At 48.2% G+C, this 60,948-nt stretch overlaps 5 protein-coding genes across 13 annotated transcripts; 1 reads left to right on the top strand and 4 right to left on the bottom strand.

Annotated features, from left to right (window-relative positions):
- Nucleotides 1–13,340: 13,340 nt before the first annotated feature.
- LOC4325759 (protein OSB2, chloroplastic) lies at nucleotides 13,341–20,449 on the bottom strand. Of its 3 annotated transcripts, none has more exons than XM_015766904.3 (9): nucleotides 19,999–20,449; nucleotides 19,175–19,313; nucleotides 18,419–18,572; nucleotides 16,824–16,921; nucleotides 16,575–16,737; nucleotides 16,445–16,501; nucleotides 15,941–16,002; nucleotides 15,692–15,860; nucleotides 13,341–13,815 (listed from the first exon to the last, which is right to left on the bottom strand). In XM_015766904.3, the coding sequence occupies exons 1-8, from the start codon at nucleotides 20,364–20,366 to the stop codon at nucleotides 15,714–15,716; spliced, it is 1,188 nt and encodes a 395-aa protein (XP_015622390.1). In that variant the 5' UTR covers nucleotides 20,367–20,449; the 3' UTR covers nucleotides 13,341–13,815; nucleotides 15,692–15,713. The 3 variants fall into 3 exon arrangements, with proteins under 3 accessions (XP_015622390.1, XP_066162888.1, XP_015622391.1); XM_015766905.3 differs by lacking the exon at nucleotides 13,341–13,815 and adding an exon at nucleotides 14,601–14,977; XM_066306791.1 differs by lacking the exon at nucleotides 16,445–16,501.
- An 8,141-nt stretch (nucleotides 20,450–28,590) lies between these two features.
- On the bottom strand, nucleotides 28,591–40,223 carry LOC107281494 (uncharacterized). 7 transcript variants are annotated; one of them, XM_066306793.1, is made up of 8 exons: nucleotides 39,121–40,218; nucleotides 38,211–39,028; nucleotides 37,979–38,118; nucleotides 37,286–37,359; nucleotides 33,030–36,181; nucleotides 32,798–32,937; nucleotides 30,847–32,178; nucleotides 28,591–30,648 (listed from the first exon to the last, which is right to left on the bottom strand). In XM_066306793.1, the coding sequence occupies exon 8, from the start codon at nucleotides 30,030–30,032 to the stop codon at nucleotides 29,043–29,045; it is 990 nt and encodes a 329-aa protein (XP_066162890.1). In that variant the 5' UTR covers nucleotides 30,033–30,648; nucleotides 30,847–32,178; nucleotides 32,798–32,937; nucleotides 33,030–36,181; nucleotides 37,286–37,359; nucleotides 37,979–38,118; nucleotides 38,211–39,028; nucleotides 39,121–40,218; the 3' UTR covers nucleotides 28,591–29,042. The 7 variants fall into 7 exon arrangements, 6 of the variants coding, with proteins under 6 accessions (XP_066162890.1, XP_066162894.1, XP_066162892.1 ...); XM_066306797.1 differs by lacking the exon at nucleotides 32,798–32,937 and having other exon boundaries at nucleotides 30,847–31,000; nucleotides 32,105–32,178; nucleotides 36,028–36,181; nucleotides 39,121–40,207; XR_010738816.1 differs by lacking the exon at nucleotides 28,591–30,648 and having other exon boundaries at nucleotides 30,730–31,000; nucleotides 32,105–32,178; nucleotides 39,121–40,197.
- A 10,142-nt stretch (nucleotides 40,224–50,365) lies between these two features.
- LOC4325760 (probable calcium-binding protein CML23) lies at nucleotides 50,366–51,387 on the top strand. Its single transcript, XM_015791825.2, has one exon. The coding sequence runs from the start codon at nucleotides 50,411–50,413 to the stop codon at nucleotides 51,023–51,025; it is 615 nt and encodes a 204-aa protein (XP_015647311.1). The 5' UTR covers nucleotides 50,366–50,410; the 3' UTR covers nucleotides 51,026–51,387.
- Nucleotides 51,388–54,361: 2,974 nt separating this feature from the next.
- On the bottom strand, nucleotides 54,362–57,185 carry LOC4325761 (phytochromobilin:ferredoxin oxidoreductase, chloroplastic). The gene is made up of 8 exons (XM_015766829.3): nucleotides 56,888–57,185; nucleotides 56,197–56,316; nucleotides 55,672–55,766; nucleotides 55,468–55,561; nucleotides 55,251–55,382; nucleotides 54,981–55,085; nucleotides 54,788–54,838; nucleotides 54,362–54,690 (listed from the first exon to the last, which is right to left on the bottom strand). The coding sequence occupies exons 1-8, from the start codon at nucleotides 57,173–57,175 to the stop codon at nucleotides 54,502–54,504; spliced, it is 1,074 nt and encodes a 357-aa protein (XP_015622315.2). The 5' UTR covers nucleotides 57,176–57,185; the 3' UTR covers nucleotides 54,362–54,501.
- Nucleotides 57,186–58,072: 887 nt separating this feature from the next.
- Nucleotides 58,073–59,130, bottom strand: LOC4325762 (probable calcium-binding protein CML10). Its single transcript, NM_001401490.1, has one exon. The coding sequence runs from the start codon at nucleotides 59,061–59,063 to the stop codon at nucleotides 58,506–58,508; it is 558 nt and encodes a 185-aa protein (NP_001388419.1). The 5' UTR covers nucleotides 59,064–59,130; the 3' UTR covers nucleotides 58,073–58,505.
- Between the last annotated feature and the right edge of the window lie 1,818 nt (nucleotides 59,131–60,948).

Here is a 60,948-nt window from a genome sequence, read left to right on the forward strand (position 1 = left end):
GCTTAGCGGACGTTGGATGCAGTGGAGTGCAGGAAGGTTGGGGGCAGGCATTAATCCACGAGGCACAGAATTTTAGGACGCGGGGCCCGGCTAGTCAGTCAGTGAGAGTGATCAGTGAGAGCTTTTCCCCCGTCCCCCTTGATGATCCAACGACATGCAACCCAGGCCCCCTCCCTGTTCCGCTCGTACTACTGCCCAATGCTAGTGACTGAGTGAGCAGTGTACGTCACTGTAGTTTCGTGGCAAACTCATGATCCGTACGCGCCCGCGCCGGCTGCGCCGCGCCGCTACCTCAGGCTCCCACTCGTCCGATTCATCAGGATTCAGGGGTGGGTTTCAGTCTGGTTGATTAATTACCTGCAGCGTCCAACATTGTACTGTACAAAGTATATACTCCTCCTCCTACTACTACTCCTGGTATAATTGGATTTGGAGAGGGATCTCGATCGATTAAAGCAGAAGCAGCTAGCGCATGCGACGCAACCGCGAGGGCCCGGGCTGGCTTGGCTTGGCCTGATCGATCGATGGAGATGGGATCTCTTTGCATCGCAGTGCAGGCGTAGCAGCTATGGCACGTACCAGTGGAGTAAATGACTGGCGTAGTAGTAAGTGGCTAGCTGGCTATGACAACGGTTTTGTTGTACCGCCGCCGGGCAGTTAACCACGGATTGGATAATGGATGACTGCATGCCGGGCAACTGAGACCACGTATATTAATCACTATCGATTGCTGCAGCATGGAGGGGGAGGATGAGTACTATCTATACTTGTTAGTACCACAAACACTCTGGCTGCTGCGCGGCAGGGAGTGCGGACGCAAATGGAAGAAATAATAATGGCATTGATCATGTAACGACGGCGTCCCGCAGATGACACACACAGCGCGTACGTAGTACCTGATGTTTGGCGGCGTCGTTTCGTTGTCATGCCGTATAAATCGACGTACGGATTCCGCTAAACATAACGAGAGTTGAAATAACGATCGAGAGCTGTGATCGAGTAGAGAACTGTGTGTTACGCGCACGCACGTCAGATCCCACGGGGACAAGCGGACTTCCCGGTGCGAGCGGGTCGATCCGTGGATCGATTCCCCTCCCCACCATCTGCTGCTCTTTTATTCGTAGGAGTACATTCATCCGGGCCTCCGCGGGGTTGGCTAACGTGCGCGATCGAGCTGGCTACTGGTTTTCATGGAGTTGGCCATATATATATGTGACGCGGAAGTCCGGCAAAAAAAGTATCTGTGACGCCGTATGTATTGGCCTGGAACAATCTAGTCGAGGTATGAGAAGAATGCAAATCCCAAAGGTGTCAAAAGAAAAAAAAAATATTGTCCTTTTAGTGACAGTGTGACACTCTTTTCGTAGCACAACGCGATTTGCGCTCTCCGGCCCAAATAATAAAAAGGATTAGCTGTATATTTAGAAAAAAAACATATTTAATCATATTATAAATTTCAAAACTTACATGCTAAATATTTCAAGAGTAGATGTAATTTTCATACTCCTACATACTATCACACACTATATAAGAAAAAGAAAGACAAAATTGGTTATATAGCATCGAAAGTTCATGTTTTTGATTTATAGCACCGAAAAATATCGGTTCACTTTAATAGCACCGAAAGTAGCACCCAAAGTTCACCTCGTTCCCATTGATAACACTTCCGTCAATTCTCGATCGTTTTTCCTCAGCCTTGATCGCTATTGACCCAGCCACGCACGCAATATAACATTTCTACCCCTCACATCTACCCTTCATTGTGATGCTTTCTACTTGTACTTGTGAGGGATAGAAACGTCATATTGCATGCGTGGCTGGGTCAATAGCGATCAAGGCGGACGAAAAGCGATTGAGAATTGGCTACAAGTAGAGCTCACTTCCTACTATTAGCTTTTCTTAAAGCTAACGTATATAATAGATTAGCTATAAGGTTGGCTACAATTTTCTTCTCCTCTCTCTATCTCTTAATTATACATTTAATGTATTTGTCTTGGAGTTTGTGTTAAGTTAGCTCTTGTATGAGAGCCAACAATTTTGATTTTTTGTTATCTCTCTCCTCCACATAAGCTTAGAGCAAGTATAATAGGAGGCTGTAAGCTGACTAAGGCTGTTTTTGATACCAGGAGTTCCCAACTCCCACATCTCGTTTTCCGCGTGCACGCTTTTCAAACTATTAAACGGTGTGTTTTTACAAAAAAAAATTATATACGAAAGTTGCTTAAAAATCATATTGATCCATTTTTTAAAAAAATAGCTAATACTTAATTAATTACACGCTAATGAACTGCTCCGTTTTCCATGCATGGGTGATGGGTTCCCAACACCCACCACCGAACACAGCCTAAATACTGAGATGGAGGAGAGAAGAGAGGAGAGAGGGGAGAATTAGACTGTAAACTTATAGTCGGTTTGGACACAAGAACCAAGAAACTCTGTGAGAGAGATAAGTAGGCCCTGTATTAATTGTAAAGAGCTAACTGGAGTATATAGATGGGCTGAGAGAAGGTTGCAGAGAACCTTACTGTCAACAAATCGATTTGTATTATGAGCCTTGTTCTTATAGTAGGCTTATTGCTCTCTGCTTAGATCAGGTACAATAGCAGACTATTAGCCTGCTATAAACATATTTTAATAAGATAAAAGATGAGAGAGAAGAGCAGCGCGCTACAGATATATAGCCAGCTGCAGTACGGATTCTAAGACGCAGTGCGTGTATGACAGGTGAGACCATATATTAATAATATAGTAAGCAAATATTGTATGAATTAGTTTTTAGATCGGCTATAGATAAATTGAAGTTAATAGTGGACTATACTATTAAATTTGCTCTTATACTTGCTCAGAGAAGTGAGAAGGGAGAAGGGAGAGTACAAGTACCCCGTACTCCTAGGTGTGATAATTGAAGGGGGAGAAGGGAGAGTACAAATACGGAGACCCCGTACCCACTCCCCAAAGTTCCCAACCGTGCCAGCTTTATGTGCGCATTTGCATTGGAGGATTATAGGAGCTGTCGAAGAGAGAGAGAGAGAGAGAGAGACGGACGTGAAGTGATCCGAAAGTGGGGAATCCCATTGATTGACACATCACTGCACCCCGTCGATCTTATGATTTCCGGCCTTGGAGATGACGTTTGACTGGTCCTCCTGCCTCAGCTCTGGAGATCTCTCCTCCCCACTTACTGCCCTCTCTCTGCCTACCTTACCTGCTGCTGTTTCTTCTCTTACACACGGCGAGAGTTGCATCAGCGCGCCCGGCCATTTGCCCATTGCCCATGCCCATGCACTGCAGGCAAGCAGCAGTAGCGGATGAGATGGAAGCGCGCAGCCATCGAATTCGGATCGATCAGCTGGTGGTCGTCGCGCGCGCGCGCTTCCCAATTTCCCACGGCGCGGCGCGTACTATTACCTGCCCAGCTGCCTGCGGTGCGGGAGAGCGTATCGCACACATCACATCCACACCTCTTCTGTGCTCGTGCGTGCGTGCGTGCGTGCAGCTCTTTTCCAAGCTCGTACTACTACTCCGCTCCGATCACTTGTGCGTGCGCGTTTTGAGGTCGTCTGTCTCTGTCGCCGGCCCCGGCCTGTGCGTGCGTCGTGTACGTACGCACGCCCATGACACGGACGTATCCCATTCCTTTTGCCACCCCTCGGCCTCTCCGTCCCTCTGCTTTGCCAGTAGTGTCCCATCGCACACAATTATTGCTGCACCTGCTCCATGTATATTTTTTTTATCGAGCGCTCCTCTACTCCATTAATTTTCGACACATACTAGTATACCGGGTTGTGTGTGCCAATCATGCAAGCATCAACAAGCAGATCGACCATGCATGGATGGATGGAGATTGGAAAAAAACACACAGAGACACAGAGAGAAGAGAGAGTTCAAGGTTGAAAAGAGGCAAGCTAGCAGGAGAGGAAAGGAAAGCAGCCATGCATGCATGCGTCTCTGGCACCGTCTGCCCCCAACTTTTTGCGCGAGGAACATATGGTCACATGCATGCATGCGGATGCGGCCGGTGACCACACAAATCAAGGCCAAGGCCACCCACTGGCTGCAAAGTACAGTTGAGCCAGCAGCTAAGCCAGTCTTTATTTATGACACATCTCTTCCTCCCCTGCCCTTTTTTTTCCCCTAGTTTCACGTCCTGTCAACCTGTACCGCGGGAAAAGTTGTTGCCTGCCCTACCTCGATCGACCGAGACATCTTACATACTCTTGCAGAGGAAAGACATCGATCGATCGATCGATCGACCAACCAACACTGTTCACTACTCCATCCACCCATCCCCCGGGCACGGCCCATGCCACAAAACGTCTCGACGACCTCTCCCATCCAATTGCAGCAGCAGTAGTCAAGACATACTACGTGCAGATGAGACGGATGCACGCACATTGCGTCGTGACAAGCTGCATGCAGGCTGCTCCTAGATGGATGGATCGATGGAGTACGCTGGTACAGTGGCTGGAGTAGTAGGGTTGAGGCCGAGTAGAAAGGGTCCATGGGGGTGGTCATGTCGGTCGGCCGGCTAGCTGCGCTGGGCCCTCATTGTCATGTCACTCCTGCTGACTTTCTGTCGCCCCGGGCCTCTCTCTCGTCTCGTCTCGTCTCCCGCGCGCCGTTACAACGACGACGCGCGCAATCGCTGCATTTCCACGACCCGATACAACGCCGCAATGCCCGGCTTTTCCACGACCTCTCGCGCGAGAGAGGCAGACGACAACTAGAGACATAATACTCCGTGGTCTGATTACGAGTAGTGATAAACGCGAGCAGGAGACGGGGCAGGCATGGACGACTGCGGCTTAATTGGCATGCTTGCCGTTTTGCCAATAGCTAGGATCGATGCGTGCGTGCGTGTCACTACTGATCTCACCTCGTGTGGTGCATGGGGGCAGTGCATGTGGCGTGGCCCGTTACTCCGGATCATCAGGGGGTGGGGGGTTACAACCGACACAGCATTTCTTAATCAATCTACCTGGCCTTTGGCCCCTAGCGACCGACAAAGTCAAGATTGCATGATGGTTACACGACGTGATCGATAGATTTGATTATATTCGACGTACGCTTAATCGATCTGTAGTGAAGTGGAGTATCTGTGAGAGGTCAACATGCATGATCATGCTTCATTTCTAGTAGTAGTAGTGTTTGTAACGTAACACATGCAAGAGTGGACGTACAGGCCGGCCCGGGCTTTTTGTCCACCGACCAAATAAGCTAGAGCCAAGCGATCGCCATCGATGAGCGAGTCGATCGATAGAAGTAGCTATGAGAAGAGGTCGTATGTCCAACCAGGGGTAGACAGCTAGGGCTCGAAATTATGAGGAAGCACACATGGGACTGAATGCACGCTATCAGATCAGTCACATCCTTGAGACGAAGCATCCAGAGCGAAACAGAGACAGGGAGTGTAGTACATTTGTGTAGAGTGTAGAGAGTGTGCATTTGTGTACATGGCGAGCAACACGCCCATACTACGCCAACCACCCGCAAAGACAGGCGCTGGTGTACGTACGTACGTTCCACACGACGACATGAATGATGCCACGCCAGTCACACGAACGCACGCACGCCTACGTCTTCTGATGTGCACACGCATCTCCAGGCATGTACGGATGTTTTTATACGTACGATTGGCCATTATCACACGATCGAGAGGGAAAAGTGAGAACTGAGCCATCAACTCAACCCTTTGATGCAATCTGCATTATGCCCCGTTTGTCTTAAAATATACTGTATCCGTATCAGAATATAAGAATCTATCATCGGATGGAGTGTATTCTACTACTACGAATCTAGACAGGACTATTCTGATTCATATATGCTTCATTTAGTTTTAGTTTGCTATATTCTGCAACGGAGTAGAATCAATTTTCAAAGTATGACTTAAAATTTGTCCTAAAAACATATAATATAGTAACAATAAATTTATGCACCAATTTGAATTCCTATTTTAATCATCATAATCATTTTTATTTAATTTTATTTTGTTTCTACCAATCATATGTAGTTTTAATTTACTTCTCTTTCCAATCACCGTGAAAAGTTTTAGATGTACTCCCTTCGTCCCAATATAAAGGCAGCATAGTATATAAGTAACATAGTATTGTACCACTATAAATATGAATAACTGTCTGTCTAGATTTGTAGTTTTAAATATGTTTTTTTAGAAAAAGTTTTAAATATGTCATACTTCTATTTATATTAGATTGTATTTATATTAGGACGAGTGGAGTAAAAGAGTAGAAAGAAGAAAAGGTGTTGGTACGTACTCCCTCCGTCCAAAAAACAGGCAAACCCTGGGTTTCCGTGTCCAACTTTGACTATCCGTCTTATATAAATTTTTTTTTATAATTCGTATTTTCATTGTTGTTAGATGATAAAACATGATTAATATTTTATGCGTGACTTGTCATTTTAATTTTTTTCATAATTTTTTAAATAAGACGGACGGTCAATACAGAAACCAGGTTTTTTTTTTTAAACTGAGGGAGTAGGAGTGAGCGTCTGTAAAGTGTAAAATCGAGTGAGACGAGGGAGCGTAGCAGCACATCATCAGCTACTCCAGCTAGCAACAGGAACAGCGACTACTACTAGCACTAAGAGGACTGCGCACTGCGACGACGAGACGACGAAGAGCTCAAGCCAGCCACAGGCGCCTCTGACACGAGCGACAGTGCGAGATGTCGGCGTCCGATGTTGCACGTGTCGACTAGCTACTGCCCCCATGCACCACCACGTGCTCCTGCGTACGTGCGCTGCAGAGGGAAGCGTGCCTGCGACCGGCCGCAGGGTCAGTTTCACCTGGGCCCCATCGACTCTCCCACTGGGTGCCCGGCCCCACATTCCAGTGACACTCTAAAACACCTGTGTTATGATAATGTCGTGCTTGCATTACATATATATATATATATATATATATATATATATATATATATATATATATATATATATATATATATATATATATATATATATATATATATATATATATATATATATATATATATATATATATATATATATATATAGTAAATTTGTTTGGTGCTCCATGGTGCCCGGGCACCATTGTTGAAATTGAGTATATACCCAATTCAAATGAGTATGAAACTTTTTCAATTACTTAGGTATTAACATTAACTACTTTACTAACTAGTTTAAAGCAAGTTTGAACTGAATTTGAACTTGTTTTTGTTAGATTTTGATTCTAGGTATATAGCATCCATACATATAATTAGTTAGGTATGTAATCATGGATTGTGAAATAAAGTTAAATTTGAGTTGTTTTGTTGATAAGTATAGGTATGAATCAAATTATTATAACTAGGTATATACTCACAATTTGAAAATTTTGAAAAATTTTAGTAATTTTATGCATTAGATACCATGGTGCCCGGGCACCATGGTGCCCCATATGAGTGTCCTATATATATATATATATATATATATATATATATATATATATATATATATATATATATATATATATATATATATATATATATATATATATATATATATATATATATATATATATATATATATATATATATATATATATATATATATATATATATATACACTCCCTTCATTTCATTTTAAGTACAGCTATAAATTTTTATGCCTAACTTTAATCGTCCATCTTGTTTAAATTTTTTTAATTAGTATTTTTATTGTTATGAGATGATAAAATATGAATAGTATTATATGCGTGACTTATGTTTTTAATTTTTTCAAAAAAATTTAAATAACACGGACAATCAACGTTGGGCACGAAAACTCATACCTGTACTTAAAATGCGACGGAGGGAGTACTCCATATATGTAGCACCTCTGTTTAAGACTCGTCCATACATAGGTTCAGACATGAACAGCTCGATCATGTAGCTAGGTAGGCAGCAAACAGGGGAACAATTCTCAGAAATTAACCTCACTTAGTTCATTCTTGTGGTGTGAGATTGATCACTCTCGTGCAGCATAATGTAGCTTTGTCATATGTTCTTTTTATGTATAAAAAAACGTTTCATGGACAGTGATGTGCCGGATATAATAGGTGGATGAATGAATGTATGTCGTGTACTATTAATTTCGACAGCGTTTGGCCGGCGTACTGTAACATTTTATGTGCACTGTGCTACTGTTGATGCTGGTAAAGAGGGAGATCGAGGCCGGGAGACATGCCTGAGAAATTCAGAGCTTGCGGCTTGGAACGTCCGCGTACAGTAGACGGGTCATCGAATTGGTTGTGGACTTGTGGTTGCGAGACAAAGACGAGCACATTTTCCTTTGCAGCAATGCTAAGCTTCTCTCTCTCTCTCTCTTTTTTACTTCCTCCGTCCCAAAATATAAGTATTTTTAAGGTTGTCACGGGTATTAAGAAATTAGGTGAGAATGATTGAAAAATGTGTGTGATTGGTTGAAAAGAGAAAGTAGGTGAAAAAGAATGGTTGTGATTGGTTGAGAGGAGAAGGTAGGTAGAAAAATAGTTTCATTTTAAGATAAAGTATTGTGCTAGAAATAGCTATATTTTGGAACGGAGTTAGTAAAAAATTCCCTGTTGTTTCTTCTGTTGTTGCTTTGGGCAGGTATGGTTCTGATGACAAGTCCCATCAAATAGCGCTAATCCCAAGCTAGCCATTCCACGCCCTGACGTGGAAATGAATTTATTTCCTTGTCAGCGAGAGGGGCGGTCCGTACGTTCAATATGGTCCCATCGATTGCTGCATTGGTGTCTCCTCTTTCTGTTTAACCTTTTGGCTTTGCCTTTTGCGTTGCTCCGATCGATCCTACCCTCCCCAACAGGATAAACACGTACCCAAACACAGAAATTTTTTTGGTTGTGATCAACTGATATAGTGATATAGGGTACTTTTGCAACAAAAGGATGCCAGTTTTACTGTTTCTCCCTTCCCGGCCTGTGAAGAACATTGTTCGATCTGGCTCATATGTACTGTGACATATTATGCCGTAGAACATATACTTTCAAGATTGGCCTTTCTGATCTTGGCGTAATACAGTAAGTTAGTACTCCCCTGCACTTATCATTCTCCTGCTCAAGATTATTTGCTGGGGGGATACGATGACATGACCCCACAAAAAACATAATTACTGATATCTATGTCGATCTATTAATACTTGAAATAGTCGATCGACTGTAAAATTTCTACCATTTTAAGAATAATGCACAGACTGTAAAATTTCTGCCATTTTAACAATTATACACAGTACGTAGTTAAAATACTAAACAATCCCAGCAAAAAAAAATATTAAACAATAACTTTGTGCGATTCACTTTTCTATTCAAGCAATTCCATTTCTTGATCCTGTCGGCAGTTAAGAAAACAATGAAAGAATTGTGATATATTTAGAGAATACTAGTAAAATAACTTGTATGTCAAGACAGATAAGTTAAAATATTTCATAGCAATATTGTGAGGAAATGTTGTGTGATATTAAAAAATATAGAGGAGGAAAGTTACATTAACCCGGTGGGGTGAAGGTAACATATTCTAGGACGTATGCCCCTTTTGAGATGGTTAAATTGATTGATTCATTAGATAATCTGATATTTTGTGATAGCTACTTAAGAATATAAACAAACAAATTAACTGCTTTATATTTGAAACTTTGCTTTAGTAAAGTATTACAAGAAAATTTTATATAAATTTTTTTACACAAATTGTAAGTGGCATTTTGAAGTTTGCACAAATATTTATAATTTTGATAATCCATTGCCAAACATTTCATGCCATACCATAATTTTGTACTACAATTGTACGTGGGTATGAACCTTGCCATAATATATTAACATATTTTCTATTCCGTCTGTTTGATATAGCTATCTTTGATGGCGGGGGTATAGAAACAAACATTTTTTTTCATTGTGTATGTAAGATTTCGCTTTATGGAATCTATGTAACTCGGGAGAAAATCTGGCCAAGCAATCCAGAATTCCAGATTAGCCATCGGCTGGTGCAGAGAATCCTAGCAGAAAGATTTCTGTGCACATACAGTGAGCTCAGCAAATGATTGCTTTGGCGCCATGTAACTGTCAGCTGCGTGGTTGCTGGAGAGAGACAGGGATAGGAACACCTTCTTTAGCTAGATTAGCCTCATCTTTTCTTATCCGGGGCTGATTAAGTTGATAGTTAATTATCCTAAGCCAACACTATTCGAAGCTTATCTTTTGCTATCATTGATGGAATCACATTCCAGTTTGCTCCCCTTCTCCCGTTTCCTTTTCTGGAAGATGTAGCCTCATGTGTTTCGCTGTGTCGGTGACTCGGTGGTCCGGCACTTTACTTATTATGGTACACTTTTAGCTGCATACTAGGCTACTGTCAACATTTTTTTTTTGGTTTTTTTCATCACTAGCAGTTGTTGCACGTGTGTGGACCATTTTAAGTGGGGATCATTTTTGGCATTTCACAGTGAATACCAATGTAGACGTATGCATGAAGAAATTAAATGATCACACAATATCCATTGATTTCCTTACAACCGAAGACGATAACCATCATTCATGGCGGATATACTGATCATCAGGGACCAGATCATATAAGACCAAATAAATACTCCTAAATGGAGTGAAGAAGCACCTTTGGTTAATTTACTGGTGCATGTATGACTTCACTCATCAAGATTAAAATTGTGATGCATAACTGTATATATAGAGTATGTCCAAATCTATAGTAGTAGGATATGTCCCATCCAACCAAAATCCCTTTTATTATGGGACGGATGGAGTATCTCTTTTCGGTTACCATAACGCCTTATCAAGGAAAAAAATATGAATAAAAACTTTTATATATGTGCTCTTAACAATTTAAAAGCAATTGCTCGAAAATAAACTACAATAGAGAAAAACCCTAAATCACTGCAAAATTAAATTTTTAAAATTCAACTTTTGACTACAGCTTATAAGCAGAAGAGTAAATTGATGGGAGTTCTTATGTAATATTTATAAAACACGAGAAAGAGCATTCGGTGTGTGGAACGGAATAGTAGCTGCATCACCACTAGAAACTTATGCTTTTGCTTCATTAAAATCCATGAAGTTCACAAATTTCTTTATAGTCTCCCATTGTTAAGGGCCCCTTTGATTTGTAGGAAAAGTGTAGGAAATTTGAAGGATTTCAATCCTATGGAAAAATTTCCTATGAAACCCTTTGAAACAAAGGATTGAATCCTATACTATTCTTTAAAATTCCTACGGAATGGGTAATCCTATAGAGATTTTAGAGGAAAGTTAGCAAGAGGTCCAACCTCTTGGAAAAATTCCTTTGAGTCTATCTCTCTCATCCCATTCCTGCGTTTTTCCTGTGGTCCAATCAAACAGTCATTCCTGTGTTTTTCCTGTATTTTCCAATTCTCAGTTTTACACCTGCATTCCTATCAGAATCCTGTGTTTTTCCTATTCCTCCGTTTTTCTATTCCTGCGATTTAAAGGGGCCCTAAATGGGTATCAAGATGGAGCACTTGTGTGAGTGTTATGTGGGTGTGCCTTCCAAATTATCAAGCACAGTAGACAAGGTCTTCTTACCAATATTACATCTTAGATTGGGTCTTGACAAAACTTTAGCTTCAGGTTAGGTAATGTTGATGTACATTAATTGCACTTTGATCCGACTTTTTTCTTTTTACCAGTATCCTCAAAAATCACATGACTTTGTCATTGACATGTGGGTAGGATGTACACTGTAACTCAGACTCCTATCAGTGATAAATGTTATGATGATTTTGAATGTTGAGAATTCTGACCCTCTTTTTTAAAACTTTGTCATTAGTGGTTTTTTGCCGCTCAAGCACAGCACCGTCCCGTCCAGTTTTGTAAGTTGTTGGCATCTTCCCATTACCATATTACTCTTGATTAGGAAGGCATCGTGCATGTCACGGTGACACCACCTTCATTGCAATTTATGAGACACCCTCATTATAGCCTTGGAGGGCATCAGGTATTCAGGTCTCCACTAACTCACCATCTGTTAGCTGCCAATACTTGGACATGTAGGTTGCAAGGTAGAACCTGTGGGAAAAGACAGGGCCCAAGGGATTAAGGGCAAGTTTGGCACAGCTTCAGCTCTAACTTCACCTCTCCTAGAGCTAGAGTCCGACCAAACAGTTTCAGTTTCACCTAAAATGTGAGTGGGACTGGGTGGAACACTCTCACAAAATGAACTAAAGAGGTAAAGCTAGGTTTAAGCTGCTCCACGACCCTACTTTAAACGCAACTCTTGAAGTTAAATTTAGGAGATGGAGCTCTACCAAACGAAGCCTAAGAGAGATAGGGTGGTCTAAACTATAATATAACATGTAACCCACCGTACAATTTCTTTAAATTTGTCTAAACTATAATAGGCAATGTTACATAGCCTAAAGTGAAACGATGTTGATAGCATGTAACCCACCGTACAATTTCTTTAAATTAAAAAAATATCTAGGGTATTTCCAACTGAGGAGGGAGGCAGTGAATTGAAGTGGGGCAGGAATTAAAAGAGCCATGAGTTGCACTGCAGGCAGATATGTTTGGTTCGGATGTTACGTCAAAAGTATGAAATCGTGAATTCGATGGCTTGCATTGCACATTCGTGATGCTGGGATCTGGACTAATCAAATTGAGATCTATGGATAGGTGACAAGTTGGTGCCGTCCTTTTCTATGATATAGACATGTGTCGCCCATATGCCCATTGAGGTTTTCGCCGCTGCGAGTGCGAAGAGCAATTAATTAAGTTTAATTAGCCAGTCAGGATCAGCTAGCTGGAGAACAACCAGCATACATGACGGTGACATGTGCAAAAATCCAACAGAAGTAATGGTGATTTGAAACTGTACGTTAGGCTTAATTAATTGTGGACATGAAATTGAAGCCGCAGCTGGCAGTTGAGTGATGGGTCATTTATCGTCTCTAGCTGCCATCAAGATACCTTGTCTTAATCACCTATAAAAGGAAGATATCATAGCTCGATCTACCTCCAGACATCTTAATATTCGCACTTTTTACAAACGAGATTTCAAGTGTTTCCACGACTTGATAGGAGTGAGGAGCAGTAATACGCCAATGGTACAGAATCCGTTATATGGATGTGCATACTACTTTTTCTATTCAGTATTTTGGCCGCTATCTTATATGAGCCCCAGCGAGAAGCCTATAACCGCTTGTCTGTCTCACTAATCCCTCAAAAATTATCAAATTTCATTTAACAAAACTATGCTGATCCCTCGAAACTTATCAAATTTCATTTAACAAAACTATGCTGATCCCTCGAAACTTATCAAATTTCATTTAACAAAACTATCGACTTTCATCGATGCACTAACACTACCTGTAGATAAGGTTGATAACCACGAGAATAGAGCAGTTATCATTGATAAAAGTAAATATCAGCTACTCCTAGTTAACTGCACCAGGAGACGATTCAACGGTTTGGCACTTCCACTGGTTGCTAGCAGTGCAAATGGGAAGCCCAGATAGGCAAAAACACAAAGTGAGCCCAACATTTCACACCAGCATCACATCCTACCCCTTTTTTCTCGTGAAAATTGATACCAAAATGATGGCTTTATCGACCCGTGTAATGGCCCTAGATATCCCCTTCCTCAGTAGTGCAACCAACGATTGATTTAGGTCCAAACGACCTCCCAATAGGCATATAGATGTAGTATGTATGGATGGGATAGGCAGATAAGACATGCATAAGAGATTATCAAATTTCCAAAATTCATGAGTGGATCCTTTCATCAACTCCTCAATCTTCATCTTTCCGGCCAGTCTCTTTTCCTGGACAGGACAGTAGTACCTCCTATGTCGTTGTATCTGTTAGAAAATCAATCAATTTAAAATTGATAAATGTGGATCTATGACTAATCAACATCAATGTTATAATCCTATGATAACAAGTCGGCGTGGACCACTCCCTTTGGCTTTTAGTAAGACGGTTTCAAGGACTTCCTTTTCCTTTAAAAGATTACTGAATCTGTGCAATTATAACCTAATCACACCAAATATCGCCAAGATATCGAAATCATAACATCAAGGAATTATAGTGACACTCCAAAGTGAACGTTTTGATTTGCAAACTCACTAAAGTTGAAGCACCAATGCTGCATTCCCCCCAAAAAGAAAGGATTGTGCATCTATCGGCGAAGATATGGATTAGACACTGGAATCCTTCAAAAAGGAGCAGCAAAGCAAAGCTCATCACACACACACACCATGGGAGAGGGAGAGAGACCATTTAAGGGATGAAAAGTGGAGGTGTCCCAGCGAAGATACAAGCATTTGGAGGTGAGGTTTGGATGGATGAGAGGTTTTGATAAGCAATGAGCCAATGATGGGAATGGAGGGGAGGAAGAAGGGCCTTTGGGTCAACGGCTGCACTAAGGGGACACAAGCAGTTGTGTTGTGTGAGTGGGTGGGGGGTGGGGGCCTGTAGCCTCCGAAAGGGCCTTGGAAAGCAACGGAGGGGGCTGCATTTTGGGTCTTGTCTTTTCAAGATACTCTTCAACTGGGAGTGGTAGCATCTACTCCTCTTAGGGGCCAGGGCTCTTCTCCACTTCTTTGGTGTGATTGTCCTGAGAATAATGGGTCATCTCCAGAGATAAGATGTTCGCACACCAATCAGTGATGGTTGCACTTGATAACTACACTTCTGTCTTTAGAAGTTGACATCTCATACGGGCCATGTATAGCCTTGCTTGGCGGGTCATCCAACAGCGACATTTTGATGCATCACCCCTCGAGCTTCGCTCTCCAATGGAATGTTAAGAACTCCAGCGACGGTTAGCTACTAAGGTGACCAATGATACTACTACAAGTAGAGCACCGGACTTGGTTGTCTGATTTCCAGTACAGTAACAGAGACCATCATTACCAGCATCTAAGAGGTAGTAGCAGAGATCTTCTTTGCAGTAAGTGCTAAGATGAACATCAGGGTTGTCGATGCCGTCCATTTCCAATGATAAGATCATTCCTGATTCTGAGCACCGACACAACGTGACAAGACAGTTATCATGATTGGAACCCCACCAATCTTGAAGGAGGCAAAACAAAAACTGTAACTTGGCACCAACCAGGCTGCTCTAAATTTGCACGAAACAGTGCTCCTTTTTTTCTATTGAAAACTGAAAAGAGCAACTGCACAAATACAGTAGCAAGACCGGGGATGGCTAGAACTCAGAACAAGCTAAGCATTCCTATGGCGCTAATAAGGCTACATGGTCAAGGTTCTGTACATCGGCCGAGAGTAACAGAAAGACCTAGCAAAACAATTCCCCAATAGGCCCATAGTTGTATCAAAAACGTACTTTCCAGCCCGTGGGCAGGTGTTTTTAGAACAGGTCCCCCAGATATGGCAAAACCCAGTAACAGTTCACCAAATTCTGGGGCTCAAGGACTTCAATACTAAATGGATCAACTGAAATCAGGGATATGACGATATGTATTGGCATTAATTGGAATGACTAGTATATACATCCTAACATAACCTTAATGAAACCGGGCCCACATGGCTTCCATTAACGCATGTGGTAGTCAAGCCAAAATAATTTCATTCGCTAATACCTACCTGAATTAGGTATTAGCAGGCACTGCGACTTGCCTTAAAGAAAAAGAACCAGCTCCTTAAGACAACTATAATATTTGTACTAAATAGAACAAACCTGAGGTACATATTGCACAGGGAAGGGCTTACCACTGATCAGATCTCTTACAAATCATGAGAGGAAGGTCTCTTGCTTAAAAGGTGCCTTGGATGGTTTTGCCGGTGGAAGCGCATCTATAGCCCATTTAGGTGTCTGGGATCCAATCCACAGAGGCGTGCCATTTTCCTTGTGCTTGAAATCAGGATATTTTATTGAAGGCTGCATGTCAAACCAGATATCTGCAATGTTTAGCACCAATCTGGGAATAATAAACATAAAACGAGTTTTTTGAGACTCACCTTATCTGATCGGTTATCCCACCATTTTCCAGGATTGTCCACCAGATCTTGCCACAACTCCCCTGGAAACAAAACAATACACCATCACAAAAGGTAGGTTGCATGCAAATAATCAACTTCTGCTGTAGGGAAAAAGGTTTATATTGATAAGAAAAACATCATAAACACTAATTGAAGCAGACAAACATGATATTATCCTACATTATGCAGTATAACAGATAACCAAATATACAGCTATCGAGTATAAAAAACAGCAAAAATACATTAATCTTCGTACATATTTCAGGCACTTGAACAGAATAGTTTGCAGAGAAGTGTTAATGCCTTGGAGACTCAATGAGAGCTCAAGCAGAATAGCAATATAAACAGATAACACTGAGCAGTTTATTTACGAGGACAAATTATGAAAGTGGGTACTTATGTAAAGGATTGACCAGAAACAATTATTGTGTTCATCATATGGTAAAATACTTCCAGTGAACAACGAACAATTCTTATACAAACCTTGTTTTTGTTTTGAGATAGAAGAAGAATCTTGACTCTTCTTTGCCCAGTTTGTACCTGTACAGGCTATTTGTAGTACTATCCAGAAATAAAAATAGATGACGTGAAAGTCAAACGGTTAAATTTTTACCATTGCCCTTGTCACCACCAAAAGGCCTGTATTTTTTTGCAGCACTGAAATCACTACTGAATACTAAATCATCCAACTTTTCCAGCACTGCTTTTGGTGCAGTGTCAAGCCAAAGTGCCTCTTTTGATACATTGTTTTTGAAGTCAGGATACTTCGCATTTATCTGTGTTTAAAGGAGAAGTGGTGAGAGTTGTAGTAGCTGACAGGCCGTATTTCACCAAAAGCAAACTTTATGAATAATATGCTCACAGATCCATTTTTCTTCTGAGGTCGGTTATCAGTCCAGTCTTGAGGATTAGCCACAACATCATTCCAGAGTTTGTTTAGCTTATCCTTGTTTCTGTAACCTGCGAAATATAATTAAACATAAAAAACAGCAAAAAGTTTCATTTACAATGGAAAGCATAGCTGAAAAAAATTGAATATAAGAAATCTTTACTATATGTCCCTCTTGTGTACTATAAAAGTGCAATCAATATGTTGTCTGCATATACTGGGGTTCATACATTGTTGGTGTGCGTTGTAAGGACTTGCTCGTTTGGAGGAAAACAAAAGTATTGGATCCTAAGTATTAATTCCTATGAGTGTCATTCGGTTTGTAGGAATGTAAGTATAGGAAAACCAAAGGAAATTTTTCCTTTCCTACAAGTTGTAGAGAGAAAACATACGAAATTTTCCATCCACTCAAAACTCTTGGAAAAACTCCTATGTATTGGTGTGTGCATGCATTCCTATTCCTCCACTTCTCCTATTCCTATGATTTGAAATTTCCTCCAAACCGAATAAACCCTAAAGTCTTGCATTCTTTGTAACACTAGTTAAACTCTGTGTGTGAATCAGTATTCAGTACTGATGAGCAACTGCTCAAAATTTCAAGCACACCAACTTTTGCATCACAAAAGTTGTCTAAAAAGGTTTCCTTCAGTTTGAGTTTAAGTGTCAAGATAGACCTAAACAATTTACCCTACAAAAAAATAGTTAAAACTACTAATGTTTGCAAGTTTCATTCAGAAAATAACAGATACAGATTAAAAATTGAGTAAATGCACATTGGAGCACCCTTTTTTACCAATCTTGCAGCTTGGACCAGGGTAAGCAGCACATCACTTTGGACCAGAGATCTTTGAAAAATATTCGACCTGTTCTTCCTCTAGCTGTCCGACCTCCACTCTCTTCCCTCTCTATATTGAGATTTCCATGTTGGTAAGTACGCTCTCCCCTGCCCTCACACTAATGTGCAGTGAGCTCCAGCAGCACCGACACCACACGCTATTACGATAGGTTCACTTCTTTGCCATCCCCATTTTTTCCTCTGCTTCTTGATAGTCACGAGCTCATGCTTGAGTATGGGGGCCAGCTCACTGGAGCAGCAAGGTTGCGGGTGACAGAAAAGAGGAGAGCCAGAGGAAGAACTGGTCCGAAGGGGAACATTTTGTAAACACATCTGGTCCAAAGTGAAAAGAGTGGCTTATCCCTGATCCGAGCTGCATGGTAGAAGAAGGAAGATCCCCTACTGTTTTGGGTCAAAATTTGGTATTAAAAAAAAGGATGACCGATTGTGCAGTTCTCTAACAAATTTACTAGTCAGGGTGCCCAAATTCATTGACTAGACTCACAATACTGTGAAACTGGTGGACAGGTGAATAAAGGTGCATGGCTGAAAGAAATTGCTTTGTTAGTCATGCCCATTGCCCCTAATTCACAACCAAAGAAATAAACTAACAAGAGTATAGTGAACAATAATGAAGCACTATTACAATTTTCTCAGTGGTACAACGCGACGAAGATAAACTTAGACATAATGAAGCAGGGGGGATGAATTTAGTTGGGAGTGAATACAGCACCTGAAACTGTGCGTGGTGGATATTTAGGGATGAATTTTTTAGTTTCAACTTTCTTTTCAGCCTCAACAATCTGCATAAATCCCTCCTCTTCATCCACCATGCTATCTGCTTGAACTGCTTTACCACCAACAAATGATAGCATTTGGGCTAAAACCTGGAATATATTAATCAGTACAAATATTTTATGCCAATCATATAAACAAAAAAAATAAGAAACATAATTATATCATGCAAGAGAAAGAAGCGGGGAAATAAGAATTGTTCACTTTAAAACAATCCATCCACTATTGAGAAAAAAAAAAGAGCTGCAAGATTTATTCTTCTGTTTGAGGAAAGACTTCATGAAAGTACTAAATAGAGAAAAAAAATAACAACGTTAGCAAAAAGAATATTGTGAAGAGATGATACACAACATAGCCCACAGACCCACTCGACTTTCTGAGCAGCATATCTCGCATTAGATTGTCTATTCTATCAACTTATAATATAATTGGTAGTATTTTCGTTACCACAAGATGCAAAAGCAAAGTAGTAGCTGGTTAAAGGTAAACTTGTGAACACAAGAATAAAAGAGAGAAGACATCGTCTGATCTGATTACATGTCATTTCTAATATTGAATGAACTGAAAAGGTTTCAGTATGGCCAAGTACAAGAGACAAATAGGAAGTTTCTATCATGTGTTATACGGAAGAAGAACAGCATTATATTTCCTGGCACTAATATTATTCAACAAAGAATGTCCAGTAGCTACATACCTGAATGTTTGCTTGGCCATCCATAAGTTTGGTCGGTGGGATATCTCCAGTTAGTTGCCCAGACACATATATATGGTCCTTCTCTTGCAAGTGAGACGCGGCAACTTGTGCCAAGTCATCTTGGAATATTATGGGAATCCTGAAAATGGAAAGTCGGTCAGGGAGGTATCCAAGAAAAGTGAACACTGAACTTGCAAACGATTGTGTTTCCTTCCATAGAATCGAACATGTCAAGTCAAATACACACTAGGAACAAGGCAAGGCTACTGTGTGCTGATCGCTGGAACTTTCTGGACCTGCGTGATCAAGTTTAGCCATCACTGATGATAAAATTTGCGCGCATTTTCAGACTTGATATAATAGCAACAAAGGTTGACCATGTTCCATTGCCAAACATTTAGCCCGATAATGTCTTCCAGGAAATTGTTATTACGATAAATCCCTGCAAATGCACTATCAATGCATTTTGCAGGGAAAAAACAAAGAGGTACTAGAAGATATTGATATTTTCCGTTCCATCCAAAGTTGATGTCAGCAACTTTGCCAATCATACCAAACCAAACTGTTTGACGGTACCAAAACACAAACCAAACAGTCCTGAAATAAAATACTTTACCCATTCTACATATTTCACCCCCAATTCTACACATAGTTTACTTCGTCTGGGAAACAAATGGCACAAAACCATGCAACAAAAAGGCATAGGCGGTTTGTGCTACAGCATTTTCAGCCTCCTTCAGTCCCAAACACCGCCAAGTACCGACCGATCACAGTGACGCAGTGCGTAGATAGATAGACATAGGGAGGGGAAGCGATGGCCGTACCAGAACTTGGGGTAATCAGCGTGGCGGTCCTGCACGAGCACCGAGACGGCGGAGAACCGGCCGTCGGGCAACCGCTGCAGCTGCACGGGCGCGCCGACGGTGCCGACGAGGCGCACGGCGTTGGCGACGCGCGGCTGGAACGCGATGGTGGACGGCCGGGGGATCTCGGCGGGGAGCTTCTCCCTCTGCCAGCCCGGCCCCCTCTCCTCCTCCCCCTCCCCCTCCACCGCGGCGGGGGCGGCCGCATCGGCGGTCGGCGGAGCCGGCTTGGTGCGGCGGGCGTAGGTACGCTTGGAGAAGGCGGCCGCGGGTGAGGAGGAGGCGGGGAGGAGGATGCGGTTGTTGAGGAGGCGGGCGAGGTGGCGCATGGTGGCCGGCAAAAACCCTAAACCCTAGAAGCGGAGGAGGAGGAGAGAAGTGGGGAAGGAGACGAGGTGTGATGTGAAGCTGTGAATTGGAGGAGGAGGTGTGAAGTGTTCCTTTTAACTGGTGGGCCGTCCGGCCGGCTGGTAGAGTGGACCACCGTCGCGTCCTGTGTTAGTTGGGCCGGTGATCTGGCCCAGTTTTGTGGGTCAGAAAAGATCCCTCATTTTAACCCCGAGTTCAAATATCATCCTCGAGCCATAATCCCAGTATCCCTCATCTTGCAAAACCGGTGTACCTGAGATCCCAATCAATATAGTGCTTGGTATTAGCCTAACGAAAGAAGAGTCGAAGGCAGCAGTTTCCTCATCAGCTGGATGGAGTGTGTCGGTGACATGGGACCGGGAGTATCATGACTTGGAGACTTGAGGCAGACACGATCACCCACGTGGCCTAACCCCCTCGGGGGGGTCGGGCCCGAGGGTGATACGGCCGCCCTTCTCTTTGTCTCCCCGAGGGGTTGGACCGCTCCCGTCTCGGCCCCGAGGGCCGAGGCGCCCCGACCCCTTGTGGGTTTTGCGCCGCGTATATGGGGTAGGTGAGCATAGCGGGGCTCACCTAACCACATTTATTGCGGTTTGGACGAGCGCGTCACGCCGCATGTAACGCAGTGCAGCGCGCTCGTTTATCCGGTCAGTGACCAGTCACAGACCGATCAGATCGTGGGTTAGGTGGCGACAGGCGGTCTGACGCACGCCTCGCCCCATCCCGTCAGGACGAGAGCCTCCAAGCACTCGTCCCTAGCCGGAGCCGGCGTGTTAGCTCCTGGAGATGGCACGTTGGTTCCGGTCAGATATATGCCAGGCTTCATCCTAACCATTACAGGCAAGATATTGTATGAAGAAGGGCGAACATGCAGATTTATAGACTGACGCGTGGTGGACAAGAATGACCGATTTATGACCGGTCTGACACTGGTCATGTCGTCAGCAGACAGCCATTTTCCCACGTCGCGCCTGCTTTCGGCGGAAGTGGAGGTAGGTATGGGCTGTCCCATCAGAAGGTCATTCGGACGGCAACCATACAAGTCTCCGTCTGTTTATGAAAAGATAGGATAAGTCCCCACAAAAAAGAGAGAGATGGTGCATGTGGTATCCCCTTGAGGTATAAAAGGAGGACCTTGCCCACTTAGAAGAGGGGGATTTTCGGATCTAGAAAGATCAGAGAGGGAGAAAGTAAGAGCTCTCTGGTTCTCCAGCTCTTTTGTAGCTTCTTCATACATAGATCCACTAAAACACAGGAAGTAGGGTATTACGCTTCTCAGCGGCCCGAACCTGTATACATCGCCCGTGTCTTGTGTGTTTCCATTCTCGCGAACCTTCCACACAAAGACTAGGAGCTTAGAATCTCACCCAGGGCCCCCGGCCGAACCGGCAAAGGGGGGCCTGCGCGGTCTCCCGGTGAGGAGCCCCACGCTCCGTCATCTGGCGCGCCAGGTAGGGGGCTTTGCGTGTGTTTTTCTAAGCTCTCGCATTCTTTCGTGTGCGCCAAGCTTTTCCTGTTCAGCCCAATGGCCGAACAAGCAAAGGCGCACAACCTCTCTCCGAGTGTTAGCGGTGACGACGGGGAGCAGAACCCACGCCGTCGAGCTCGTACTCCACCGCCCCCTCCACGCCAAAGTCCTAGGCGGGAGGAGGCGCTCGAGAGGGTCGAAGGATCCGCGACTTCGACATCCACGGGTGATGGGGAAGGGCAGCGAGATGGGGAGCGTCGCCTCCTCGTCCACGGCGACGGCAGCACGCCCCAGGGCGCACTCCAAGCTGCGGGCGCGCTCCTACGTCACCCGCCCATTGTCCCTGACCCGGAGTCTCCAGCCCAACGTTGGCTAGACGACGTGGCCAACTTGGTCATGACGGCACGGCAGCGCCTAGGTGCTGGTGGGCGGTCCTCCGCCACCAAGACCTCTGGCGCTGCTACCACCGGCTCCGTGTCGTCAAGGCGGAGGGCGCGGCGAGCGGCGGTTGTTGCTCGCCATTCAGCCGCCACTCCTTCGTCAGCGCCTCCGACCCAGGAAGATCTGCGTGGGGGGCCGGATGCCCGCATCAGTATCAAGCGCCGGCGTAATGGCCGGCGTGCTGCCCACGCAACGGAGGGCGCCTCCTCGTCCGGAGTGTCACATCAACACGGACGCGGGGATCACCCTCCGTGCCCCCGGTTGGTGGTGTCGGCTGTAGAGCCTTCGTGGCGAGCCTTCGGAACGTCCGTTGGCCCCCAAGGTTCCGGCCCACCATCACCGAAAAATATGACGGGAGTGTCAACCCCGCCGAGTTTCTCCAGGTCTACAAGACCGGGATCGAGGCCGCCGGGGGTGACGACAGGGTCATGGCAAATTTCTTTCCCATGGCCCTGAAGGGACAGGCACGGGGTTGGCTAATGAACTTGCCACCCGCGTCCGTCCACTCTTGGGAGGATTTGTGCCAACAGTTCACCATGAACTTTCAAGGCACATATCCGCGCCCAGGTGAAGAAGCGGACTTACATGCAGTCCAGCGAAGGGATGATGAGTCACTTCGCTCATACATTCAGCGGTTCTGTCAAGTCCGCAACACCATACCATGCATCCCTGCACACGCGGTGATCTACGCGTTCAGGGGGGGGTGTGCGGCACAACCGCATGCTCGAAAAGATCGCCTCCAAAGAGCCCCAGACTACCGCGGAGCTTTTTCAGCTCGCGGACCGAGTGGCTCGAAAGGAAGAGGCATGGACCTGGAACCCCTCCGGTTCCGGTGTGGCAGCTTTGGCCGCCCCCGGATTCCCTGCTCGGACAGGGCGGCGTGACAGGAGGAGGAAGAAGAGGTCAGCCTATTCCGACGACGAGGGTCATGTCCTCGCCGTCGAGGGCGCTTCGCGGGCCACCCGAAAGGGGAGGCCTGCGAGCGACAAAAAGAAGGAGGCCGGCGCTCCTAGTAGGGAGCGCCCAACCGGCAAGTGGTGCATCGTCCACAACACCTCCCTTCACGACCTCGCGGACTGCCGCGCAGTCAAAAGTTTGGCTGAGCGGACGAGGAAATGGGAGGAGGAGAGGAGGCAGGAGCACCGAGAGGGCAAGTCCCCGGCGGTTCCTTCCGGCAATCGGCGAAGTGAGGCCAAGCAGAAGGCCCCCGCCGAGGACATCGATGACGATGATGATGACCTAGGTTTCCAAGAGCCTGGGGCCACCATTGCCACTGTCGATGGGGGAGCGTGTGCTCACGTTTCTCGCCGGAGCCTCAAGGCCATGAAGCGAGAGCTTCTGGCCACGGCCCCTACTCATGAGGCGACGCGCCGGGCGCGGTGGTCGGAGGTTGCCCTCACCTTCGACCAGACCGACCACCCACCGTGCGTTGCCCGGGGAGGACAGATCGCAATGGTGGTTTCCCCCACCGTTTGCAACGTGAAGCTGGGGCGTGTCCTCATTGATGGGGGAGCAGCCCTCAACATCCTTTCCCCCGCAGCCTTTGACGCTATCAAGGCCCCGGGGATGGTGCTCCGGCCGTCCCAGCCGATTATCGGTGTGACGCCGGGTCATACTTGGCCGCTAGGTCATATCGACCTCCCGGTCACCTTCGGTGGATCCGCCAACTTCCGCACGGAGCGGGTTAACTTTGATGTGGCGGACCTCAGTCTGCCCTACAACGCGGTCCTAGGGAGGCCCGCGTTGGTGAAGTTCATGGCGGCAGTCCACTACGCCTACCTCCAGATGAAGATGCCGGGCCCCGGTGGCCCCATCTCTGTCCATGGCGACCTCAAAGTCGCACTTGCTTGTATGGAGCAGCGCGCGGACCACCTCACCGCCGCGTCCAAGCCCGAGGGAGGCGACGAGAGGCTTGGCACCTCCGCCCCCGCCGCCCCGAGGCAGCGGATAGTCACATGCGACGAGGTCCCGGTCAAGGAGGTTGCCCTGGGCGACGGCTCGTCCAAGACCACACGGATCGGTGGTCTTCTGGACGGCAAATAGGAAGACGCGCTCGTCTCTTTCCTGCGGGCAAACGCTGACGTCTTCGCATGGAGACCGGCGGATATGCCCGGGGTCCCCAGGGAGGTGATTGAGCATCGTCTCGCCGTGCGGTCGGGCGCAAGGCCGGTCCGGCAGAAAGTACGGCGGCAGGCCCCGGAACGTCAAGCCTTCATCCGCGAGGAGGTGGCGCGACTTCTGGAAGCCGGATTCATCCGCGAGGTCATCCATCCGGAGTGGCTGGCGAACCCGGTGGTCGTTCCCAAGGCGAACGGCAAGCTTCGGATGTGCATCGACTACACCGACCTTAACAAGGCATGTCCTAAGGACCCTTACCCCCTGCCTCGCATAGATCAGATTGTCGACTCCACAGTGGGGTGCGACCTTTTGTGTTTTCTAGATGCATACTCTGGTTACCATCAGATTCGCATGGCTAGGGAGGATGAGGAAAAAACTGCATTCATTACCCCCATAGGAACTTATTGTTATACGACAATGCCCTTCGGGTTAAAGAATGCAGGTCCTACTTTTCAACGCACTACTCGAATTTCTTTGGGTAGCCAAATAGGACGTAATGTTGAGGCTTATGTCGATGACTTGGTTGTAAAGACGCGCAACCAAGAGACCTTACTCTCGGATCTAGCGGAAACTTTTGAGAGTCTCCGCTCCGCCCGCATAAAACTGAACCCCGATAAGTGCGTGTTCGGTGTACCTGCGGGCAAGCTTCTCGGGTTTTTGGTCTCTGCCCGAGGCATCGAGGCCAACCCCGAGAAGATACGAGCTATAGAGCGGATGCGCCCCCCCAGCAAGCTTAGGGATATGCAATGCGTCACCGGTTGCATGGCCGCCCTAAGTCGGTTCATATCGAGGCTGGGAGAGAAGGCGCTACCCTTATTTAAGCTCCTCAAACGCTCCGGGCCGTTTACTTGGACGGAGGAAGCTGAACGTGCCCTCACTCAGTTGAAGGCGTATCTCAGCTCTCCCCCAGTTCTGGTCGCCCCGGAGCCAAATGAACCCTTGCTACTCTACTTAGCGGCGACCCCGCAAGTGGTTAGTGCGGCGTTGGTTGTGGAGCGCGATGAGGACAATCCTTATTCCGCGCACCCCCACCCTGTGCTGGCTTGGCCCAGGAGAGAGCAGGGAGGAGAGGCCCCCGAGCCGAACGGTGGCCCAAGGCCCCCGACGACCGGAGCAGGCCCTCTGCCCGCTTGTCAGACGGTGCCAGGTGCCCCCGACCCCCAGGATGGCCCGAGGGCCACTGCGGGAAGGCCGCATCTATCGCCCTCTGACCTCGAGGCTAACCTTGTGCCGACTCGACCCGAGAGAGAGCAGGGAGAAGAGGCCCCCGAGCCGAACGGTGGCCTAAGGCCCCTAACGACCGGAGTTGGCCCTTTGCCCGCTTGTCCGACGACGCCAAGAGCCCCCGACCCCTAGGACGGCCCCGAGGCCACTGTGGGAAGGCCGCCCCTGTCGTCCTCCGACCCCGAGGTCGTCGGCACAGAAGACGAGTGCACCCCGCGAGGCCGCTTGGACAAAGAGCACCCCAGGGATGTGGCCCCTAGCGAAGAGGATCGGCCCCACCGAAAGGTGCAGCGGCCCGTCTACATTGTTAGTGAGGCCCTCCGGGACGCCAAGACCCGATACCCTCAGGCCCAGAAGATGCTTTACGCTATTCTGATGGCTTCGAGGAAACTGCGCCATTATTTCCAGGCGCATCGGGTCACGGTGGTTACGTCTTACCCCCTCGGCCAAATCCTGCATAATCGAGAGGGTACTGGACGGGTGGTGAAATGGGCAATCGAACTTTCTGAGTTTGATTTGCACTTTGAACCACGTCACGCTATCAAGAGCCAAGCCCTCGCCGATTTTGTGGCAGAGTGGACCCCAGCTCCCGAGCCCGTCTCAGTCCCCGAGGCCAGCTCGGGCCCCTCACAGCTGCCTCACACCGCCCACTGGGTGATGCAGTTCGACGGCTCCCTGTCTCTTCAGGGCGCCGGTGCGGGGGTCACGTTGACCTCGCCGAGCGGAGACGTCCTCAGATATTTGGTTCGCCTTGACTTTCGGGCGACCAATAATATGGCAGAGTACGAGGGACTCCATGTGGGACTCAGGGTGGCAGCTGGACTGGGGATCCGCCGCCTCCTGGTGTTAGGCGACTCCCAGCTGGTTGTTAACCAGGTCTGTAAGGAGTACCGGTGCTCTGACCCGCAGATGGACGCTTACGTGCGCCAAGTACGGCGTATGGAGCGCCATTTTGACGGGATAGAGCTTCGGCACGTGCCCAGACGGGATAACACGGTTGCCGACGAACTCTCACGGCTCGCTTCCTCGCGAGCCCAGACCCCACCGGGCGCCTTTGAAGAAAGGCTTGCCCAGCCGTCGGCGCGACCCGACCCCTTAGGGGAGACGGACGCGCCTGACAGGCCCCCGAAGCCCGTCGGAGTCCAGGCCTCGGGACCCGAGGGGAGCGCTCCCAGCTCCCTTAGATTGATTGCTTGGATCGCTGAGATCCAAGCATACCTCATAGATAAGACTCTACCCGAGGACCGCGAAGGGAGTGAACGCGTCCAACGCATCTCCAAACGCTACGTGCTGGTAGAAGGGACCCTCTATCGGCGCGCGGCTAACGGAATCCTCCTGAAGTGCATTCCTCGGGAACAAGGCGTCGAGCTTCTTGCCGATATCCATGAAGGCGAATGCGGATCCCACTCCGCCTCGCGCACCTTGGTTGGCAAAGCCTTTCGACAAGGTTTCTATTGGCCGACAGCTCTCAATGATGCGGTCGACCTGGTCCGGCGATGCAGAGCGTGTCAATTCCACGCCAAGCAAATCCATCAGCCGGCCCAGGCCCTGCAGATCATACCACTTTCATGGCCATTTGCTGTCTGGGGGCTCGATATCCTGGGACCGTTTAGGCGGGCCCCGGGCGGGTTTGAGTATCTGTATGTCGCGATCGACAAGTTCACTAAGTGGCCCGAGGCTTATCCGGTCGTCAAGATCGATAAGCACTCCGCACTTAAATTCATTAAGGGCATCACAGCCCGGTTTGGAGTGCCTAACGTATTATTACGGATAACGGCACACAATTCACTAGTGAACTTTTCGGCGACTACTGCGAAGACATGGGCATCAAGCTCTGCTTCGCCTCACCTGCCCACCCCAGAAGCAACGGCCAAGTGGAGCGCGCCAATGCGGAAATCCTCAGAGGCCTTAAAACCAAGACCTTCGACATCCTCAAGAAGCACGGCGATTCGTGGATCGAGGAGTTGCCAGCGGTGCTCTGGGCGAACCGAACCACGCCAAGCCGAGCAACTGGGGAAACGCCTTTCTTCCTCGTCTACGGCGCGGAAGCGGTTCTCCCATCCGAGCTCACCCTGAGGTCCCCTCGGGCCACCATGTACTGCGAGGCTGATCAAGATCAGTTTCGCAGAGATGACCTCGACTACTTGGAAGAGCAAAGGCGGCGCGCGGCCCTCCGAGCCGCGCGCTACCAGCAGAGCCTGCGGCGCTACCATCAGCGCCACGTCCGGGCCCGATCACTCTGCGTCGACGACCTCGTCCTACGCCGCGTCCAAACGCGTGCTAGATTGAGCAAGCTCTCACCAATGTGGGAGGGTCCGTATCGAGTGATCGGCGTCCCCCGGCCGGGCTCCGTTCGGCTGGCCACGGGCAACGGCACAGAGTTGCCTAACCCGTGGAACATCGAACACCTTCGTCGCTTCTACCCCTAAAAGGGGATCGGGTGTCAGGTTTCGGGCTCGGGCCAACCCCGCACCCCCCTCGGGCGTGCAGGGTTGGCCGGGGGCTACCACATATGCATATTCTTATTTCTCTTATATCTGTATTTCAATAAAAGCATTTTCGATTTCCTAAAGGCTGTATCTGTGCTGTTGTTTCCTTTTGAAGGATCTTGACTTGAAGTAGGTCACTCGTGTTCAATCCTGCCCTCGGGGGCTCGGGTCGGCTAAAATCGCCAAACGGGGCCCAGAACCGAGCCGTGCCCCGGGGCGTGGTGAACTCCGGGGGGGAATCGGCAAAAACCCACAATCGGGTCACCCATAACCCTCGGTCACCACGCTCCCGGCCTGGCCAGTCTCGACATGTGGATCTCCCCAGGCACTAGCCCCGACCCAAGCCATTTGAGGACTAGGACCTGGGCACGAGCCCTTGTTCAAGCCAAGACACAAAAGGACCGCGGCACAGACATCCTCGTCTCATACACACAACAAATAGAATTGACACAAAAAATTTCCTCTTTATTTGATTGCAGATTAAATTAGTCTATACAAGAAGGGGGCCCGAAGGCCTCGGAAGAAGAAAATAAGAAACTATTTAAAGATTGGCGGGGGCCTGGGGGCTCACTCCGATGCACCCGGGTCGCCAGCCTCGTCGCCACTGTCGCCCACTCCGCCGTCATCGTCCTCCTCGTCGGAGTTGAGGGCGAACGCGAGCCGAGGGGCCGAACCCTCGAAGCTGTGGATGATATGGTCGGCGGCGTCCCGGACCTGCGCGCGCGCGCCATCCTCGGTCCCGGGAGGGAACTCGTCCAGCGCCGTCCATGGGGAGAAGTCGGGATCCCTGGCTTGGTAACTCGCCAGTACGAGCTCCACCGCTCCTCGGGCGAGGTCCCTCGAGGATGACTTAATCGTCCTCTCGAGCTCCTCGGGGAGCCGTTGGAGAGTCCCGGCTATCTCCGAGAGGCACTGGGCGAGGCCCCCCTGGTTGGCGGCGTACTTCGCAGTCCGCCCGCCCAGAGGCCCGCCTGCCGGCCGGCACGGTCTAGACGGGAGACGGCGTCCCGAAGCATGCCGGGCCCGACCTCGCCTGCCAAGCGGAGGGCCTCAACCTCCCCGGCGGACGAGTCTAGCGCGCCCTGCAAATCGGCGATGGTGTGTTCGGCAGCTGCGAGGCGGGCGGTTAAGTCGCTTTCGCCCGCGGCCGCCCCGCCGCTGCGCGCCCTCGCGTCCAGCTCCTTCTCCCGCGCCTCGAGCTCAGCGGCCCGCTGGTTCAGCGCGGCCCTCTCGGCGCGGGCACCTTCCAGATTACGGCGCGCTTGTTCCTCTTGCGCAGCCTCGCGGAGGGACAGGTTGTCCGCCAGCCGTTGCGCCGCGGCCTCGGCCTCCTCGAGAGCTCGCTCCCGCTCGGTGAGCGCGTCCTCGCGGAGGCGGAGCGCGGACTCTTCTTCGGCACAGGCGGCTTCGTGCACCGCCAGTGTGACCTCCCGAATAGCAACGGCGGCCTCGCGATCCGCCAGGTCCCTCTCCACGGCGCAGGCACGCTCTTCTAGCGCCATGGCACGGGCCTCAAGGGCTTCTTCGCGCCGCCGGGATGCCACCTCGGTCTCCGCCGCCCGCCGTTCTCGGGCAGCGGCAGCGTCAAGGACCCCCCGGGCGGCGTCGAGCTTTTTCCCTAGCTCCGCCTCCCAGCTCCCGTATTGAAGGCGGAGGGTGTCCTGCGCCTCGTTCATCACGGTGGTGGCGATGAGGGCAGCCCCCCGCTCCTCCTCCACCTCCTTGGCGATCTCCCCCAGCACCTTCCGACGGGCTTCGAGCTCTGAGACGTGCCGGCGGTGTGCCTTGCGACCCACCTCCACCATGGCCTCCACCGAGCGGCGCCCCTCTTCGACACGTGCCCATGCGGCGTCGAGCTCCACCCGCTCTGCTTGCAAGGCCTCCATCTGGGCACTTAACCCGTCCAACACCGTGGTGTTAGCGACGGCCAAGGCCTGCAGAAGAGGTTCTGCGCTCAGTGGAGCAACGGAAGGCGTGGGGAAGAGCCGCCTCGAAGAGGATGCCGCGCGGCTTGGCCCGCCGATGGACGTGCCGGACTCGGGGATGTCCCCCGGACCTGGTTTGTCCTGAGCGTCGCACGAGGGAGTGGGCCCAAGCGATGCGCCCGCGGCCTCGTCGTGAGCTGCTTCGGAAGTCGTCGTTGCCTCGGCCTGGCGAAGTCTGGCCTCCTCCCGAGCGGCTTCTTCAGCTTGGCCAGCTCGGACGGCCACCTGAGCAGCTTCCTCGGCTTCTCGAAGGCGATCCGCGGCCTCTTGCCGGTCAGTTTCACGGGTCGCCTCGGAGGATGTCGTCGCCTCGGCCTGGCAAAGTCTGGCCTCCTCCCGAGCGGCTTCTTCAGCTTGGCGAGCTCGGACGGCCACCTGGGCGGCCTCCTCGGCTTCCCGTAGGCGATCCGCGGCTTCTCGCCGGTCAGATTCCCGCCTCCGAGCCTCTGTGGTCGCCGGGTCCTCGGCCTCAGACTGGCCGGACTTGGGATGGCGGGAGGGACGCGACGGGATCTCGCTGAAACAGAAGAAAGACCAGAAGACAAACAAGATGGATGAGTGAAAACTCGCGTTGAGGGAATGATGTCACGCCCAGAAATTTAGCCCAAATTTCCAGACTATTTTGTGTATTAAATCCCTGTCCAGGACCAGCCAGGGTACACAAAACGACAAGTAATAAACAGTTCCAAACGTAAATAAAGCGTAAAATACTTACAGAAGAGGCACTTAGTCCTCACACCGAAACAAAAGCAGCAGCAGCGGAAAAAGGCGATCCTAGCGGGGCTTCAGCTCCACTCCACAGGCAAAACTCAACTGGGGTCTGAGCCTTGGTCCTCTAACTCCATCTTCAGCTCAGAAGCACTACACTTCTGAAAAGGGGGAATAATAGCAAGGCTGAGTACAACCACCGTACTCAGCAAGCCACACCAACGATGCAGACGTGCAAGGGGGAACACAAGGACGGTTTGTGGCTATTTGCATAAAGGCGGTTGTAAAACATTTTATTGAGCAAAACAGTAAAACTGTTGAGTAATTAAAGTAATATTAAATCTCCACTGATCAACGCTACACCACGTTGAACAGGCCCAACCAACCCACCTGTACTACAGTGCATTGGGTCGATTTATTAGGTGTGAGACTAATCACGGTGAATCTGGTCGATCGCCCATAACCGCGGGCACGGCTATTCGAATAGTTTTACTCTGGCCAGAGGTGCACAACTGTACCCACAAGACACAACCCACCGACATGTCACCGCGTCATCATGTGCCCATGATGCACACGTCACCATGTCGAGTGATTGTGACGAGACCCTTCGCATAACCCTCCCCTAACCATCCACACCACGCTAAGGTTTCACCCCCACCCCTCAAAAGGCAGTGGGCGGTCCCCTCTTGCGCCGCGGTGAATCCGGCAGCTGGACAACCGGACACCCCGGCCGACCCAACTCCATCACGCCCACCCTCGCCACCGGTGCCTAGGAAAGGGTCGAGCTATACTTCAGATCAAGCAGTTACCCATTCCCGCTTGTGGCAAGCGCTGTAAGTCTTCCAGGGTTTCCCGTGAACCGGTCCTTAATTGCTATGGGTGCGACTCGCAAAACCATGCATCCACAGCCCACCATTCAGTCGCATTTTAGTTGGATAATTACGACCATAAAACATGGCCAGATGTCTCGAGCACGCAGCTCAACAAGATACTAGAATGTCTAATACTGCAATTATCCCATCGACTGAGCTAGTGGTAATTAAGCATGGCTAAGCATATAGTTCTAGCTAGGTCACATAAGTAACACAAGCTAGTCAATTTATTACCCAAGGTTGACAAAGAACAGATATCAAGTAAACATGGCGCAAGCGAGCAGATAGGAAAACCCTGATCCCATGTAATTAGCAAAACATGCATATTTATTTGTAAACGGTAAAACATTTATAAATTGGGATCAACATGCTCAAGGAGAATGTGTGACTTGCCTTGCTTCTTCACTTTGATCTTCTGAACTCTTTTCCTCGCGACCGCGGACTTCCGAAACGACGGAAACTACACGCTGGCACGCAAAACGAGGAAAAACTCTAATAAACACCAAGAAAACAGTACATAAAAAGTAAACAAACATGTAGAGCTCAATTTTAGATGAATTTTGCAAGTTGAATGGCTCAATTCGGAGTTCGAATGAATTAGATATGAATTTTAGAAGGTTTTGAGCCATTTTAATGAATTTCTAGAATTATTACCGATTTATTGCGCAATTTAAATCAATTATGACGTCATCCGACGGGGGAGAGGTGGCGCCGGCAAGCGGGCCCCACCTGACGGTGACTCACGGGTGGCGGGCGCACCGTGGACCGAGTCCACGCATGCGCTGGTCCGCGGGCGCACCACGTGGCAGACACGTGGCGGCCACGACGGACGGCTAGCGGAGGTGGCGCCGACGTGGCGCCACAGAGGCACCGACGCGGGCGGCACGGGAAGGCCACGTGGACGGCCCAGATCGCCCCGAAGGAGGATCGGGCGGCCACGGGCGAGCGGGAGCCAGCTCACCGGTCGGCCGGCCGGGAGCGACGGCGCACGGCCCGATGGTCGCCGGCGACGACCACCGGCGCGACGGCACGCACGGGAGGCGACGAAAAGAGGGGAAAGGGAAAGGAGATGAAGGGGGTCCTCACCGAGGAGCGCCGGCGACGGGACGACCATGGGGAGGCGACCGGCGGCGGAAAGGATGGCGGCGGCCGACACGGGAGGCGACGGGAACGGCGGTCCGACGACGCCCGACCATGGCGGAGCCGCGGCCGAGGGCCGGCAAGACCTAGGGAAATTATTGGAGCGGTTAGGGAGGGAAATAGGCGACCGGAGCGGCGAGAATACCACGCCAGAGAGGAGAGGAATGGTGGGGCTCACCGGCGACCGAGAGGTACCACGTTCCGGTGGGTTTCCGGCGATGAACAACGGTGACCGAGGTGCTGCACGGCGCTGCGAGGCGAGAGGTGAAGACGGAGCGACGCGGCGGCGGCTAAGGCGACGGTGGCACACGGCTGGAGGCGGCGTATGGTGGAGGTGGCTCGGGATGCACGGTGGAAGGGTGGTTGCGGTGGTGGAATGGGGAAACGGAGCGGAGGCCGGGGTAGAGCTTGGCACGGCGTTGCCGACGGCGCAAGCGGCGAGGTGCGGCGACGACTAACGCAGCGGCAGCGGCCGGCTGAAGGCGGTGTGTGGCGGTAGTGGCTCGGCCTCGCGATGGGAAGGTGGTTCCGGCGGTGGAGGAGGGAGATGGAGTGGATGCCGGGGTGCGGTGGGGTGGTGTGATGCTATAGGTGGTGGCGGCGCAGCGCGGCAGCGACGGGAGCGGCGGTGGCGGGCGGCTGGAGATCGCCGGCGAGCGGCGGCGAAGGGGATCGGCGTGGAGAGCTCGGTAGAGGGCGTGGGGGACTCGGGAAAACGGGGAAAAAGGAAGAGGAGTCCACGGGGATTGATTTTATAGCTCAAGGGGGCGAGGAGAGGGCCGGGGAGCGGCGGATTTCGAGGGGAAGTGGGGCGGCGTCGTGGGGGTGTGGCGGCTCGGCGTGGCGTTGATTCCCGCGGGGAGAGAGGGGGAGTGGGGCGGGATGTGGTCGCGAGGTGGAAGGGGTCTCGGGTCCACGCCGGTTGGGACGAGGGGAGGTGCGGGATCGGCGGAGGGAGTGGGCGGCGTGGGCGGCGGTTGGAGCTGGCCGGAGGTTGGGGATGACAGGTGGGGTCCACGGGTCCCACCTGTCGGCCTGAGTGAGAGGGGAGGCCGGGAGGGAGGAAAAGCAGACTTGCGCCAAAAAGGGGAGGCAAGCCGGGCCGCGGGAGGGGAAGGAGAGAGGATTTTGGGCCGAGCCCGAAAGGGAGGAAGGGGAAGTTTATTTTGTTTTCTTTTTATTTAAATTGATGCAATGACCTTTGTGCTATTAAAACTATTTCTCGAGCTCCGAAAATTCACGGAAAATTCCGGAGAGTACATTAGGGCACAAAGAATATTACAAAATATTCCCGGCCAATGATTTTTAAGGGAAAATTTTAATTCTCCCAACATTTCACTTGGATAAATTGATTTAACTTTTATTTAATTTCTAGAAAATGTATTATTAATTGATTTTTAAACCCGAACGAAAATCGGGGCGTTACAAATCTACCCCCCTTACAGGAATCTCGTCCCGAGATTCTGGGATGGCTAGAAAGAAAGCCGGTGCTGGTGGGCGGTCTGACTGATCTGCACATTGAACTGCCACATTCTGCTTCGAACTGATTGATTGACTGGTTGATCAAACCTGCACGATTGCACTGGCTGGATTCGACCTTTCTGTTCCTTTGCTTTGCCAAAACTGGACCGACTGGTTCTGCTTGAACTGACCTAGGCCAGAACTGCGGATACTCCTGAAACTTACTTATCTTGGACTGAACTGTTGAGGTTGGCAATTTTGGTAACCTGAGAATTCACCACGCTGGCTATAAGAGGATGAAAATTGAATCTGGCATTTGTAAATCATTTACCCTATGTCCGCTTGGACTGGTCCCAACTCAAATGACAAGTAAATCCAGGAAACCTGCTTGACCTGTCTAAGCTAAGCGGTTGAACTGGCCTCATGGGTGTACCTTAGAATTCAATCGGTTGCCCGGGGATCGGCTTAATTCTTCTGATACCTTGCAACTTGCTTCTTCAAGTGCTACCCTGATTGCGGCACTGGTTGAACCTTCAACTAAAACAGCGACGAAGTGAGGCAAAACTCTTCTCCGAGACCTACCCCCCTTACAGGGAGTAGTCTTACTTCCGCGTGGCTGGGATCAGTTGAACTGTTGTCCTTCAAATATAGCCAACACTTCTCTGATTTACAAAGAGCCCTGACTTTGAAAACTGAAAACTTCATCGGTCCATCAAATTGAAGCAATGGCGATGCACTTTCACCCCGACAAGATTTGGAACTTAACCCTTAGTTGATGATAGGAAATTCCACATAAAAGTGACTCTCATTTAGCTCATGGACACACTGACTCTTGACTGCAACACACTACTGCTGGAGTTCTTTCCGCTACACTTGACCTTGCATCGAGCTTTGCATCTCCCGCATCAATACATCCATCATCTAATCTTGGACACCAAATGTTGATCACGAGCAGGGTTCTTCTGGCACTGGGATACCTTGTAGCTTTCAACTGAACCATTGATTGGTGACTTTAATTGATCTTATCTCTGACACTGACCATCCGCTGCCAGGACGGAAGAGAGGTGGAAGAGAGGGGTTGCTAAAGATAAGGTACTAAACCACTTGCCTACTGTTATGTTGTGAGTAGACTTTTATTGTTCAAGTTGCTTAAGCAAACAACCTAGTATGGTCGCATCCCCACCAATGATGCAAACCATACCCCTACACACAAGCAAACAACACACGATCTAGAAAGCTAACGGAACTACTCTTCTGGGAAAGATTGGGTTTAGGTCAACTTCGGGAAAACTCCACTTGATCTTCGCAGAACGACGACTCTGAACTGATCTTCTCGCTCCTTGCACGAAGCTTGAGGCTCGAATTGACTTGACTTCCGAACAGACATGAAGCTGACAGCTGGTCCTCTAGGTTTGACAACTAAAAGAATTGGAGAGATTGGGAGGAGAATTTTGAAAAACCGTTTCACAAAGAAATGCCGAAGGGCGAGAGGAGACAATTTGCAAGTAGGGTTTTCAGAAAACTTGTCCTTACGGTTTGACCATTTGGCTCAACCTACAGTCAAGTTGGCTCTGATACCACTTTGTCACGCCCAGAAATTTAGCCCAAATTTCCAGACTATTTTGTGTATTAAATCCCTGTCCAGGACCAGCCAGGGTACACAAAACGACAAGTAATAAACAGTTCCAAACGTAAATAAAGCGTAAAATACTTACAGAAGAGGCACTTAGTCCTCACACCGAAACAAAAGCAGCAGCAGCGGAAAAAGGCGATCCTAGCGGGGCTTCAGCTCCACTCCACAGGCAAAACTCAACTGGGGTCTGAGCCTTGGTCCTCTAACTCCATCTTCAGCTCAGAAGCACTACACTTCTGAAAAGGGGGAATAATAGCAAGGCTGAGTACAACCACCGTACTCAGCAAGCCACACCAACGATGCAGACGTGCAAGGGGGAACACAAGGACGGTTTGTGGCTATTTGCATAAAGGCGGTTGTAAAACATTTTATTGAGCAAAACAGTAAAACTGTTGAGTAATTAAAGTAATATTAAATCTCCACTGATCAACGCTACACCACGTTGAACAGGCCCAACCAACCCACCTGTACTACAGTGCATTGGGTCGATTTATTAGGTGTGAGACTAATCACGGTGAATCTGGTCGATCGCCCATAACCGCGGGCACGGCTATTCGAATAGTTTTACTCTGGCCAGAGGTGCACAACTGTACCCACAAGACACAACCCACCGACATGTCACCGCGTCATCATGTGCCCATGATGCACACGTCACCATGTCGAGTGATTGTGACGAGACCCTTCGCATAACCCTCCCCTAACCATCCACACCACGCTAAGGTTTCACCCCCACCCCTCAAAAGGCAGTGGGCGGTCCCCTCTTGCGCCGCGGTGAATCCGGCAGCTGGACAACCGGACACCCCGGCCGACCCAACTCCATCACGCCCACCCTCGCCACCGGTGCCTAGGAAAGGGTCGAGCTATACTTCAGATCAAGCAGTTACCCATTCCCGCTTGTGGCAAGCGCTGTAAGTCTTCCAGGGTTTCCCGTGAACCGGTCCTTAATTGCTATGGGTGCGACTCGCAAAACCATGCATCCACAGCCCACCATTCAGTCGCATTTTAGTTGGATAATTACGACCATAAAACATGGCCAGATGTCTCGAGCACGCAGCTCAACAAGATACTAGAATGTCTAATACTGCAATTATCCCATCGACTGAGCTAGTGGTAATTAAGCATGGCTAAGCATATAGTTCTAGCTAGGTCACATAAGTAACACAAGCTAGTCAATTTATTACCCAAGGTTGACAAAGAACAGATATCAAGTAAACATGGCGCAAGCGAGCAGATAGGAAAACCCTGATCCCATGTAATTAGCAAAACATGCATATTTATTTGTAAACGGTAAAACATTTATAAATTGGGATCAACATGCTCAAGGAGAATGTGTGACTTGCCTTGCTTCTTCACTTTGATCTTCTGAACTCTTTTCCTCGCGACCGCGGACTTCCGAAACGACGGAAACTACACGCTGGCACGCAAAACGAGGAAAAACTCTAATAAACACCAAGAAAACAGTACATAAAAAGTAAACAAACATGTAGAGCTCAATTTTAGATGAATTTTGCAAGTTGAATGGCTCAATTCGGAGTTCGAATGAATTAGATATGAATTTTAGAAGGTTTTGAGCCATTTTAATGAATTTCTAGAATTATTACCGATTTATTGCGCAATTTAAATCAATTATGACGTCATCCGACGGGGGAGAGGTGGCGCCGGCAAGCGGGCCCCACCTGACGGTGACTCACGGGTGGCGGGCGCACCGTGGACCGAGTCCACGCATGCGCTGGTCCGCGGGCGCACCACGTGGCAGACACGTGGCGGCCACGACGGACGGCTAGCGGAGGTGGCGCCGACGTGGCGCCACAGAGGCACCGACGCGGGCGGCACGGGAAGGCCACGTGGACGGCCCAGATCGCCCCGAAGGAGGATCGGGCGGCCACGGGCGAGCGGGAGCCAGCTCACCGGTCGGCCGGCCGGGAGCGACGGCGCACGGCCCGATGGTCGCCGGCGACGACCACCGGCGCGACGGCACGCACGGGAGGCGACGAAAAGAGGGGAAAGGGAAAGGAGATGAAGGGGGTCCTCACCGAGGAGCGCCGGCGACGGGACGACCATGGGGAGGCGACCGGCGGCGGAAAGGATGGCGGCGGCCGACACGGGAGGCGACGGGAACGGCGGTCCGACGACGCCCGACCATGGCGGAGCCGCGGCCGAGGGCCGGCAAGACCTAGGGAAATTATTGGAGCGGTTAGGGAGGGAAATAGGCGACCGGAGCGGCGAGAATACCACGCCAGAGAGGAGAGGAATGGTGGGGCTCACCGGCGACCGAGAGGTACCACGTTCCGGTGGGTTTCCGGCGATGAACAACGGTGACCGAGGTGCTGCACGGCGCTGCGAGGCGAGAGGTGAAGACGGAGCGACGCGGCGGCGGCTAAGGCGACGGTGGCACACGGCTGGAGGCGGCGTATGGTGGAGGTGGCTCGGGATGCACGGTGGAAGGGTGGTTGCGGTGGTGGAATGGGGAAACGGAGCGGAGGCCGGGGTAGAGCTTGGCACGGCGTTGCCGACGGCGCAAGCGGCGAGGTGCGGCGACGACTAACGCAGCGGCAGCGGCCGGCTGAAGGCGGTGTGTGGCGGTACCTGACGGTGACTCACGGGTGGCGGGCGCACCGTGGACCGAGTCCACGCATGCGCTGGTCCGCGGGCGCACCACGTGGCAGACACGTGGCGGCCACGACGGACGGCTAGCGGAGGTGGCGCCGACGTGGCGCCACAGAGGCACCGACGCGGGCGGCACGGGAAGGCCACGTGGACGGCCCAGATCGCCCCGAAGGAGGATCGGGCGGCCACGGGCGAGCGGGAGCCAGCTCACCGGTCGGCCGGCCGGGAGCGACGGCGCACGGCCCGATGGTCGCCGGCGACGACCACCGGCGCGACGGCACGCACGGGAGGCGACGAAAAGAGGGGAAAGGGAAAGGAGATGAAGGGGGTCCTCACCGAGGAGCGCCGGCGACGGGACGACCATGGGGAGGCGACCGGCGGCGGAAAGGATGGCGGCGGCCGACACGGGAGGCGACGGGAACGGCGGTCCGACGACGCCCGACCATGGCGGAGCCGCGGCCGAGGGCCGGCAAGACCTAGGGAAATTATTGGAGCGGTTAGGGAGGGAAATAGGCGACCGGAGCGGCGAGAATACCACGCCAGAGAGGAGAGGAATGGTGGGGCTCACCGGCGACCGAGAGGTACCACGTTCCGGTGGGTTTCCGGCGATGAACAACGGTGACCGAGGTGCTGCACGGCGCTGCGAGGCGAGAGGTGAAGACGGAGCGACGCGGCGGCGGCTAAGGCGACGGTGGCACACGGCTGGAGGCGGCGTATGGTGGAGGTGGCTCGGGATGCACGGTGGAAGGGTGGTTGCGGTGGTGGAATGGGGAAACGGAGCGGAGGCCGGGGTAGAGCTTGGCACGGCGTTGCCGACGGCGCAAGCGGCGAGGTGCGGCGACGACTAACGCAGCGGCAGCGGCCGGCTGAAGGCGGTGTGTGGCGGTAGTGGCTCGGCCTCGCGATGGGAAGGTGGTTCCGGCGGTGGAGGAGGGAGATGGAGTGGATGCCGGGGTGCGGTGGGGTGGTGTGATGCTATAGGTGGTGGCGGCGCAGCGCGGCAGCGACGGGAGCGGCGGTGGCGGGCGGCTGGAGATCGCCGGCGAGCGGCGGCGAAGGGGATCGGCGTGGAGAGCTCGGTAGAGGGCGTGGGGGACTCGGGAAAACGGGGAAAAAGGAAGAGGAGTCCACGGGGATTGATTTTATAGCTCAAGGGGGCGAGGAGAGGGCCGGGGAGCGGCGGATTTCGAGGGGAAGTGGGGCGGCGTCGTGGGGGTGTGGCGGCTCGGCGTGGCGTTGATTCCCGCGGGGAGAGAGGGGGAGTGGGGCGGGATGTGGTCGCGAGGTGGAAGGGGTCTCGGGTCCACGCCGGTTGGGACGAGGGGAGGTGCGGGATCGGCGGAGGGAGTGGGCGGCGTGGGCGGCGGTTGGAGCTGGCCGGAGGTTGGGGATGACAGGTGGGGTCCACGGGTCCCACCTGTCGGCCTGAGTGAGAGGGGAGGCCGGGAGGGAGGAAAAGCAGACTTGCGCCAAAAAGGGGAGGCAAGCCGGGCCGCGGGAGGGGAAGGAGAGAGGATTTTGGGCCGAGCCCGAAAGGGAGGAAGGGGAAGTTTATTTTGTTTTCTTTTTATTTAAATTGATGCAATGACCTTTGTGCTATTAAAACTATTTCTCGAGCTCCGAAAATTCACGGAAAATTCCGGAGAGTACATTAGGGCACAAAGAATATTACAAAATATTCCCGGCCAATGATTTTTAAGGGAAAATTTTAATTCTCCCAACATTTCACTTGGATAAATTGATTTAACTTTTATTTAATTTCTAGAAAATGTATTATTAATTGATTTTTAAACCCGAACGAAAATCGGGGCGTTACAAATGAATACGGCCACGATGGGCGTGGGACGAACCTGCGAGGGGGTCGGTTAAACGACCACCTTGGAGGGGAAATAAGGTTTTCCCCGAGATGGTTCTGTCCCCCCCATCTTGCGGGGTCGTTTCTTCTTCCGCTCCCCCTCGGGCTGCGACGTCGGCGTGGCCCCCTCCGGGCGCCTGCTGCTGGCACGCGCCGCCCCGCCCCCTCGGGGAGGAGATGGGGGAGGGGTTCCTTCCTGCTTCCTCTTCCCCCGGACGTCGGCAGGGCGGCCGCTCCCCGGGCCCCCGTCGCGGGGCCCAGAAGCACGACCCCCTCCCGGGGTAGATTGTTCCCCCCTGCGGCTCCCGCCCGCGCCATCGTGGCCTCGAGGAGCCCGCTCCTCCGACGCCCCGACCGCCTGCATGATGGTCAGGATGGAGGCGCGGTCTGGATCGCTGCAGAGGGGGAGGACTCCTTGAGGAATGAGGGATGCGTCCACGGAGCTGAGATTCAGCACCCGTTGGACCACTATCTTGAAGTCCTCAGGAGCCCAGTCCCATCTGACTCCCTGGTGAGTCCTCATACAGTCCTCGGACCCGGTGTACTCCCAGGCACCCCGGGCGCGCCGCTGGAGTGGCGCGATCCGGCGACGAAGATAGTCGCCGTACACCATGGCCCCTGTGAGCCCCAGGGATCGCAGGCCCGCCAGGCGGTCGAGGACGGCGTCATAGCCATCTCCCAGATCTACCGGCGCCCGCCAGCTGGAGGCCTGCCCCGGGGGCTGGCTCGGAAGTCGGAGGCGCGCTTCGTCGGCGAGGGGGGTGTAGAACCAGTCGCTCTTCCAGTCATCCCACTTCTTGCGGAGGACGCAGGGAATGTAGCGGTTCAACACCGGCCCCCGCGGTTGGAAGTAGCAGCCACCAACCACCGACGGCGGCGACACCGACTGTACGGTGAAGAACCACCGGAACAGCCGAAGGGATGGGCGCACCCCGATGAACATTTCGCACAGGTGCGCGAAGATGGCCAATGTCATTACCGCGTTGGGGGTGAGGTGCGCCATCTGGAGATCGTAAAACTCCAGAACATCCATGAAGAAAGAAGAAAATGGCGGAACCAGCCCTGCCATTGCAAAAGGGAGGAAGAAGACGGACCGCCCCGGGTAGCATGGCGCTGGGCGTCCCTCGCCCAGCGTAACTATCTCCCGGCCGGTGGCAGATTCCGGCATGAAGCGGCGCACCGACAGTAGCCCCCGGCGTTATGCCAAGGCGATCGCCCTCCTCGAGGGAAGCGGTCGGGTGTGACGCCACTTCCTAAGGCCTGGTGACATGGTGGGGCCGGTCTAAAAATCGGGACAATCCGGTTCGTTTTTCCTGGAGATATGGTGATGGCGCTTCGGTCGGCGAGCGTAATTAACGCGCGCACGAGATGTTCCATCTTGACTGCCACAGCCGCATGTCCACCTCATGCACCGCAAACGGGCGAATGGGATTAGTGGAAGCGTGGGCGCGAGAAACGAGGGGGCAAGATAGTGGGCGCGAGAAACGAGGAGCCGGGCACAGCGTTGGCAAGGGTATAAAGTCGCCGAGGAAGAGATTTGCTTCCTTCCTCTCGCCATTATTCCCCTTGTCTTCGCCGCTTGCGCCCTAACTCCTTGTTTCCTGTGCCCTACCTTCGCCACACGCGCTCGCTCTTAAACATCTCTTCCTCCGGCGTCATGGCACGGGGCTCCGCTTTGCTTGATGGTAGCGTGCTGCCGCCTTCTCGAGGGGTTGGACCGCTCCCGTCTCGGCCCCGAGGGCCGAGGCGCCCCGACCCCTTGTGGGTTTTGCGCCGCGTATATGGGGTAGGTGAGCATAGCGGGGCTCACCTAACCACATTTATTGCGGTTTGGACGAGCGCGTCACGCCGCATGTAACGCAGTGCAGCGCGCTCGTTTATCCGGTCAGTGACCAGTCACAGACCGATCAGATCGTGGGTTAGGTGGCGACAGGCGGTCTGACGCACGCCTCGCCCCATCCCGTCAGGACGAGAGCCTCCAAGCACTCGTCCCTAGCCGGAGCCGGCGTGTTAGCTCCTGGAGATGGCACGTTGGTTCCGGTCAGATATATGCCAGGCTTCATCCTAACCATTACAGGCAAGATATTGTATGAAGAAGGGCGAACATGCAGATTTATAGACTGACGCGTGGTGGACAAGAATGACCGATTTATGACCGGTCTGACACTGGTCATGTCGTCAGCAGATAGCCATTTTCCCACGTCGCGCCTGCTTCCGGCGGAAGTGGAGGTAGGTATGGGCTGTCCCATCAGAAGGTCATTCGGACGACAACCATACAAGTCTCCGTCTGTTTATGAAAAGATAGGATAAGTCCCCACAAAAAAGAGAGAGATGGTGCATGTGGTATCCCCTTGAGGTATAAAAGGAGGACCTTGCCCACTTAGAAGAGGGGGATTTTCGGATCTAGAAAGATCAGAGAGGGAGAAAGTAAGAGCTCTCTGGTTCTCCAGCTCTTTTGTAGCTTCTTCATACATAGATCCACTAAAACACAGGAAGTAGGGTATTACGCTTCTCAGCGGCCCGAACCTGTATACATCGCCAGTGTCTTGTGTGTTTCCATTCTCGCGAACCTTCCACACAAAGACTAGGAGCTTAGAATCTCACCCAGGGCCCCCGGCCGAACCGGCAAAGGGGGGCCTGCGCGGTCTCCCGGTGAGGAGCCCCACGCTCCGTCAGAGTGCTACTCAGTGGCGGACACACTCATTGGGCAGAGTGGGTCGGCCGGTCCAACTACGGTCCGAGTCGCCCCACACCCCCAAACCTCATTTCTATTCTTGTTTCTAGCACATTAATCATCAGTCTAATATTGAATAATCAGATATATCAAGTATTTTAAGTAGGAACAACAATATTTATGAAAATCCGTGTGTAAGTAGTACCATTTTGACCGTTTTTGATTTTGCCATACATAAAATTCGATTTTCTTTTTGTTTCTTTAGTGCATAATACAATCTACAGTAAAATAGTTAAATTGGCAAATATATATAAAAAATCCATTTTACTCACTTAAACTATTTTGGCGAAGCACTTAAACCCCTAAAATAATTTTCATCTCATTTTATACCCCCGAACTATTGAAAGTGGTTCCCCTTATTGTCTAGATACATTTATCTTTTTTTTATCTCTCTACATATAAGTCATACGTTTTTCGACTACCAATCTTCGTTGTTAACTTTCTCGATGTTCGTGTCGTACGCTGTTGCGCCAATGCCGTGAAGCAGCGACTATGGTTTTGTATGTGTTGTGGCATCCAGGGGCGACGCCATGTTGAGCTTGCCGAGTGCACAGGCACCAGGAAAAAATTTAGCTTTTAGTTATTAGCATCTAATCTCCACCTTTTGTGCACTCCCTAGAAAAAAAATATGTGCACCACCTTCAGCTGCCTAGCAGGCTGCAGGCAGCCCATGAAGGCCCAAGAAAGAGGGAAAACGAAAAGCCGTCCCTCGCCGCCTCGCGCAAAACGCCTAGCCCGGCGCCCCCAAATCGCAGAACGGCGGAAGCTGGAAGCGGCGGAGCGGAGGCACTGCACGGCGCACCCACTTGCCATGATCGCTGGCCACCGGCTCACCGCTCAGGTGCTCAGCACGGCATGGTAGCACGCCTCATCGAGCAGGAATCGCTGATTGCAGGTTGCGGCATCAAGGCATCAAGCCCTCCACGTCTCCTCCCTTTTTCTGCATTGTGATGGTATGAAAACATTTCTTGACCAATTTTAGTGCAAATTAATTTCTTTTGAAGCAATAAGATAGTGTTTCAATTGATTGATTACCGATTCCCCTATATTGAATTGAATTATATTGTTAGGGTTTGCAATTGGGGTTATAGTTTTGCTTATTGAAAAGAAGGTCTAAAGAATTTGGCGGGACTTGAGGATCAGGAGTTTAACTAGTACTGAAATCATGTCAAGTAAGTCATCAATTTTTTTCCCGATCTAATTAGCATTTTTTACAGGTTATTATCGTCTCATCAAGAACTCAGCTTAATTATGTATTTTGCCCATTGCTATGTAGACATGTACTACCGGATTTTTCATTTTAATAAGCATTTTTTGTCATTGTATATGTTACATTTACATTTTTATTATATGCGTAAATGAAGTGTGCACTCGGGTCCTCCATGCTCTAAATTCGCCCCTGGTGGCATCATCTAATAAGGGCTAGCTCTGCCGTCCTATCTGTATCTTAAACCTGCTTCCGCCCCTGGTGCTACTGGTTGACGTCGGTAGCGGCCGTAAGCAGTGAGGTTGCCGTAGCTACAAGGCGACGTAACGCCCTAGCTCTGGCCTGGAAACTAAAGTGTCGAGGCCGCAACCATCGTCGTCCTCACGTAGAGTAGCCGCCGCCCGCCGGTGCGGTCTGTCATGTCAACCGTGTGGCGCGCGGTGAGAGGGGTGGGGGGGGGGGGGGAGCAAAACGTGCTGGCGATTGCAAAGCGCTATGGCACGCGCGCCACAAGACGAAGGCGATGACACGACGACGCTGATTTGCGGCGGTTGTTTGGCCGGATCGACCTATGCGGCGCAAGTACGACACCACCACGACTCGGACTCGCTGACTCCCTTCGCCTCCATCATCAACTGCCGCTTCCCAGCGAGATAAACGTGTTGTCGTTCAAAAAAAGAGAAAAAGAAAAAGAAAAAAACGCCGTATCGCCTCTGCTGATTCACCACATTCGTACAGTACGCCTGCTTGTTGCATTTTTCAGAGTTCAGCCCGTACGCTTACTGGTATGTGCGTGGTTTCAACACTCGAATTTGTTGCTATCAAACTTTATATGCTGCTAATATTTTGGATTAGGATTACAAAATTACACTGAGGATGTGGGCGCAATTGAAACAGTATAAGTGTCGCTCGTCTTGTCTCGTCGTAGCTCTAACCTGGATAGGCTTGTATTTTTTTTGCAGCGACCGAGCCATGTTATGCTGTTCCCTTCGTACCACGCCTGCATGTATTGCGTTGCGCCACCCCCCCGCGGGACCCCACAACATTTATCAGCAACTAGGTGACAACAATCGATCAAATCTTTCATTCGTGCAGATAGAACCTTTAGTATCGCTATTACTCCCTCAGTACTCATAAAGAAGTCGTTCAGAACAGCGACACGGTCTACAAAACACAACTTTAACTTCTTGTTTCTATAAAAATATTTATTAAAAAGTGATATATATATATATATATATATATATATATATATATATATATATATATATATATATATATATATATATATATATATATATATATATATATATATATATATATATATATGAAAGTATTTTTCAAGACAAATTTATTCAAATAATTTTTATATTTTTAAACTCAATAACTTAATAGTTATTAATGATTTATATTCTCAAGGTTTGACTTAAACATTGTCCTAAACGACTTTCTTTACGAGTACGGAGAGAGTATAATATAAGCGATTTCCACTTTCCCTATAAATAAATTTATGTTTCACTCATCCTACTTGTGTACCAAAACAGTATTAAAAACTAAAATACCTCTACTTTATTATATTCCAATATTGCAATTATTTCTTATTTTATTTACTCCCAATATATTTATCTCGTATTTTTATGAATTCCGATGCAATGGTTAATAAAAATAAACTTACCTCAGGATAACTATTAACATGTCACAGTAGACTGTCACGTCACGGTAATGTCCGCTATCAACAGTGCTGAATAGTCGTTGAACGTTAACAGTATACGAAACGTGCATGAATACGAACCATGAACTGACCAATGACAAGTCTCCACACAGACTAATGATAGATTTCACAAATTTCAGTTACAGTAAGATAAGTATTAGATTTGCCTCAATCATACAAGTACTTGTCTACTCGATCGATCTGTTGCCATTATTACAGAACAACAACCAGCCACCAAACCTTAGGAACACCTAACAGCAGCTCACATGGGGCTTTGTACTCGGAATTCCGGAAAAAAAAAACAGTAGTATACTGTATTCACAAGAGTACTGCTGCTGCGTACTGACTACAATACTGTACATGTACTTGTCAGTCCTTTGTTTCTGAAGACGACGTTTGGTTCATATTCTTTCCCAGCTGAACATGAATATATGCATGATATCTAGCAGACATCTGTCGATCTCCTGCTCGACGGATCACCACAAAACCAACATTAGTGCCTTCCTAATACCCTGTCATCTGCAGCAGCAATCATTAGATTAGATGCTATAAACAAACAAACATTCTGGGAGTTGCGGTTAATCAACCACGACGGCTGGATGATATATATATATATATATATATATATATATATATATATATATATATATATATATATCAGAGTCAGCTAAACAAATAAAGTCGTGGTATCGAATCATAGAACCATAAGCCAATAAAACCAATCAAGTGAAAGAAAGGGCTATGTATTTGACTTCACAAGATAAGAAACGCGTTAATTCCTCTAAAGAAACGGACACACATACGTGTTGTGCACTCGGTGTCACCAATCTGTTTCTTATCAGAAGATGGCATATCACGAAGAGACGAGACGAGGTGGAGCCAGTGCAAATGGGACAGATCATACGCAGCTAATTATCACCACTAATCAATCAACCCAACGAACAAAACTAAAATCCAAAAACAAACTCGAGAGAGAGAGAGATGAAGATCAAGTACGGTACGGCGCATGTACGTACGTTCAGAGAGATTCAACACGGTTTTGGAGCCAGGGCCGTGTCAAAAACGGCCAGATTTTGAAAGGATTTTTTCGCGTGTGCGCCGAGCTGTTCCTAGCTGGTTTGTGGTGGTGGTGGTACACGAACACAAGTCGGTCACGAGCGCACGAAGTATAGGAGAGAGACACACACCTATACTGGCTCTCTCGCGCGAGCACGCGAAATTTCGCGGAAGCTGCACATGAGCTGCGGCAAAAAATGGTACAGCCTCCAACTCGTCGCGTCACCTTCCATCTCCATCCATCAGTCGATCGGTCGGCCGGCCGGCCGGGCTGCCGCGAATTCTGGATGACGTCGGTTTGCACGACCGAGCCGGTTATGTTTGAGAAGAGAGGAATCCTCCTTTGTTCCACAGAAAAAATAAATCCTGAATTGGATATGATATATTTTAATATAATAAATTTAAACACTGTTTAGATTTATGATATATCATATCTAGTATTAGTTTAGTGTTTTATATGACGGAGGGAGTACAGCAGATTGAGACATACTCCACCCATTAAAAGAAAATTTTAACCTACATTCTCCTCTATACAACGTATGACAACTCTACAAATTCGTTGTATTAGCGTATAATTAATAAAATATTAATTATTTAAACTTGAACAGTTTGGAAAGCGTGCGCATGAAAAATGATGTTTTTTTTCTTCTCTTTGTCTCAAACTTACTCGGTGGAATTTCGTTGAACCTTTTTCCAATCGTGGTAGAAAGCGTTGCACTTCTCTAATGCTACTATCTAATTAATTTACCATTTACGTAGTTTGGATTAGGGAGCAATGGTTATAATTGCCCACGCGTTTGTACTTGAGGATTTTGATGTCGATGGCATTTTCAAACGTGTATAAAATGATGCCCATATGTTGTGACGAGGTGTGGTGTGTTGTGTTTGGGTTGAACTTGAACTGTTGGGTTTGTGCCACGGCATATCTGGAAAAAGGATTGCTACAGAGGGGTAGGGTGTAAGCCTGGCCTATGTTGTTAACCGTCCTATTCAATCAGTTAGCTTGTTGGTACCTTCTGGCTTCTGCATATCAATGTTACCAGTAATAACTTTGGCCCTGTTAGTTTTCACACAAAATTTTACACCCTATCACATCGAACGTTTAAACATATGTATGAAGTATTAAATATAGGCTAAAAAAATAACTAATTTTATGTATAAAGTATTAAATATAGGCTAAAAAATAACTAATTGTACAGTTTGCGACTAATTTGCGAGATAAATCTTTTAAGCCTAATTGCTTCATGATTGACAATGTGGTGCTACAGTAAACATGTACTAATGACGGATTAATTAGGCTTAATAAATTTGTCTCGCTGTTTACTGACGGATTCTGTAATTAGTTTTTTATTAGTGCCCGAACACCTCATGCGATACCCTATATAATATCCGATGTGACACGGTAAAACTTTACACGCCTAGATCTAAACACCCCCTTTGTTAACCTTGGCGAATTTTATTTTGTGAGTTGAAAATATGTTTTCTTCTAAAAGGTTAATCAGAAGGTAGAACTCCAATGAGGAGAGTGTGTAGCAAGGTTAATGAAGAAAAAAAATGAAGAAAAATTAAGAAATGAATGGCAAACCAAGCATCTCAACGACAGCTAAAACCGAAAGGCCAACAATGCCCCGGAATTTAAAAACATGAAACATGAGACCTTTTCGTGGCAGAAATAAACAAACCAAGTCCGTGTTTAGTTTCTTTTCACTTTTTTAAGTATACCAACACATATTTTAATTATTAAATGTAGACTAATAACAAAATAAATTACAGATTCCAACTGTAAACTGTGAGATAAAGCTATTAAGCCTAATTAATCTATCATTAACAAATATTTACTGTATCACCGTATTGTTAAATTATGGTGTAATTAGGCTCAAAAAATTCGTCTCGCAGTTTACATGCAAACCGTGCCATAGGTTTTTTCGTCCATATTTAATGCTACATACATATATCTAAACATTCAGTCTAAATATTAAATGTAAGGGAACAGTTGTGATACCTAGAATCTAGCAGACTCTAGTATTAGAATATGTCTCATAACTAAAATATTTTTATAGTTTAAGATGGATGAAATATAATAGTTTCTATAACCATAATAATAATATAATTTTACAGTAGTTGGCTAGTTGCACGATGCAACCCAAAACGTTACCAGCATTGAACACCCTCAAAGTACTCACTCGGCTTGGCTGTGGCCCTTGGCTGATTGGCCCACATCCTACTCTTCCACTTATATAGCCAATAGGATAGGCTCAACGGCCTAAATAAGATATTGTAACTAAGGCTGTGTTTGGAATAGCATCTTCCTAGCATGCATAATAAATACGGAAGCGGAACGGTCCATTAGCGTGTGATTAATTAAGTATTAGCTAATATTTTTTAAAAAAATAAATCAAAATATTTTTAAAGCAACTTTTGTATAGAAACTTAAAAAAAACATACTATCATTTAGCAGTTTGAAAAACGTGCGTGTAGAATACGATGGAGAAGGGTTGAGAACCCAGGGTTCCAAACACAACCTAATATTCCTTCCATCCTAAAATAAATAAATTTAGGGTTTGAAGTTTATTCCAGAATAAACTAACTTTTATCTTTTCCACACATATTTTTTGAACTACTAAACAATGAGTTTTTTTCAAAAAAAAATCTATAGTAAAGTTAAATCTATTTTTTCAAGTTTAAAATAGTTAATGCTCACTATACTAATGACTCATTTCATATTAGGTATCCTGTCCTTTGCTTATGATAGAATACTGACTATAGCAATATCAGGATATATACAAACAAAAGTTAAGAGAATGCATATTTTTTTCATGTGTTAATGCTGGATAAAACCCAAGATAAGAGGTGGCACAACTGGTTTAGGCTTATCCAGATAAGTGACAAACACTATTTACTATATTACCACGAGAGCACAATTTTAGACGCCACCAGGTTCCAGCCAGCCGGTTTCAACTCTTACACGGTTCAGCCCCTAAAGACGGCATGACAGCCACCACAGACAGAACTCTCCAGCTGCCACAGGAGAGGGAGGCCACAGCAAATCCCGGGGGTCCCCCAAGCCGAAAACGGTTACCCTCAACGAGATAAATCCGCAGCACTCCCCATGTTGGGATTATTACCAAACGAGACGCACGAAACCCAGCCAAAAATCAAGTGACAACCCCTACGAAGCTTCCACGAAGCTCACTCCCCTCCCCCCTCCCCTCCCTTTTTATCTCCCTCCTCCTTCGCCTCCTTCTTCCTCCTCATCTCATCAACCTCTCCAAATCTCTCGATCTCCCATTCGAGCGAGATGAAGCTCTCCATCCAGTCATTCGCCCGCAAGCTCTCCCTCCCGTCGCCGAAGCGGACGTGGAGCAGCGGCGGCGGAAGCAGTAAGAGGGATGGTGGCATGTCCAAGAACGGGAGCGGCGTGAAGCGGGCCATCTCCCGCAGCGAGGCGTCGTCGTTCGCGTCGGCGTCGTCGGAGTCGGAGTCGTCCTCGGACGACGCGCTGATGGCGAGGTCGACACCGAGGTCGGTGCTCCCCGCGGAGATCTCGCGGCGGGAGCTGGAGGCCGTGCTCCGGCGGCTCGGGCACGGGGAGCCCGACGACGAGGAGCTGGACGCCGTCGCGGCCATCGCCGCCGAGGCCGAGGCGGGCGGCGGGGAGGACGAGCTGATGGAGGCGTTCAAGGTGTTCGACGCCGACGGCGACGGCCGCATCACCGCCGAGGAGCTCCGCGGCGTCATGGTCGCCATCCTCGGCGGCGACGGCGACGGCTGCAGCCTCGACGACTGCCGCCGCATGATCGGCGGCGTCGACGCCGACGGCGACGGCTTCGTCGGGTTCCAGGACTTCGCCCGCATGATGATGGCCGCCACCGCCACCGCCACGGCGACGGCGGACGGCCCGAGATCGTGGTGATCCATTCCTCCGTTCCCGCCAAAAAGATCGGACGGCCGTGATGCGCTCTGATGTGGTGTGCTTCAACTTTTTTTGGCGCGCACTAGACGATGGAAAAAAAGCCAGCACTACTAGATGCGCTGCTAATTAAGTACTCTACTAATCCAAGATGAAGAGGGAATATTATTATTAGCCTAAACCCAACCTGTAAAATCCATTAAGAGAGAGTAATCCCAAGGCGAATGCTTCGTTCTTTCAATTTTTCAAATTTTAATCCTCCAACTTGGAGTTGGAGCTGTAAGCCTAACGTTGCTGTGTGAATCGGACTTGTATCTTGCTGCGATCGAGCTACTATAAAACATTCTTTAGATCTTATGGATTAATTTACTGCACTAACTACACGACTACTCCATTGAGGTGAGCTGAATGAATGAATGAATGAGTGGATTGCAGAGGAAAATGTTGTTGTTTTTCGTAGAATGATTGGAGATTCCGATTCGCGTAGGCTTGACGAGACCGGTTGCGTCTGCGTGATGGCAACGTGGCAGCTTTGGCAAGCAGCTGGAACGTGTTCTTTTTGTCCATTTCCCTTTAGGCATCGGGCATGCGGTTTCCGGCTAGTTTCATCTGGATTAGCTGCTACTGCTCCACTGCTTTGAGTGACAGTAATGTATAACCACTTTGCTGATTAACAAAAACAAACAAAAAAAACTGATACATTGTACAGTAACTCTTTGTGGTTATTCTACTCTTTGTAGTATATATTTTTTCTCTCTCTTGCTGGTTCTTGAAAGGTGCCCATGTTTCTGTCTATTTTAGCTTACCAGAAATGCTCGGGCAAGTTCCAAGATAAGGCCCATGACATGTAGTTTTGCAATCAGTGATCACAAGATGTTGTTGTAGCTATGGTACACCATATAGTGTAGCACCTGGTTTCATCGCTTTCACGGTTCATTTTCGCCTTAACAGGATAAATACGCCACTTCATCTCAGATGGTCGTTCTTCCTTAAAGCTGTGTGCTGATTCCAGACCTAACCTTGCCTTTTCTACTATTTTTCAAAAGAAACTGTTTTTTAAGACTGTTCAAAATAACTCTGCTCTTCTCTGAAGAAAATTCAGTGGCAAGTTTTTCCATTAAAGAAGTACTTAGTAGTTAGTACTAGCAGTCACTCTCCAAGCATGCAGTGCTGCTGCCTTTCCTTCCTTTTATCGGTGCTTCAAGAAACGCTTTACAGTACAATGAATCCTGACACCCGGATTATGATTAGCAGCCTGGAGGAGTGTTTGATTCAAGTTGAAGCCGTACACTAATTCTGAATAAACAGTATAAGTACAAGATCATGAACATTCAGACAACGACCTTCCAATCAGGAGATCAGATTTGGTCAACCTGTCATGGCAAGGCAGCTCCTATGACAGCTACTAGGACTGGAGTAGTTTGAGTCCATCTTTGTGATTTCCAACCTGCATGAAGTAGTAAAGCTTTGAGCAATTGCCTAGCAGATGCCCTGGTAAGCTGCCTTTCTTTTCTCTTCTGAAGATTGGTAAGCTGCCATGGAGTTTCTTGGTAGAAACTCGAGGCCGAGCAACAGTGCATCTCTGTAATATTTGGCAGTTTTCGGCTTTCTGCCTGAGGAAATTTCTCAACAATCGCTAGCCAGGCCATGTTACTGCGTAAAACCATGCTCTTAAGAAATGTGAGTCAAAGAAGAGTATCCTGCTCTGTGATGCAGTTTTTGACCGAGGTCAGGGAATATTTGTACTCCTACAACCAGTAGTACGTGTCACTGCTACTACGAGATTTATAGTAATAGAAAATATCCCGTCCAATTTTAGTTTTTTATATTTTAAGACTGAGGGAGTAGTAGTACTCATACCTCGGCATGCTCATCGGTCACCTTGGTTGCAGCAACATTAGCCTGCGACTTGTGTTTCTCTCGCCATTGTTACTGTAGCAGTATTAAAGTGAAGCTGCATTTCCGGCCGTTACCATGGCGACAAGACAAACGCAGCTGCACCTGCAACCTCGCCGCATGTGAGCTCTGGCCACACGACAATGGTCCCCGTCACGCTCGTCTTGCCCTGTCGCCGCCTCGCCTCGCCGGCGGGTAAATCTAGGCCTGGATTAGCAGTTTCGCCTTTGCAATTTTGCAGCGCGACGCAGTTGCCGACCTGCAAAGCGAGAGCGACTCTCTTTCGCATGCGTTCTGGGGTTTGGTCCGTCAACGAAACGGAGGTGCGTGCAAGTGGGTTAGAACTTCCTCCAAAAGCTCAGGGGAAGTGTGCTCCACTAGGTCTAGTAGTAGTAGGAGTATGGCTTTGCTAGTTTCAGTTCGCTTTGTACTCGGAACAGTAGGTGTGGCTGCGACTGCAATAGTGCAATGCAGGTTTCGCACCTACTACTACTTCTACTGTTGAGAGCCAAGTTTGTCTTTGTCACTCACTTGAGCCTTTTCTCTTTTTCAGATCGAGTAGTAGTATTCCCATCGTTCTATTTTAAGTGTAGCTATGGTTTTTCACGTTCAATTTTGACCATCTGTTTTATTTGAAATTTTTATAAAAAAAATTTATAAACATAAGTCGCAAGTAAAATATTATTCATGTTTTATCATCTCATAACAACAAAAATACTAATTATAAAAAAATTCAAATAAGATGGACGATCAAACTTAGGTACGAAAACTTATGGTTGCACTTAAAATAGAACGGAGGGAGTAGTAGATAGCACTAGCGTTGTCTTTTACTACCAGCTGAAGCCTCTGTCCGCGCGTGCACATGCTCCTGCCTTTTTAGTCCTTTTTTCCTACTGGCTTGGTGATATGAGGTTAAAAGTTAAACATTGTGCATGCAAGGGGAAAAAGGGATCCGAGGCGTGTTATTTTTTGTTCTTTTGTTTCAGGCAAGGCTCGGATGACAACTTCCTTGATGTTTCCTTGGCGTGCTAGCTGTGGTTTGATGATCTCCCAGAACTGGAGGCACAAGCAAAGCAGAAGTCAGTGCAGCAGCATGGGTGATGTTGGGTTCACCATGGAAGCTTGTGAAAGAGGAGGTATCCCAAGTGCTTGAAAGAATGAGTTCTTTTTTTTCTCCTTTGCTTCCAACAAAGCACATCAGCAGTGGAGTGCAGCGCAGGGCAGGGCGGATTGAGATCCCGCACCGTGACTTTTTCACGGACAGGTGGACCCGATGATCTCTCGGCCCACATGTCAGTGACAAAGGCACGGTGCAGTAGACTGCAGAGGATCCTAATCCGGGCAGGGCAGGATGACCCCTCTTGTTTCAGATCATGTCTACTACCAGGAGCAGAGACCATCGTCTAACAACGACAATCAGTGCAACCGGAGAACAATAATACATGACTCAGATTCACCAATCTCTTCTTATTCAATCCAAGTTCAGGGATATGAGCATGAAAAATGTAAGTTTTCTAAAAAAAAAGAAAACAGTACTACAAGCATAAGAGAGATTGATCAGGCCGAAAGGCGTAGCGAACATTTTACTGTGCTTCGGCATCGCCAATGAATTCTCCATTGGCGTCCCAAGGCCTAGTTTCAAAAGACTTGCCGATCATACTCCTTTTCTTGTTCACTGACCCATCATCACGGGCGTATTCAGGGAAATAATCCAGAAATGATTTTGTTCCAAGAGTATTTACTCCTTCAAACAGAAACTCCATCACCAGATCCTGATTGTCAAGATGATACATACCTCAAAATTCAAATAACACCACACAGAATATAAGTCAAAAGTAAGTATAAATGTAGTGATGGCCCAGACAAAACCTCGGCACGACTTTCACCAATTAACTTCTTCAAAAGGGGATAGCCAGGATCCTGCACATAGAGGATGCACAAGATCAACATAGTATCTTTCATAACACCAATGGATGAGTAGCAGAATGAGGCAAGTAATACTCAAGTCTCCGAGTATAATTTTCTAAAGTGATATCTGATTCTGATGGAATAAAAAAACAACCTTCTCAGCCCTCCATGTGAGATATTTATGTTGTTCTTCTTGGTTACGAGCAATTGTTGCTTTGTTATTTTCTTTAATTGCTTGGTCCATTAATTCAAGCCAGACCTACATAGTGAGAATATTCAGATTTGATGGCTGCACACAAGAGAATAATCCTTCAAGAAATTCAGTCCAAAATTCACATTGACAAAACAAGGGCAGGAAACTTGTTCAAATTTCGTGTTTCTCTTAAACTTTTTGAGAAAATTTAAAGAAATAGTCTGGTCTTGCCTTATAATAATCCACGAAAGCTGAATGTAGAACATGGTGGTTGTGTTCAGTTGACTCAAATATTGTCCAGATCACAATTGGAGAGAAGAACTTCAATGACTCACTCGTAATCTTGCCACCCCAAGGAAGAAGCTGCATATCCTCTAAATAAAGATATCGAGCTAAATAACAATTTATGAGGCAATAGGTTGGGTGGAGCCAGGAAAGATCCATGTACCTCGTTATACTTGTGTACAAGAGGCATTATACTCCTATAGTACTTATCTTTGTAATCCTTGTGCACTGTAGTATCATATAGAGGATTGAGGTCCCTGCAGATAGTTTGAATTGTTCGTTCAGGGCTCATATCCATTAGGTTTTAGGCAAGGAAGAAAGCCAACAATACTTTTCCTTGCAACAGCAACTATTCTCTGACACTTACAATACAACAATACTTTGTGCATGAGTTGTAAAAACGTTGGCGCAAAATATAGGAAGATCGTATTCAGGTTCAGAGAAAGCGGCAAAGTCAAGAACCTGCATAGGAATATGCATTGTAAGTATAGTGGAGCATTTTCCTAGATAGAGATATGGGGCATTCAATTGTAACTAGCAAGCAAAACTCTTCACATGTTATATGGAGAATGGTAAAACATGACGTAAGCTGGCGGGTCAACACTTTTAATTTGTTGCATTGTAGAAAAAGAATAGTCATAAATTGATCAAATCAAAGCAATACATTTTTTTTTTCAGTGAAAGATCAACGAAAGATTTAACGTGGATCGTGTTGTAGAACTATGACTGGATATAAACGTTCCAAATCACAATGAAGCAGAACCAGGACAATGTTTAAAGCACAGGGGAATAGGAGATAAGTCAGGGAAAGCAACATTGTGGACTTGTGGTATTGTTAAGAGAGTTTTGATCAAGTAAACTTGAACAGAAATCCCCAACATAGATTAAATACCTGATATGAGTTTTTCTTCTCGATTGTCAAGCTGCGAAGCAATCTAATTTTCGGTGCACTGAATGAGAGAGCATTGAAAACTGTATTATCATCATTGGGTTTTATAGACTTGAACTTTTCCTGGAAGCATAAAACAATACAAGGTCAACTACTTACATTTACATGAGACAGAAATATTGACAGCCTGAGACAGGGCTTAGAAACATGGTTGAAGCTAGCTGCCACTATTGGGCGACATAGCTCTGATAGATACTACTATAAATAAATAAATTGCACAATCAAATGTCTATGCTTGGTAGCCTGCTTCTTCACAAGATTAAACAAGTAATCACAATCACTTGGTTGCGACTAAAGAAACAACGATTAGGTTATGTCATTGTTTACAAGGGATTAATTTGTTCACATATGAAAGCTAGGTTTCCCAGTGCTGGTCTACAATAGCAAAAAAAAAAAATCATCAGGTAACGACCAATCGCAACAGTATGGTCGTAGTGGTAGCTCTAGCTCACAACTATTACAATTTTGTTTTTCAGACAGAAAAAAAAATCATCAAACCAAGGGCACCTAGTAGTTCACCAGTATTTGAACCAAGTAGCTAACAGTAGACTCTACTAGGTTGCAAGAACATGAGCTAGATTTTGTTTTGCTGCAAGGAGCATGCTAAGGTAGGAAGAACAACAAGAAGAAGAACCTGGGAGGGGTGAGGGGTGAGGGTGGTCCGGAGTCGGGTCTCCTCCAGCGCGAAGCTGACGAACTTGTGGTACAGCAAGCCGGCGCCCAAGCTCCCGCCGCCGACGCCGCCGCTGCTCATGCTCTCTCCCCAGCTGCAAGCCAAGCCTGCAAGCAGCCACTCTTCAGTGGCAAGTAGTAGTTGTGTTCTCTTGATAGAGATAAACAGATTAGCCACATCTGTCCCTGCACCAATCGCAAAGCAGCTTTCCTCCTGCCAGCCGGAGCACCACCGCATCCCGCCTGTCATCCATGCATGCCTGCACATGGTTTGTAGCATCATTTGTATGAAACTATATATGTATCTCTCTGACCATCTGGACAGGGTACTAAGCATGTGAAGATCAACCTCTCCATGATTTTTAAGAGGGGGATTTCCTGCCATTATGTCATCTGACACTGACAAGGTCAAAAGTTTAAGCAGTACTTACCTGAGGCAGAGACCAGATTAGTAACAGGTTACTTACTTCTGACAAAATATTACATAAGACCTTGCCATTCCCAGCACAGCACTAGTATATTCAGGTTCAGGTAGGTGGCTGAGCTGAGCAGAAATCAGATGATACTGTTACAGCTTCGCTCTGATCATTAGCTAAACAAATCATGTATTAGGAGGAGCGGTTCGTTTCATCGTCAGCATCCAATCCAATCATTGCTTGCTGTATACTAGTAACAACAATTCCCTCCATTTTCTCAAGAATATTCCCTGCTTTCCTGCTCACTTCCTGGTCACTGGCTAGTCCATGTTCCAATATGCACATTGATCTGAAAGAAAAATGCACACAAAAAGAATGGGATAAATACTCACTCAAACCGTTTTTAATCTTGAACAACCTGGCTAGGTTTTAGCTTGCACAGAGGCTGGACGTCCAAAGCTACTCAGAATCTAAACTGTCAGTGATGCCTCCGTTTACAATTGCATTTGTAGCATTGCAAAACTAGTTTCATTCTGCAATATGATTTATGTGCAACCCTTTGGAGTACACATGTTCAATTCGGTGGATTATACACCTCCAATTTGAATTTTGAAGTATAATTTTCAGTTTGAAAGCAGAACGACCTAGTATCATCTGATTCTTATGTGATCGAACTGCAAATCAAAAGACAATCACAGAGGGATAAAATGCCCTCAAAATAGGGGATCATATAAAGATCAGATTACTGACATGACATCCAGAAGGGGATTATATTAAGATCAGATTAACTGACATCCAGAATTCCAGATGGTGAACAATCGAAACAAGAATGCAAGATCCAAGATCCAAGACTCTTACTCCACGCAAACGCTTACATCTTGTGGGGAAAAAAAAGAGAGAAAGCATTGGCGTGTCTTAGAACCAAAAGCAGGGGATAGAATTGCTGCTTTTTAGCCTCCAATTTCCAATCTACCAAGAAAGAAACTAGTAGTAGTTGAGAATCGCAATTATTAGTAGAAAGAATCTAGGGCTAGTGGTCTTTTAATCGGTTGTATATACACTTAAAATTTCCACCGCACACGGCACGCTCGGATGGATGGATGGATAGGAGTTGGTCAATGAGGAGGATGAGGAGAAGGGAAGAAATTGGGTGGTTGATTGATCCTAGGCGATCTTGGCGAAGGAGCCGCCTCCGGCCATCATGACCTTGAATTCCTCGAAGGAGATGAGGCCGTCGCCGTTCTGGTCGACGCCCTCGATCATGCGGCGGCACTGCTGGACGGTGGCCTTCTCGCCGAGGCCGTGGAGGACGCGGGCGAGCTCGGCGGCGGAGATGGTGCCGTTGCCGTCGGCGTCGAAGACGCGGAAGGCGTGGCGGAGGTCCTCCTCGACGGCGGCCGCGTCGCCGCTGGCGGTGGCGTTGAGGGCGGCGAACTCGTCGAGGCTGATGAAGCCGTCGCCGTCGGCGTCCGCCTCGGCCATCATGCGGGCGAGCTCGTCGTCGGTGGCCGCGTGCCCGAGGCTCTCGAACAGCGCGCCGAGCTCGGACCGCGAGATCCGGCCGTCGCCGTTGGCGTCGAACTTGCGGAACACCCGCTCCATCTCCTCCTCCGGCGTCGGCGCCGGGGACCCGCCGCCGGACGCGGGGTCGGCCTGCGGCAGCGGCGGCGACTTGGAGCCGCTCCGGCGGCGGAACAGGGCGGGCATCTTGATCTTGACCATGGCGTGGGGCTTCGATTGCTCTGCCTCTCTCTCGTCTCGTGATCTCCTCCTCGGCTTTGGTGGTTGCGGCCTCGTCTAGGAGGAAGACGCCGCTTATTTATAGCGGAAAGTTAATGAGCGGTTACTGCTGCGGAGCCCGAGATGGAGAGGGGTGGCTTTGGATGGAAGGTGTCAAGCACGGTTTCGTGAACCGCAATAACCGTGAAAAACCGTATAACATTTATCAAAAATTTAAATTATTTTTTAATTTTATTTGAATTTAAGGAGATTACCACGGTATTTATATTCGTACCCCCGCAGTAAGCCCAGTAACCGCGGTAACCGCGCGGTTACCGACGGTAAGGGAAACCCTGGTGCCAAGGTGCCAAAGCGGACTATAAATTTCCATATAAATTTATACATTATAGTCGTAAATGGCCTACTCCCATAATATAAACATTTTTAGCTATGAATTTGGACAGCTTTGTGTACAGATTCATAATCAAAAGTTGCTATATTTTGGGACGGAGGTAGTATCCAATTGTAATAAACATTAAAAATTTTAAAAAAGGAAAGTGTTTCAGATGAAGTGGAAAGCATGTACACCCTTTCGTCCCAAGAAAAGATAAATTCTAACGATGAAACTAGACAAATAATTGTCTAAGTTCGTTCCTAAAAATATTTTTTTATGATGAATGGTGTATGTGGCTAATATTATGGGCTATGTTAACCAGTAAAGTTTCCGTCTGATTTGCGATATCATAGATAGCTTACTTGATTTTGATAGTATCCTACGAAATTTAGGAAATTATGTGATGGTTATATGTACACTTGTTAACATGGGTTTTATTGATGGATATCGTAGGAAACTAATCGTGGATAACGTAAAATGCTACTATCTCCGTTTCAGAATTTATACGCTGCCATTTCACGACCCCCAAATAAAGACATCCTTGATGGTGAGAAAAAGGGTTATGTGTTACTTGTACTATAGAACTCTCAAACAATATGCAAACTTAACACGTTGCAAACACAAGGTCGGTAGCAAACTTGCATTGTCATCAGCGAGATAATTGGCAAGCTAATTATAAGTAAAGAAGAATAAAAGCATTTGCTTGTAGTATGACGACATGTATATTCCTTTCCTTCTATACACATTTGGGGTGGTACGTAATGCTTACCTGCAGACGTAATGCCATAAAAGTTCATTCGTTCTACCACATTTGGGACAAACATGACGAAATAATAATAATATGTACTTTTATAGATGACCACTTTAAGCATATGAAACTAGGAAAAATATGTAGTGTATATGTAATGCAAACCTGAAAACTAACGTTAGATTTAAAAATGGATGCATGAGATCTAACGACAGTTTTCAGGTTTTCACTACATGCACTGTATATTTTTTCCTACGAAACTATAGTATTTGTGACATGGTTTTTTCCATGTTAATATTTCCCATGGTACACATGAAAACTATACAATATGAAGATCCAAGCCCATTTGTAACACAAGAAAGATAGCATCGAGACTATAAATTCACTCGTGTTCTCCACCTCCTTGAGAATATATGTCAGCGAACACACTTAAGGCTGCGTTCAGCTGAGAAGAGATGGGATCTTTTAATTAAGCCGTGCACATAAAATGAAATAACTCATTAGCACCTATCTAATTAATCAGGTACCAACTAAAAACTTGAAAAAAGATTAAAATACTTTTAAAGTTTTTTTCATATATAACCATTTAGCAATTTTAGAAAGTGTATACTAATAAAAAAAAGAAAGTAGAAGATGGGCAGACGGAGTATCAAGTACAACCTTAGGCTATGTTTGAAAGAGAGGATGGATTTTGAGCGGCACACAAAAATAAGGCAATCCATTAACATATAACTAATATAATATTA

Source organism: Oryza sativa, chromosome 1 (genome assembly GCF_034140825.1).
Source record: "Oryza sativa Japonica Group chromosome 1, ASM3414082v1".
Lineage (NCBI taxonomy): Eukaryota > Viridiplantae > Streptophyta > Magnoliopsida > Poales > Poaceae > Oryza > Oryza sativa.

Coding starts and splice junctions, on each gene's coding strand:
- LOC4325759 (XM_015766904.3), bottom strand. CDS start 20,366: ATGCGCCACCTCGCCCGCCTCCTCAACAACCGCATCCTCCTCCCCGCC. Junction 19,314..19,998: donor GCTGATTACCCCAAGTTCTG/GTACGGCCATCG, acceptor TTCCATTTTCAG/GATTCCCATAATATTCCAAG. Junction 16,738..16,823: donor CTCAGAAGAAAAATGGATCT/GTGAGCATATTA, acceptor CTTTAAACACAG/ATAAATGCGAAGTATCCTGA.
- LOC107281494 (XM_066306795.1), bottom strand. CDS start 30,032: ATGGAGGCCTTGCAAGCAGAGCGGGTGGAGCTCGACGCCGCATGGGCA.
- LOC4325760 (XM_015791825.2), top strand. CDS start 50,411: ATGAAGCTCTCCATCCAGTCATTCGCCCGCAAGCTCTCCCTCCCGTCG.
- LOC4325761 (XM_015766829.3), bottom strand. CDS start 57,175: ATGACAGGCGGGATGCGGTGGTGCTCCGGCTGGCAGGAGGAAAGCTGC. Junction 54,839..54,980: donor TCACATGGAGGGCTGAGAAG/GTTGTTTTTTTA, acceptor CTCTATGTGCAG/GATCCTGGCTATCCCCTTTT. Junction 54,691..54,787: donor TTGGTGAAAGTCGTGCCGAG/GTTTTGTCTGGG, acceptor CTTGACAATCAG/GATCTGGTGATGGAGTTTCT.
- LOC4325762 (NM_001401490.1), bottom strand. CDS start 59,063: ATGGTCAAGATCAAGATGCCCGCCCTGTTCCGCCGCCGGAGCGGCTCC.